This window comes from Rhyacophila brunnea, unplaced genomic scaffold (genome assembly GCF_057557595.1).
Source record: "Rhyacophila brunnea isolate RB1 unplaced genomic scaffold, BYU_Rbru_1.0 scaffold_8, whole genome shotgun sequence".
NCBI lineage: Eukaryota > Metazoa > Arthropoda > Insecta > Trichoptera > Rhyacophilidae > Rhyacophila > Rhyacophila brunnea.
The window spans coordinates 13,042,532-13,114,620 of NW_028233350.1; positions in this window are offsets into that span (position 1 = coordinate 13,042,532).

Here is a 72,089-nt window from a genome sequence, read left to right on the forward strand (position 1 = left end):
ATTTGATTTATTATAGCGTATTGAAAATCTGTGCTATTAAAAATCTATCAACATAAAAAAGATAGGAGAATTTCAATATTAAATTTATATTTTTCGTGAAAGGTGATCGTTATATTTATCGTTGTTCAGTTTTGTCACTGTTCTGTTTTGTCATTTTTTTATTTTTTCATTTTTTATTTTTTCATTTTCTGTTTTGTCGTGTTCTGTTTTGTCATGTTCTGTTTTGTCATGTTTGCTTTGTCACTGTTATGTTTTGTCATGGAACCATATTTACATTTCATTTCGCTGAAAAAAATGATGCTAAAGTGTTCTGTAGATTCATTAATACTTTGATCGAGTACTGTGTAGTTAAACCTTTTATTAATATAATATAATATATTAATAAATTCACACAAATTAATTTTATTCAGGATCAGTTTTGTCTTCTTAGAAAGACTGTCAAGAGAATAGATATTCACTCAATAAGTTTTTTTTTAATTCGTTATCGTGCCTAACATTAATATTATTGGTATTGTGGAATTGATAATATATTGGTGTGAAGAGAAGATGATTTAACTTAAATTTTTAATATATATTATGTTCTTTTTTAACACTACAATAAGGCACAAGCATAGCGTCATAGTAGAAGTGAAACAATCAAACACCTACGCTTTGAAAAATCACATAAATATATATATATATATATATATATATATGCAATAATACATAAATGTAATCGACCCCGAAGCCTTGCGCTTTAGACTAGGAAAGTCGCATGATTTAAAGACATTATTGTGGTACCTTTATCTAGAGACTAGGACAAGTATATGGTTGTTAACTTATCGTTGATAAAAGTTACTGGAATACGTGTAGAAACTATGATTTCATTTAAATTAAGGTTGCGATCGACGAAAACTTACTTTGCTATCAACGTATCCAACAATATAATATAAATAGTCTTATTGGTATTGTATAGTCTTATCAAATAGTCTTATTGGTATTGATTGAATAATTTTGATTATTTGGTATAACAGCCATACGTTGGCCATCTTAAGCAGATACCTCTACTCTTTCTCTTTCTTAAGTGAATAATTCGTTGCACTCGCTTGCACTAATTTTTTTTTAAATTGAGGTTATCCGGTTTACAAAACAGCTTGTAGAGATGATAATTATAGCTCCATCATCAGATGACATCCTCGCAGAAAGAGTCAAAGATTGTTTACATAATTATGTACTCAAACACCTATTTGCTTCTGAAAAGTTCTGACAGTTATATTCATCTCTATGAATCGTATAACAGTGCATTTATCAACAATATTTTATATATTATGGAGACACACTTTCGTGTTTTGTGTTTTTCTTGTAAAGCTCTAATTATTAAAGCTTGTGTTTACTCGAGAATTATTGAGAATGATTTTCGGAGAAGAATTCTCATATTTTAAAGATGACAAGCTCCACGTTCAATGGACTCAATTATATCGGATAGATTACTACCATACTGAATATTTAAATAAACTGAATACAAGCTGATTCTTCTTTATAACAAACGAATATATGGATATAAGATACAACAAAGTAACAACAAGTCTAGCGCTATTTAGTATTTATAGCGATGACTGTGTTACACAATGTAAGCACCCAATCAAAGAAAAAGACGTGTTAATCTAGCTTCTAATCTATTGGAATCTCTAAATGGAGTATGCGTATAAATGATCCACTAAGAGCACTTTCCATTCTTCGATTCTGTTACAAATCAATGGAGAGGCTTTATTAACACATCAAGATAAAATCTCCAAACATGATATAAAGCCATTTGAGATATTTCCATACAACCATTAAAAACAATGCCCCCATAGAAATGCTTTTATGAAACGCCTACAAAAGGTACCGAGGTCTTGAGTTAGAGTGTTTTGGGAAGACCGATTAATCAGATCGTATAAATCATTCTTATACCCTTCCGTATAAACTAGAAGCTTATCCAATAGATGAATCTGTTTTATAATACAAAATAAAACTAAATATGTTATTTTCCTTGTAGTCATTCTTGCAGAGAACTTCCTTTGAAAAATGGGTAGTATTCACAGAACGTTTTAATAAGTAATATCATAAACCCTTAAAATTAAGAGGGAGAGAGTTTTAAATAATTAAGTAAATTACATTTTCAATGTTTGACCCTAAGACGATCATATGGGTTTCTACAAAGTGGAAGTTATATCAACATATTATTTTTTTTTCGAGAAATGTATTTTAGTCACTTGTTCAACCAATTAGGTCCATATTCTCTAAACATACATTTAAAAACTACGTGTGAATTTTCCAAGCCCACGACTAAGCTCAGAACCCTTAATAGTATAAGCCGACACGTTACTGCTCGGCCATCGTGCGGCCGCAGTTGATAAGTTTCTTAAAATATTAAAACCAAATATATATATATGTATATATTAGATATATTAATACGATTGAACGAAGGCACTTGATGGAATTTGAATTTAAATTCTAATGTATTCAAGTTTATTCAATTTGAGTGATTTATTTTAAAATTTTATTTATCATATTTATCAATAATCTACCAACTGAAGTATCACAACTGTACTTGTTAGGCGGCTCTCGTGGTGTAGTGAGTAAGGCACTTGCTTTTCACCCGAGAGTTCTGGGTTGGATTCCCGGTCAGGACACAATATTTATGTGTTTTTCTTAAAGCCTGGGTGTTTGTGATTGTTTAAAATTACTAACAACTACCTTGTACAAAAAAAGGACATGGTTATTAATAATTAAAAAAAACTGTATGTTGTCAGTATGTATTTACATTGTTGAGTGCGCATAGTACATGAAGATGCCGAAAAGCGAAATCCAGGTCGCAAAAAATTACTCAAAAAGAATAATACAAAACTAACTAAAAAAATTTATTTAAAAAATAAACATAACATTAAACAAAAAAATATACCGTTCTATAATATGCATTTATTACACATCTGATTTTATACGAAATTAAAAAAGTTTTTCGAAGATCATAGTAAAAATATTTTAGAATGGTTAATAGTTTTAATATATTTTAAATCTAAAAAGGAGAGTTTATAATAAACAAGAGTTATACAGAATCGATTCTGATGCTTAAAATTTCATTGAAAATGATTAATATAAAACAAAACTCTCACCAATTAATAAGTAGGATAATAATAATATACTAGTTTATATCCAAATTATTAATTATGTGAGTAAATACAATGTTATGAGAAAATAACAGAAAATAATCAAATAAATATACAAAGTTCATAATAAAATCAATAAGATTGGTTACCTAAGTTGAAAAAAAGGTATTTTTAAAGATACCCAAGCAAAATTTAAAAAACGAATGTGAATAGAATATGAAAATATTGTAAATAAAACAAATATTATTTGATAGTAACAAGATCGAATTGACTTTTTATGTATGCATAAATATTAAGAAATATACTTATACATTGTAAACGTAATGAAAATATTGAGAGATTACCCCAGGAAGTTGCGAGAAAATTTAATTCATTTTTTTTGCGATATGAGAGTAATTTTTACGTGTGAATGAGCCACAAAACACCTCATACCCGTCATTTATCAAAAATTAATTTCACATTAAAACACTCATTATAACGAGAAGTATACAGCTTCCAGCTATTAAAAGGATGTGTTCAAAATTGTTAAACGTCTCAATTTACAGCATCGCGTCCTGGGAATCTCCAAAGCGATTTTTGATGAACAGTGTTGCCATTATACTTATTAAGTGTTTACGTCGCAAATATTTAAATTATAGCTTATAGTTCTATTTCTGGTAAGCAACATTGTAGCCGTATAGCGTTTTGATTCCGATAGTAATTTTCAATATACCGACGCGCACATTAATGTGGACGATTAAGCAAAATTGCGTTTTATAAAAATAACAATTAAGTTCTTAAGTTTCTGTCTTAGCCAAAGGCATATGTTTTAATCTTTGAATATTTTTTCCTTGTTTTCAAAATTTTTGAAATTAATCACTGAACGGTTTTCGATTTTTAGTGATTATGCATTTGGCGATAGCAATTTAATAACTGCCGATAAAATTCATCCGGTAGGTTTGTTGATTGAATATTTTTGATTTATTTCCTTATCAATAAATGTCAAAAAAATTAGTTTCCAGCTTTAAAATATATTGGTGTACGAAAAGATGAAATATAAATGAAGATTCCGGAAATACTATGCATAAAAATTGAATTTGTAAACTGTTCACGTGCCAGCAAAATTTTCGTAGTGCCACTTCTGGCACGCGTGCCATAGGTTCGCCAACCCTGTACTGGAAAATCCGGGATATCATTGTTTAATTACCTAACCTAACTTAACTACTTGCTTACAATTATAAAATAACAATAGATTTTCAACTCGAAAAAATCGATACAAACCATTTATTACTAGCAAATATACTGTAAATTTTTAACAAATTCTCATAAGTATAAATATTTGTAATATATTTTTTCCAAGCCTTCGTGAATGTGTATATACTAAAATTGTTTATTATATACATAATGTACGTATTGACGGAATTAAAAAAAATATAGATGAAAATAATTTAGGTAACATCAGAGAAATTTTAAAATACAATATATAACTTTGAAAACACTTCTGAGAAAATAAACCTATAAGCCAGAAGCAAAAATCTTTTTCCAAAAAATACGACACCCAGCAGGAATCGATGGAATCGATCTTGCGTCCTAAAGTGATTTTAAAATTATATATATTCAATAAAAAGTTTTGTGAATTATTCGTTGAATAAAAAATTATATGTTTGAAAGTAGAAGTAATAATTACAAGATAAAAAGAACTTTTTATATGAAACGCTTTAAATTTTCTGTTGAATCACATAAACTTGACTTGAGTAGCTTAAACGATCAAAAAAATTGTATTTGATAGAAATACTGAATAATGAAATCTCATTCCATATTGATTTCCATAGTAACGCACGTATATATTATTTAATAATTTAGTTGCTAGGACCCCCTAGCAACGGCAAGTAATGGTATCGAAATAACTTTTCATGCAAAACAGAATTAATTAAAAATTAATTCAATTCTACTTAAAGATGGATAAAGATTCTGATACATTCTAAAAGTTTCAAATGTCTAGCTAGTCGGAAAGTTAGTTAAAAATCGATTGCAAGATTTTTACCGGAAAAACAACCACCGGACAAATAAGAATACGACCTAAGAAAAACGTTGTAAAATACTTAAGTAGCAAAGGTTTCATAAATATATCTACCGTCATAATACTACTCACTCATAAATATACGTTAAAAGTCACAGTAGCCTCACAGGCGATGTTAGAAGCTTTAATAATATTGTCGAATTGCGCTTACGTAAGATGTAATCTGTTCTAATAATACAGGTAGTATTATTAGATATAATAGCTTTGAAATTTTATAGCATATCAGAAGCTCGATATTTTATCTTAATTTAAACATATTATAATACGAGTATGTTATAAATAAAATAAGACCTTAAAGATAACATTTTGTATTCGTGATAAGATTCTTTTTCAAAAATTTATTATTATTATAATATTTTTTTACTGAATGTGATATTAACTCTATAAAATAATATTTAATTGAAAAAAAAAATATATTGTAACTAAACATATAGAATAACATATACCTATTTTTATTTTTTAGGATCTTTAGTTTATCATATGAAACTAACAATCACAATTATCATCACCGATCGATAGTACCAATATTTTCCATCCTTATGCGTCAATTACATTGAGTTACGTTGATTTACGAGCTGCTTGTTGACGAATTTACAGTCTACCTATAAAGTCGCCCAGTGTCAACATTGAACAAGCTAACAAGCAGATTGTAAACAATCTACTGAGAAAAGTTGAAAGCCGTTCAACTTTACAAGCTACACGCCGGCGTTTGGGCCTACTGCGTCTGCGCAGTAGAGCGCAGTAGCAACCTCCCGGTAAAAGAACGAACTACGTTCTCTCAAAATAGTCGCTGGCTTGTGGCTTCTCAGCGAATGGAAAGTTTTGTGTGTCATCATCACAATCGCAGTAGCTGAATCGCCCGCTATTAAATTCGCCAACAAACAGATCGTAAAGTGACACAATGTAATTGACGCATTTGACACCGATAGTGTGTACATTTAACCATCGCGATAATAACTGTTTACAAAGCGCTGGCTGTCTCGCCAATCTCATTCTTCGAGCAAAAGCAAGACTCATTGTTGTCATTGTATGATGTTATTTGTCTGGTTGTAAAAATCACTAAATGTCAAAATGCTCTGCGCGGTATAGTTCATATTTTTTCCGCTATCACCGCTATTTTTCTACTGCATTGCATTCATCGCGTGAAAACTCAGATATAACTTGCACGATAATACGTGTTTGCATTTAAATTTTATCGTTATGATCGCGACAATACGAATTGCCGCTGGTAAATCCATGCATGTGTAAACGGGTAATTAGAGTGTCGCGTATTTTCACTTATTAGCTTATTATAATATCTAATAAACTATTTTTTATTCAACAAATAATTCACATTCAAATAGATATGTTTCTAGAATATTTCAAAATTTTACATCTTAAATAATATTAAATTATTAAATTTTGTTAACTCTTAATTGTACAAGAAGTAGTTTAAAAAGTAAAACTAAGATCCTGACGTCGACTAGGAATCATTAGCACTTTTATTTAAATCAATTTTTTTTAACCAATATTAAAGAAAATTAAAAAGCGCTTTAGTTTCTTGATTTATATTGATAGACAGGGTATAATGTTTTGATTATCTCAACAATACATGCAACATTTACATTTTATATATCTACACAAATATCTACTTTATATAGAATAAAAGTTTTCTTATGCTGTATATTATAATATTATAATTATTATAAATGAAATGCGTGTACACATAATATTTATATTTTTATAAATCTAGCTTGAAAATTAATTACAAAAAATTCTATAATATAATAATCATTTATAAGTAATATTTTTAAATAGATAGATAGATACGTATAATTTGAAGTCTACAACAGTGAATTCTTATAGGCTTGGCCTCTTGATGTAAGTTTCTTATCCTTTCGGACGTGTTTGGTAGAGTCTATCATTATCTTGAAATAACTAGAGGTTCTATATCATGATGCAACTATATACTTACGTAACAAGGATTCTTCGTTTGTAAAGTAAAGTTAATCACGTTCTGGTATATGAGTACTTATGGGATTAATTGGGATTCTTAAGAATTCCAATATCCATACCTCAACCAAGTACAATATAATACGAGTATATTACCCCATAAATTGGACATATTTATTGCATTCATTCATGAATGATTTTTACATTTAAGAACGTAGCTTTTTTATTGAATAAACAATTAGTTTTCGTAATACTTCTGAAACATACCTATTATAAATTATTGTCTGATGTCTGATGATACACCTGGATTGTTAATGATGTTTAATTGAAAGTAAATCACCTGCAAATTCAAATCAAATCACATCTTAATTATTATACTATGTCAAAATATATGATTTTTTTAAAAATATAATTTACTATTGTGCAAAATTATTGATAACGGTATTAATACAAATATTATACTTTACGTATAATATATAAATAATTAATACAATAACTATTTTTTTTCAATTGACTAATATTTATAGGTTGTGAGAAATGAATAATATTGTATAAATATCTGTGAATAACTATTTTTGATCCAAGATAACAATGTCCTTCAAAGCAATCAAATGCATTATTGATGGACTTGTTGGTGATAGTAGGTATATTTTTTATAATAATATATTTTTTTTGGTATTTTATTTAATTTTAATCTTGTGACCAAAATTATTGATAGTTAACAAAATGAAAGTGATAGTGATTACATTGGTTTCTTATTATATACCAATAGATAGGTAGATAACTAATCTATTTTTTATATACTAGTATATTATGAAAAAACTTAGAGTGATTTCAATAAAATAATATAGCAAAATGTAAAGACAATTAATAGAATTTAGGAAATAAATTATTTTAATTGGAAAATTATGCCTAATTGGTGGTTTTATTGCTTTTATTCCGATATCGATATTGGTCACCTCTCGAAAACTACATGCTCTGGATTCAAATGATACATGAGTTTTCAGACGCGGGATTTAAATCCACGACCCACGGGTCACTACTTTTGAAGCGTATCTTTACCACTCGTATATAGAAAATATATAGAAAAAACGTAAAAGAAAATAAGCTTTTCTACTATTCTCATACCATCATATTATATATTATCATTTTGCAAGTATTCATTATTTGTGTTAGGTGATTCAATAATTAACTGAAAGATCAAAATAGTTTTTCAAAAAGTCTTATTTTGTTTTTTGTTTATAAGTATACAAAAAAATAAGCCACATCCTTACCACTCAAAGGTGCTCAAGGTAAGGACATCGAATTTATAGTAAGTACCGCTTTTACTGTGTTATTATGTTTTATTGATGGCGGTATCAGGGCTTAACATCAGGGCAATGTGAGATAGCCAAAGGACGATGATACCTGTAATTATAACGCATGTGTGAATACTATTTTGCAAAGAAATATTCACTTGGATACATTTTTCAACTTCATTAAATGCCCGGAGAGAAACTCTAAATATTAAAATGAAGCAAATATTGATACAGGTAGTTGTAAATTATTCAAGGTAACTTATATTTTCCCTAAAATATTCTTTAAGAATTTTAAATATATTGTTTATGACCAGGGTTGGATTAACACTTCAAAGAGCCCCAAAAAATCAGCTTATTAATACTTACGTAATTTTCACTTTTCTTGAAATTTAGGTTCATTAAAATCTATTATTTCTAATACAACAGGTTCTGTTCACAATAAAACAAGTTAGCTTAGTCAATTTTGGTAAATAATCTTGCATAAATAGTTTTTAATTTTTTAAAATGTAGATAATGGCTTATTCACTCACCGATTAGTTTCAGGTATAATAAAAAACATTCTGATGTACTTAAAATTATGTTTCTCCCATATTTCAAAAGTTTGCATATTTGAGAATTTTTCATGGATTTTTTAAATTTATTTTTAGGATTCAGGATTTCTACAGATTTGAGGTCCTGAAATTTACCCCTATTATACGCAGCTCTGTTTATGATGTTCATTTATTTAAGTACAATAAATACCTGGTAAGCAGTATCGCGTATAAGCAGAATGTCATATTTTATTGAAATTAATTTCTAATCTTTTATTTATTTATTTTTGGGATAATTTTGCATTGCAATGCATCGAAAATCTGAGATCACTCGTACATTTTTATGAGCATTGTTATTTTTTTTAATTGACACTGTAAAAAGCAGCACAATTAAAAGTTTATATTATTTTTCCTTCTCCTCAAATGTGTTACCTATGACTTTACTGTACTCTAAACTAATACTGTCCTGTGTATCGAATGACATAACCACCCTTAGGGCATGATGTCATATAATATATTATAAAGAAGATGTCTAAGTATTTTTATGCTTGATGTTATTTTTATAATTAAAAAACATGTGACTTATAATATTTTATTTATATTTTGTAATAATATTAATAGTACTTATACCAAACGTGGGTTAATGATAAAATTCAAATCATTTATGCTATGATATAAATCATACCAATTTAATGTAAAAATATATCCACAACCCTTTTCAATCATAATTGAATATTCAGGCTAAGATAAAAATAAATATTGAGATTAACAAGCGAAAACATCATTTAATTTTTATCCGACTTACAGGATCAAAATTGATAATTATATTCACTTTAATATTTAAAATCTATATGGGCAAAGAATGAGAGAAAGTCTAATAATATTAGTGTTTTCTTGAGTATTACAATATCTATTTTACTGTGTGAATTTTACTACGTTAGTTGCATTGATTCAACCTGTCCTTTATTTCCTTTAAGTACTTAATTGTAATATTATGTATTTATGATTCCTTTGATATTATATTTTAATAAATTTTAAATATTTTATTTCGGTAATACATTGAGAGTATTACAGAATATGAATTTTCCATATTCTGTTTTAATCAACAATGAAAATGAGTCTAATTTTAATGACACATATGTTTTATTATTATTGGTAGTAATAATACGTCTAATCATATAAAACTTCTTTTACTCCAAGTATGGAGAGCTTATCCAATTATTGTTCATTGATATTGAAAAATTCAGGTACCTACGTTCAATAAGCAACGTAAAGCAAAATCGCCCCCTTCCATGTATATTATTCCATATAAGTAGCAGATACTCATACACGTAATATATCATTATATCCCATACGAGCTTTTAATATCAGTTTTTAGGTAGTTTCTAATGGTATGAATCCTTGAGACGTATCGAACAACCTTAATTAGATAAAGAATCTACCTTGCCCGGAAGTGTGATCTTTTCATTCAGTGGTATATAAAATGTAATGTGAGAAAAAGAGATCGATCTATATTGATCAGTTGCAGTATCACTTTATAAATTATTGGTGCGACTAGTAAGAAGTTGGACTAATTTTATTAAATAAACATGACGAAAGTTGAAGATGTAACTAATATTGGTCACATGAAAGTATAAACTGAAGAAGTATGTCTAACATTATTAAAAAAAATATGGTGATTAATAATAAGTAAGATAATTTATTTGTATACATAATTCAAAAACACCTCTGAGAAACTATATTATAATCACTAGAAAAAATAAGACGCCCAGCGGGATTTGAACTTGTGCCCATGTATCCTACTACATGTTCAATAATTGAATAGGAGAATCTAATATTCTTTATTGAACAAATATTGGTCAATAAAGAATGTTAGATTCTTACTACGCATTTAGACCAGGCGATCGAATGTTTGTTCCTCCCCCACTCCACCCCATGCCGCGAGCATAAGAATTTTGCTGGAGTGGGGGAAGAACAAATATTCGCTCGCTTGGTCTAAATGCGGCTTTAATAATGAATAGTGAATTATTCGTTGAATAATCAAATAGTTTATTAATTTATATAAAGTCAAATAGGTAGACTAAAGTAAATACTTAAAAGTAAATCACGACATTAATTCCAAAGTGAGCATAATACGGGCCTCCGCTTTTTACAAAGATTGTTTGCTAACCATTCGTATCTTTTTTGGTTTTCGTATTAGATCAAATACACCTTGAGAACATCATTTATTATCCTGCGCTCCGACGCTCTATAAATTTGGCTACTGTGTGTACAACTAGTCTTAATAAATTTCATTAACTAACTCAAAATAAACAGATTTAAACAATATTTTCAAAAAACCTGTATACATATCGAAATGAAGATAAAAATTTTCGTTTAATGCTGTGAAAAACCATAGCTAACTGGTGACTTTTGTAATTTTGAATAGTTTTTTTTTTTTTTTTAAATAAATTTCTTGTTATAAATAGGTGTTTTAAATAAAAAGTTTGATGAATATAAATCACTTAAAATGTTATACTTATAAAATATTATTAGTCTCAATAAATAATGGTCATATTATTCCAGTACATTATTTTATTTTTCAACCAAGATACTATATGAATAAAATTGAAGTGTATCAAACTAGTTGCCTTATCTTATCAAACAGTGTGTAAGAATAAAGTCGGCAAGATAATTTTATTTCCATATCTATTTTAGGCCGGTACAGTCAGACTATCGAGACTTACCTTATTCTAATCATTATATTATAGAGATTTATAGATATCTTTTTTTCACTGGCGAAGGGTGGAGGTAGGATGTTAAGTTCTAACATAATTAGTGCATACTAAATTTTGTCAGTCAAACGAATTTGTTTTCATTGAACTAAGTCTAAAATATGTAGATATTGTTTGTTAGTTTTTAAAATTTAATTAAACCCTGTCTTAAAGTCATAATAGATAATAATAAAAAAAATATTCGTTTTTCTATAAATAAAATTTCTCTTTTATTGTGGTAAATGTCAATTCATGGTGGAAATACATTGCATTATTAATTAAGTAGTTTTTTCGTTAAGTTAGTTATTCCACTTTTAATAAATAATTCTGGACAGGTTTTGTCCGCCTCAGAAAGACATTTTCAACACTGAATAATCTTAGTAGATTTTTGGGTTTCCACCGTGTGTCCTTCTTTCCTAGACGTTTCGGGCTCGTTGCAGAGGCCATTATCAAGAGATGATCTGTAGGTGAGATGATATATGATATATTGATAATGGCCCCTGCAACGAGCCCGAAACGTCGAAGACCCAAAAGTCCCAAAAATCTACTACGATGAAAAACAACCGTGAAAGCCTCAAACATTATATACTGAATAATCTTTATAAAATAGGCATTTATCAAAACGCCTGACTTAATGGTAAATCATAATATTAAGTATTACTAATTAATATTTTATTTCTTATAACCACCGGTCAAATTTATTAGTTTGAAAAAATATAAGTTTTATTACATTATATCAATTCACTAATCATCATTTATTTATGTATTAATAATTTATTAATTAACTTAAGTATTCATTCTGTGTGCTGACTATACACGTTGTAAGATATGGACCTTTTTAGAGTTACAAATATGTTAGGGTCAACGCAAACACTATTCATTAGGCTGAAAAAACCTTGGGCTATCCTATCACTACTATAATACCTATAATCAGGACATACTTTTCCCAATATATGACCAAAACAACACACAGCCAGTAATATTGACTAATAAATTTGTATATTGATGTCATTGTATCATGAACCATCAATTTAGAAAGTTAATCCTATGTAATGTTAGATAATTTAGATATTTTTTTTGTAGTGATATAATAATTTTAATAAATTTGTGGCACACTTGAATTACCTACCTAATGAATTGTTTTTTTATTTGTGTTATCCCTTTCAACACCTTTTTTTAATATACATTAATAATACGGTAAACATAGCTTAGTCTAGACAATAAACGAAGGAAGGTTTTTTTATTTTTTAGATTTAAAGTTGTAAAACGAATACATAGTTCAATTATTCAGCACATACTTTCTAAACCTTGTGAATTATTCTTTGAATAAGAAAATAGTTTCTAGTGTTTGTCGTTGAATGCTGTATGCAATTAAACTCATTATTTTGTGACACATTATATTATTATTTGGAATAAATAATACTAATTTTTGAAGTTGCAGCATAATACATAAAAATATGATATACAGTAGTTTTAAAAATATATTTGATACGTGTGCGAATCAAAATCTTGACGCATTGAAATTCCTACATGCCAAAATCTGGTCAAAAAAATTCAGAAAATTAAAAATCCCGGTTAAGTTAAGCAAAGCTAATTTAAATCAGCCTACGTTAAATGTTTATTCTTCTTAATTTCTGCCCCGTAACTTGAGTATATGGACACCACACGGCGCCTCCAAGAATCCTCATCGTTTGCCAGTCTTATCGCGTCATTCCAGGTCATACCAGCATCCTTACACTATATATAGATAGTATTTAGCGGCCTTCCAGGAGGTCGTATTCCAGTTGGCTTGAATAACAGGGAAGCCAAGTTGAAGTTTTCTTCTGGCATCTGCAGCACATAGCCGAGCTAATTTCAGGATCGCCTCTTCACTCTCAGCATGTGACTGCTTAGGTTGGTCTCTTATCCTCCCGTTTCTCCTAAAACTGCGTACCCAGTATCTATCGAAAATATCTGTTCTCCAAGCTCAGTATGCTGTTGAAAAATCTTATATGTTATATAAGCATAGTTAGTATAGTACGTTATATATTTGGTTAGGTTAAATATAAGTTCTAATTACCTATTTTTTTAAGAAATGCTATAATATAACTAGGTATATAATATGACTATAACATAATATAATAATATATAGGTATATCATATATGTTATAGCCAATAAATGAACAAACCGGATGCTTGCGCATATGATTCAGGATTTTTACTATCTATAATTTGTATTCGAGAGAGTGACCTAGACCTATTTGGCATCTTTTATTAAAATCAAGTAACTATAAAATAATTATTTCATATATGAAAAGACTGTAAGTATATATTATACAAGTTTAAAAGAACATAAAATCCGCATATTGACTCAACTTGCTTTTTACCATTCAGTCATTAATGAAGTAATAATAATTACAAGATAAAAAGAACTTTTTATATACCACGTTTTTAAATTTTCTGTTGAATCATATAAACTTGACAATTCTATGTATGTATTAATAGAAACTTTTTACTGTACTGATAGAAATACTAAATAGTCATTTTAACATTTCATACTGATTTCCATAGTAACGCACGTATATATTAATAATTTAGTTGATAGGACCCACTTAGCAACCAACAATAACAATATTCCATACAAAACAGAAATAACTAAAAATGAATTCAACTCTGCTTAAAAACGGCTAAAAGAATTAAAAGAAGGCATTGTCGTCGTGTTCTGATATATTATAAAAGTTTCAAATGTCTAGCTAGTCGGAAAGTTAGTTAAAAATCTTCAATCGTCCAATAAAAATCTTAGACAAACAAGAAAAAATATGTACTGGACACACAAGAAAAAAATAGTGCTGGTCAAACAAGAATACGAGCTAATAAAAACGTGGTAAAAATAAATATTCTGTAAGCTGACAACTAATGATTATATATAATTCAAATATAGAATTAAAATAAATATCTTAAATAGAGTTTTTCAGTGTTTCTATATGTGTCCTTTTCCATGAGGTTAGAGATATAAATGAGTTTTTTTTTTGTTAATTTGTATTGCAATTATAGAAAATGCTAAGCTCATAAGATGGTCGTATTAATATAATTTTCAATCGTTAAAATAATTGAGAGTAATTGGTTGACAGTAGAATAAATCTCCAGTTTATATTCGCACTAATTAAGGATATGATTCTATCCAAACGAACGTCGATCAAAACACAATATCAGAATGCGTAACTGTCAATTATTGTCAATAAAACAATGAGTATTAAAAGTTATAATTGTTGCTCGGATATAAAAAATGAAGCAAAAAGTTTTGCGACAGTTTGCTTCGTTGAATTGATGCGCGAATGAAATAAATGAATTATTTTAAAAAAAGTTTTCACTTATACATTTTACCTCGTTATAATATTGTAGTATTGTATTTAAATTAATAATATTTAGCTGAACGTATTAAATATGTAGCCACATAATATGTTAAGTAAATACATTACTAGTTATTTGTTATTCATCTTATATTCACACACTTTATTTTAATTTTATATTATAGGTATTACAATTTTAGATATAAGACTTAGTATTATTTTTATAATGTATTATAATGACTTCTAGCCAGGGAACACAAATTTAATTGGTGACACATCGATTTATAACTATAATGCCATGATATTTATCGTTATAAGTAGTTAAAAAAATATTGCACTATGTCCATTATAATATTATTTTCTACACACTCTTACACACTGTATAAATAAGTATGTAGGTACTTACATAGAACATACTTACATCTTATATTAAGTTATTTTTTTCATAGCTTCAGCAAATATGACTATACAGAAATTATATTCAATGTAAATAAAAGGCCTCTATGTTATAAAATTAAAACAAATATTTTCAAAAATAATTTTAATATGAAATACATTAAAAATAAAAAAATTTTCAATATATAATTTTTTTAAATATTAGAGAAAACTTAGTAAATTAAATTTATGTGATAAACATAACCATATTGTAATATATATTTATAAAATGAGATGAATAATTCATATTATCAAGTATATCTATAACTTAAAAAAAATATTTTTAATGTTTTAAAAATATGTATTAATTATTTAAAACACAATTGCAAGCTTTGTATGTTTCTGCTAGGTGCATCTGGGTCTTACGTGAAAAATTAAACTTTCATAGTTTTAAAATCAATGACACTGAAGAAAACCTTCTATTGATAGACATAGCTAAAATATAATAGAAAAAATAAGATTGAAAACGGAAACTAAGATTAGGTAGTGATTATGTTAGCTAAAAATCATTATTCATTGCAGATATATTAGTAGAAAATTTTACACTGTTATTGCCTGCATAATTTCAATTCCATTACATATAAAATGTGCAGGTTTTGCACAAAATATACCTTTAATCTATGAATGGATAGTATTGTTATATTAATTTTATATTAATTAATACATACATTTAAACGTATTTGAGTAAAAAATATAGCAAAAAACCTTTGGATTAATTTGAGACCTAATAAAAAAATTTAATACAATATGACAAACAATCATGAGGTGCATTCTAATAAAACTACAAACTATTGGTGATTTTTGTAAATTGAAAAGTTTGCGATAGGTGGGTCACATTAAGAGACTGTTTGTTGATAGGACACCAAAGATCCTGAATTTTTGAGTATATCAGTAGAAACTACCTAGATAGAGACCAAAAATAAGTTGAAGTGATTGTGTGGAAGATGAATGAGTCAAGTGGAAAGTCTTGTATATTAGAGAGGACTGGCAAGGGATACAATTTAATGAGGAGAAATTGCAGAGAAAGTTAAATTTCACTCTGGTAATTAGCGCAGACGAAGAAGATAGTTCTATTTGATGTGGTCATATACGGAACACAAATAAACAAATGAAGTTTCACGTGGAATGGCTTGGTGAATATATGATCCTACATAGCTATCGCTCTTTTGACAGACGTCACAAAAAATGAAATAACAGCTTTAACTTATTTTTGTAAAAATTTAAAAATAAAACAGACCCAACGGAAAAAGAAAAGTAATACAAATATTAATTACAAATGAAATCTTAAAAAGTGTATTGAATATTTAATGACGCTCTATTTAATACACAGGTGGCAACTCGTGTTGGGTCATTTCGATACAAAACAAGAAATTCTGTATTACATGATACCGATCGACAATGTTGTAGCCTGCTTCCCTTTATATTACATCATAAACATTCGGCCTATATCAATGAATAATTAATTGCCGCTTCTTATAAACCATTAATGAGACTTTTTATAATATTAAATACGGCAAAAAGATCTTATGCCCTTCCTGCGTTCACTTTTTACTATCAAGCAGTCTTTCTTAAATTTTAATATATATTATAAACTATGTTAGAACAGATTTAATGTTATAGCAAAAAAACAATACCCACCAATATTTGACACTGTTTTATAAATACATAATATGATTACTTATTCGTTGTACCTATTTCTATCAACTTTTTTATGATTTTTGATTTTTTTATGTTTTCATTTGTTTTTTTAAATATGCACAATACTGTTGTTTGTTTTTTTTATCCTTCACCCATTGTGATGTTGTGAATGTTTTGAATATAATATAATATGTAATGTATTATGTTATTAATTATTATATTATTTCAAAATCATTATAAAAAAATCGTATTTATCACGAATTGAGATGATTATGAGTTGATTAAAAATATTTTTAGTTAGGTATATACTAGATTTATGCTACGTTTGTACTTAAACTAATTTTTATTTTATTTTTTATTGAAGAAGGCCTCAAAATCCTCTTCATCTTCGGACTTTTTTGGTCTCTACGCCCATCATTACAAATTATATTAGATACAATACACCAAAAAGCATTATATTTCATGACAAATGTAGGTACTTAATAGATTTTTTATTATTATTTAAATATATTTTTAAAGACAAAAAATACTTGTTTTATGTAAAATATTACAATTTTAATTAAATGTACTAGTATATAGGATTATGTAGTTGAGATAATATAATATGAGGGTTTATATTTTCCGCGCAGTAGTGAATTTAAATAGAAAATAAAGTATTACATGCAGCCATATTTGAAAAAAAAAACAGCGAATCTATAACCAAATACAAATTTATAAAACGTGCTTCAAACCAATTTAACAATGACATAATAGATGAAAGCCATAGCCGATACAGTTAAAGGTGAATATGGCTGCGAAACTTATAGATGAAAACACTACATCTCAGAGATACAAGAAATAGATACCTATATCTATCCAAGAAATTTGCCAAATTAATAATAGTATGGTCGGAAATACAAAGAAGACAATCTTGGAATAGATACAATGGAAGAATATGTGATGTTAAGATCATATTTATCGTGATGCATGGAGAACCCACTGGCAGTCGACAAACCTAAAAAATACCAGCTAGGAATCAAATTTATCTAAAGTTTTAGTAAAAATATGCAAAATCAAACTGTCTATAATTATAATAATCAGAAGAAGAAATATATTTAATTACGAATAGGTTATGACAACTACTGCATGAACAAATATCATTGTATCATAATTATCAAATATCATTGTATCATAATACGAGGGTGGGTCAATAATTCCTTAGAAAAAAGCATTAAAACAGTTTTTATTTTTGTATTTTTTTTTTATTTCTCAACATAATCTCCTTGGAGCTCAATACACTTGGTTAGACGTTTCTCAATTTTTTTTAAACCGTCAGAAAAATAAGTTTTCGGAAGGTCCTCAAAATAAGCATTTGTCCGATCGATGACTTCTTCATTTAAAAAAAACGTTGTCCACTTAGCCATTTTTTTAAGTTTGGGAAAAGGAAAAAGTCACTGGGGGCTAAATCTGACGAATACGGTGGGTGGTCGACCAATTCGAACTTCAATTCTTCAATTTTAGCCATTGATCGTAAACATGTGTGAACACGGGCATTGTCCTGATGAAAGAGGATTTTTTTCTTGTTTAAATGAGGCCGTTTTTCTTCAATTTCGTTTTTTAGCTGGTCCAATAAAGATGCATAATAATCCCCTGTTTTTTTTTTCCTTTTTCCAAATAGTCAACGAAAATAATTCCACGTGCATCCCAAAATACAGTAGCCATAACCTTACCAGCTGATTTTACGGTTTTCGCCTTCTTTGGACATGGTTCGCCTTTCTCAATCCACTGCTTTGACTGTTCTTTCGTCCCGGGAGTATAGTGGTGTATCCATGTTTCATCTACAGTCACAAAGCGACGAAAAAATTCATCCGGATTGCGTTGCATGAGCGACAACAGGGCTTTAGAGGCCACCACCCTATTGCGTTTATTGTCGACTGTGAGCAAACGCGGCACCCATCTTGCAGAAACTTTTTTCATGCCCAATTTGTCATGTAAAATAGAAATGACGCTACCTTTTGAGATCCCTGTAACCTCAATTATCTCACTCAACTTTAATCTTCGGTCACTTAACACCATATCGTGGATTTTATTGATCATTTCTGGTGTAGTCACCTCTACAGGACGTCCTGAGCGTGGTTCATCCTTTGTTGATGTACGACCACGTTTAAATTCATTTAACCAGTTATTAATAGTTGCAAGTGAAGGAGCAGATATGCCGTGAACTAAATCCAACTCATTTTTTATTTCCTTTGCTGTTAACCCTTTTATATTAAAATGTTTAATAACAGCTCTAAACTCAATTTTCTCCATTTTTGTAAACAAGCGATTTTTTTTTAAATGTACGAAAATAAAAAACAACAACCCGACCAATCTGATTGAAACTTTGCAGCATACTGAATCGGTAGTGCCGCTGCATGAAAACAAACCGCTTACAGTACTAGTCGCGCCACCTGTCGGCTTTTCTAAGGACTTATTGACCCACCCTCGTATCATATCAAATATATTGATTTAACTTACATAGATAGTAGGTAGCCAAGTAGTATTAATTATTGATGTCATGTGAAACTATTGGGTTATTTACAATTATTTGTTAAAACCGATCGCATGGAAAGTATATTCGAATCCTACTCGATGCAATATTTCAAAATAATGTAAGAATTATTTTGAAAATTTTAAGGTTTTTTGATCTTTTTTTGATGATAAAATAAAACTTTGTATTACTTCATCAGTGTTGTTTCGTTTAGGTTTTATATGCGCATGTTATATAAGAATATCGGGTCCATTACGATCATAAAATGCAAATCTGGTGCAAAATGATAGTGTTTTTTTAATATTACATCAAAAAAGTTTTTTATGATAGACATAAATTCTGCACAACGATGATGGAGATACATGGTTTTAATTTTTTGTACGAAGCAAATATTGAATAATAATTGATGATAATATTATATATTAAGAGTTTTTTGTTTATTTTTCTGACTAATAAATCATGCACTATTTTTTATTTCGCTTTTCATCATATTATTTTCAATTTTAAGATTTTACAATGATACTCATTGACGGGTATTCGATTAATATCTGTTTTTAAATAAAAGAACATGACAATGAGTTTAAATTCCAAAAAAATTATTCTCACAGAAAATACGTTTCTCTAAATCAGTCAGAAGTAACTTCTTTATTCATATTCCAAGCATATTTTGTACTATTGGTATTATCATATTATTCAATACGCTTTAACTAAAAATGAATTATCTTTAAATAAAATATATATATAAATATATATATATATATATAAGCCTACCTGTACAATACCTATTAAATGAAATAATGTCACGAACTTATCAACATTATAATGTGCAATGAAATCGAATGTTCATTCATGATACAACTTCCATGCAACAATCCAAAAGTTCACGGTAATTCAAGCTTTTCGTATCGTACGTATAAATATATTATTGTTTTAAAATGCCTAGTCAATGAAACGAGTTTATATTTTATTAAACAAGACTGCTAGTTTTTTGATATCATGACTACAGTTTTATAACTAGCCCTAGCGTTGTGTACATAAATTTAATATACTAGTCATTATTACGTTTCACACCGTTTTGTAGTAGGGATATTTTTGTTTTATTTTAATACAATAAAACACAACATATCTTTGTAGTCAACCATTGAATATTAACTTCAAATCCATCAATGTGTTGAAAAAAATATCCTATCAATGAATTACAAAATATTTTGTTAATTAAATTTTTTTTGTTAAAAATTCGATTTCTTATTTATAAAAGGTCAGAGTTTGAAAAGATACTCATATTAAAATTACAATAAACATTGATCACATTAAAAAAATGAAACTAAAGAATACAGTTTTTCTTAAGATAATGATTAAATAAAGTGGAAAAATATTACTGATTCAAACCATCTTTTTATTCCTTATTTATGAATAATAATTAGTAGTATTTGGTATTAATAATTCAATCACACACTCTTTCGAATTATATTTTCTTTCCTTGTTACTCCAAAATAATAAAACGCAGACATTCATTGACAATATTAAAAAAACTGCTGTAAACAATAATTTAAAAATAATAACTATAAAATTTGGTTAATTAAACAATATTTCCAAGACAAATGACAATTTATTTCGTGTACCATTTCGTAACAAAAAGTCAAATTGACGAATTGACTGATTAAACACAATACAAAGCTTTCGTTTCGAACTTACTCGAGTTCATTGGTTTATAATTTAAAACAAAATTATTAATGAAACGATGTGACATAAAATGAGGAAGGACAAAATGATTGCTTTAAATTGATATGGCCTTCCGTGATCGAAATAACTAACCGAACGAAAACAAGAGTAAGTTGTCCTTCGAATCACATTTTTGGTCCCTTTTAATGCGCTTCCCAGTGTAACTCATGTCGGTAATTGGCATATATTAATATAGATAAGACGAATGCCACAAGAAAAACATAAAGAAATAAGTACAATCATCATTTTGATTTTAGTTACGATAGTAGTTGTGTTGAAATATTATTTAAATATATACATAAAATTTCGTATAATAATAACCGGTAAAATAAAGTACGCCAACAGGTTTACGATAGGCGGCTCTCGTGGTGCAGTGGGTAAGGCGCTGGCCTTCCACCCGAGAGTTCTGGGTTCGATTCCCGGTCATGACAAAAACATATATGTGTTTTTCTCAACGCCTGGGTGTTTGTGATTGTTCAAAAATTAGTAACAACCACCTTGTACGAAAAAGCAAGGATATGGTTATTAATAATTCTAAAACAAAAAACAGGTTTACGGTGCACTGAGAATAATTTTGGAGGATTTTAAGAACTTATGACTGTAAAGATTAATCGTCAATATTCTTTGACAGGATAAATTGGTGATTTATGTTGATAGCAAAACAAGCAAAACAATAAAACTTCTGTACAGTGACGTATCGTAGGGGTAGGCAGTTCATGCGTTGCTTAATGGCGGCAAATTAAGAAACTAATACAATCATTGCAACTTTTGAAAACTGTAGCGGGTTTTACGATGCAGTCGCTTCTGTAGAAAGTACCGACATCACAGTTTAAAGTTCCAAAATTTTCATTACGTATCTCATAACTCCACGTACCTAAAACCACCGCTGTTTTTAATGAGTTTTCGTAAAAATGCTCTAATCCTCAGTGATAATATTATATTAGATACGTGTTATGTATGATTATTGTTGCATTTGTCGCTTTAGAATAGTAAAACAGGTAAGTATGCACCAGAATTCTGAATAAAACGACAGAGGGTAAAATTTCAAGTCTGAAAAATGCTGCAATTTTTTTAAGGGACGTCATTGCTTCAGTATCTTGGTAACATAATGAGAGGACAATATGAGAGTGTTCCCTAGGTCAAGTCAAAGAGAAAGACGCCGAATTTGATAGGTTAAGATGGCACATTTTGACTCGCGCGCATTCCGGGTACATGTGACCTCATTAAGCCGTCCACACGCACTCGCGCCGTGACGACTGTTGCGCGCGGTCGAGATACAGGTGACCACATATACTAGCGGTGAATCACGGCGAGACACGCGCCATGTGGAGAAGGCCTAAGAGAACTCCTCAATTGATACAAGTGTAGTTTCACCAAACTATTCCGGGAAGCGAATATTTTTTTTTCCACCATGTCCGATCCTAATAGAATCATATGGGCCTCCACAGAGTAGAGGGTTGTATTAACAGATTTTGTTTTTTTACGAGAAATGGATGTCAGCCACTTGCTTAATCTATTAGGTTCATACCCTGACTCACACACAACTTGAAAAACAATATATGTACTTGCCAGACCCAGGATTCGAACCTGGGACCCACGGCGTGATAGTTCATTTTTTAAGCCGCGCTGCCACCGTGGACGTTGCAAATAATACAATACGTGAATATTGCTTTAATGGTGGCTTACTTTGAGGATTTTATGAAATAATATTGTGAAAAATAATTGATTAATTAATTATAGCAAATATCTTAAATAAACACATAAAAAATAGCTTTCTTAATCTTCATAAGATGCAATGAATCTCAACTGTAATGCCCCATAAACTATAAGGGTTGAAAATTTTTATAAATTTATGTTACATAATCTTAATAAATCTTGATACAATAATTATGAACACAAATAGTACAATCTAGAGATTCTCCGAGCAGAGAACAACAATTACGTGGTATGCACTACACAAGCAAATAAAATATGAATGACTAATTAGAATAAATATACGTTGTCAAAACTATAATAATTTTAAAATGATCGTCCGAGTACTTTGTAACACGCGTGTAGACAGTAGCAAGACAGCTCGTTAAAATAACTGAGTCCCATTGAGATCCTGTGAATTGTTTTATTGGGAACAAGCTGCAAGAAATAAGGGGTAAGGTACTTTCATCCGGAAGCAATGGTTTTAATTGCCACAAAATCTTACAACCCTTTGTGATGAGTTGTCAACCCAGCACAGGGCAGGTGGTTATCATGGTCATATTACATTGCAAGATTCGAATAATTTGAACACAATTATAAGTTTAGAAAAAATCGCAAAAATTCAAGCATGATTATCATTGACTTAAAACTAAATACATGGCATTTTGTGTGACATTCAATTAGATAAGCATTTTTATTTATTAATTTATTCAGTGACGTCCCAAGACAAAATGCCGCCCCATTTTTTTATACCGTATTTTTTATCATCCTTTCATGACACCAATATCTAATAAATGTGTTGTATGGATACATTACGAAAAGAGATATACCTACCACTAAATCTAATTTAAATGCCATCTCTGCTTCAATAGACAATATTGCGAGTCCACGGTTTCAGATACATTTAAAAATACACCTGACAGCTTCCAAAACTCGCGGGTGACTCTCAAAAATATTTGGATAAATTTTCAATTAAGTATGTACCTGCCTATAATTCAATTTTAATTCGCAAATCTTTACATGTCATTGCTGATCATCAAGGACGCAACATTCAAGGACAATGGAAGTAAACTAGACATCGCGAACTCGACAAAAAATTACAGTCCTATTAAACCTTTAATAGTAATTAATACATTTTGGTTCCAACCAGTGAGCAGATACTTTTAATGGAAAGATATTTCTGTTATTACCAAGCTGTTTAGGTATCTATTTCTATATAAGTATATGTACCTAATGATTCTCCTCAGTTTGCCGCCCTTCGGGTAACTGCCACCCCCAAGCGACGCTCAATCTGCCTACCCCCACGGGACGTCACCGAATTTATTTTTGCATAATATATTTCATTAGGTACTCACTTTACCCGGTCACATTCAACCATCGGATCATCGATTGGCAAGCATAAGGTCACGTCCTTTCTCTACAGTGCAGCGACATGTCCTGATCTTTTGACTCAAAGTGCCGTAGATAATTACTGTACCAATATCCCAGAGTTAACTTCAACGTAAAATCTGTACTATAATATAAATCTCACGAGAAATTATTCGCTCGGACGATTGCCCATAGGTGACACATTTTAATTCCAGAATATTATTTATTATTTCTATATGCTTTTTTTATTTCTCTTCTTGGCCAATCTCCCATAGCTAAGGATTGTGATCATTTTAAAATTATATCATCTTTTAAGCCACCAAGGCTTTTCACCCCGCTAGATCTTCTATTGCTCTTAGGGTAGAATGAAGGTAGTCCCCCGCCAGCTTCTTTACAGAACCGTTAATGCTCTTCTTCTGCTTGACCTTTTCTAGAGGCTACCTAAAACTTTTAGACCCTCCAGTTTATCCGTCTAAGAATGAATAAATAAATAATCTTGTTTAACTAAATTGGCAGTAAAGAAACCAAATTCACCAACAATCTTAACACGTATTTCTCGTGAAAAGCCCTGTTAAATTAATGTTAAATCCTGAAAATCTACAATGGTTTTATGGTCCAATAAAAAAACAATAAAATTATAACTTATATTGTTAACTTAGTTAATTTACCCTAAGTTTCTTTTATTTTGTTAACTGTCAATTCATGGTGGAACTGCATTGTATTATTGTTTTAATTTAATAAAACGCAATTTTTTGTGGTACTTATTCCACTTTTAATCAATAGATGTTGACAATGTCCCTCTGAGGCGGATGAAACCGGTCCTTATCTATTGATTAAAAGTGGAATAAGTAATACAAAAAATTGCGTTTTATTAAATTAAAACAATAATAACCTAAGTTTAATATTTTTATTGAACATGACTTTTTAAAAATTCGGTAGAAGATTATCATTTGAGAGATATTGGGTTGATGCTTCTACTTTTACATTGACTGGTAAAGTGTGGTAAATTCAACCATTGTTGAATGTATGGCATAAAGAAAATAGATAATATTTATATAATTTATAATAAAGATATGGATCATAGAAAAAGCTCACAAGCATTGTACATCGCATCGTAAGGCTTAAGTAGCAGTGAACCGATACACCAGTCAAGGTGATGAACGGTGAGGAAGTAATATTCTAGAATAAGGTCCTCGGACAAAACGTCAAAGTTTCGGATAATCCTAATAATATATGGACATGTGACATCAGATGGACTACCAGATTAAAATGGAGGTGAAACATCGTGCATGAAGTGATACAATATAAACCCGAATTATTTTATAAAATTCATTATATTACTACAATAAAGCTAAGAAAGAAGATTTAAGTATTCTGGTGTAATATTGCAGTTGTCGAAAAACCAGGCCAATCACCCCCGAGAAAGAATTATCATTATGCGAGATACCTACGTCAAATTGAATAACAGAGTTTATCGTCACTTAAAGAATTTATAGTGAGTATATTTGGCATTGGTTTTTTTGGCAAAAGTACTGAAAATAATTGGACGTTTTAGCGTAGGTAGTACTTGAGTTTCAATGAATTTTCTTTCACTGTTTGTGGTGCCGTTAAAATTTATCATTCATAAGATTCAACAGTGGATCGTTACATTGAATTTTTTAACCACACCCGGGTGAAGTAACTTTTTGATTTTATACTTCCCGTTTTTATTGATAACGGCTTTAATAAAAAAGATCTTAAAAATCGTTAGGTAGTTGATATTAATATTGTGTACGTATACAACATGGTACCTACTATTATGTATATTTAGTAATTTGTTATGAACACTATAGTGTTTTACATATTGAGGTATCCAATGTAAAAAGAATATGGCATAATTTTTAACATTAAAGAGTAAAATAAAATAATACTAACTTCATCAAAGTATAATTTTATTCTTGCTAATGTAAAATTAACCCAAAAAAAGATTAATACCATATATTTTTATCATCTGATTAAGTTGCAATTTTTGTGAATTCTACACTTACTAATTAAATTAAAGTAACATCAAATAAATATTGAATTGGCACGGATAATTAATATAAAGATACTCACTTACATAATAATTACAACAAAAACTGTACACCAAAATAATATGAATGAAGATGTAAATGATATAAGTAAGCTGAAATTAAAAAAACTTTTGGTTTCCCAAAGTATATAAAATCTTCTCCAGTCTCCTGAATACCTCAAGAGTACCATACACAGCAGCTGCATTACCTATGAATGTATATGCTTGTTCACTGTCTCAAATACTCAGTTGAACGATACTCACGTTATGGCTATCTCAGTCAAGAGAAGGTTTCCAGTGTTCAAATGTCTCAAAACCCATGAGACACAGTCGTATTTTTTGACTTTGTTAGCCTTAGCTAAAAAGCTGCTGAGCCTGATGATTTAACTGGTTTATTCAGATGAGATGCAGTGAGTGTATCCACCACAGTGGAATCCTAGCCCATATATATCCCCTCTCTCTATGGTATCATCGTGGTACCATCAGGCCGCTAGTCATCTTGTCGAGAGACGCCAAAAGTCTTCTGCCTTGACGCAACGCGCAATAAATAAAATCATTCATAAGAATGGTACTTATAGTATTAATTATGTAGGTATATGAAAAGTTTTGAAGGTAAATTAAATGTAAATAATTAAAAGATATTATAAAAGATATTATAAAAGATTAGATTTATTAGATTTTAATAAAAGAAACTTTTTATATACCACGTTTTTAAATTTTCTGTTGAATCATATAAACTTGACAATTCTATGTATTAATAAAAAAAATCCTTTTCAATACAGTGAAATGTTTTAGAGATTCATCATACCTGATGTTCATTATTTATAATAATTAAGGATAGATAAGATTATTGTCAACAAATCATTTTTTTGCTATTTTGAAACAAACAAACAAATATAGAATACTGAAATATCTGTTTGATTTCCATAGTAATGCACGTATATATTACTGATTTAGTTGCTAGGACCACCCCTTTAGCAACCAATAATAGTATTTTACTTTTTACGGATTTCTTCCAAAATAACTTTTCATACAAAACAGAATTAACTGAAAATGAATTCAATTCTACTTAAAGATGACTAAAGAGTATTAAAATAATGCATTGGCATTGTGTTCTGATTTATTCTAAAACTTTCAAATATCTAGCTAGTTGGGAAGTAAGTTAAAAATCGATTGCAAGATTTGTACTGGATAAACAACCACCGGACAAACAAGAATACGAGCTAAGAAAAACGTGGTAAAAAAAACGTGGTGAGGTACGTCTAATTATTAGAAGCATCATACTGATTAAAAGTAGGTGGATACCCAACAATAATTATGTAAAAATATTGTAGGTCTACAAAGCCTGATTATTTGTTGTTTTCTTGTCAATTTTATTATACAATGAGAAAATCGAGGAGATTATAAAAACTTATCACGATAAATAATACCATGTTAAAATGAAAATAATATTTCTCCTATTTTAGTCTAATAGCTGTGCTATATTATATATTATTTATTTTATTAGTTTGTTTTAGAATTTAAAATGAAGATTAAAAAAATATTTAATTTAGTACTTAATGCCAGTGCTTCACATAATTAGGATATATATTTTTTTACCGATTGGGGTATTTCTTGATTATCGCAGAAAAAACAGTGGATGAAAAAAGTTAAGACGTTGTAAACACTAAACATATATGACGGCAATAACTCACCAAATAAACCGCAGTAACGGAAAACACAAACCTGTTTGAGAGCCATACATTGAAAAGAAGGGTTTACATTTTAAAAGAAGGGTTGTTTGATTCTACCCTTAATTAGATGCGTGTTTTTATAAGGTTTTAGTATAAGAAAGCTTCGGAATTCAAAATATTACACGTGCGTCTTTGAGGCTTATTTATTTTAATTATCAAAAGGATGGTAATTAGTTTTTTTTTTGTTTGAAAGAAATTTTATAACAAAACATACCTAACTCGTTCACACTATTTTAAGGGTATGTTGATTGACAGTCTTGATATCGCTACCATAAAGTATTGGTTGATGGTTTGTAAAGTCTTCTTTGAAGAGAAATGAGCTTAAGCTGATACTGAGGCTAAGAACAGGACACAAAAGTGTAACAGATTTGATGTCCTCATGGGAAGAAGCGATTCGCATCTCTGCGATGAATGTGATGTTTTAGAGAACATTGTAGGTACCTACATATAGCAGTACAATGCTCTTAATATGAGCGACATATAGTACAGCTGCAAATTGCGGATATCTTTGAGAATGTCGACGAATTGAAAAGTGCCCTGGTGGTGAGTAAGACGAATAGAGCTTGGCAAAATTGTAAAGTTATTTAACAGAATTGGAGTGAGAACCTGATCGGTGGTTCCTCCTTTGCACGAGAAGAGCCGATATGACAAGCTAGTCGCAGTCAAAGCCTCGGTAAAATCATAAATAAAGTATTTTTATAATTAAAAATCATAATATGTACGAGTTCGTTAAATAGTTAAAGTAAACATCCTTGTAATTTTATGAAATTGTTTTGATTTAATCGTAATTCTGCAGAAAAAAACAAATTCGTGTATGTATTGAATCGTATAATATATTATATTATATCCAGTATAATATTATATAATATTATGAATACAAAGTAGATTACTATATTAGTATACTATTGTTGTAATCGTTGTAGCTGCAGTAAAGTCCTTCTAATCAATTGGGTTACGGCTGAATGCAACTTGGACACATACAATGCCTTTCTATATTTCGCTCCCAGCTTAGTCATTTATCTATATTATTCTTTCTTCCCTATATTAATATATGGATATTTTTTATAGTATCCAATCCACTCATAGTATATTTTATGCATCCCTAACTGGCTGCATTCTCATTGGGTTCCCAAATAAAAATACCTTTGTTAGTAATATCAGAAAACATTATTGCATATACGTTAATAATTCATCGTAATTACGCAAAATAGTGTTAGATAAATAATATTGAAAGAGAAGTACAATTAAAAGCTTATTTTAGCATGTATAAAAATGGTTGTGTGCATGTATCGTGTTTAAAAATTAAAAAATATCTGATCTATAATACACCAGTAAGCTAAAAATAGTGAATGTCGTAGCGTTATAATGCAATCGCATATCATCCATTGAATTCCATTCAACGCACTTATTTATCAGGTAAAAAGTCAGTGGCAGAGAAAATTATATGGTATACGACTCATTTTTCTGCAGTGTAATTAAATAATAAATCTTATATAATTAGTGGATATATATTTTACTATAATAAATTTTTTACAAGATCGTGCAAAGTATAGTTTGGAGTCAAATTTTGAGGTTTACATAAGGTTTTAAGTATTTTTTTTTATCAAATAATAATGATTGATTGATAAAATAAGTAGATACTATGTTTATAGTTTACATTCAATTATTGTATTGAGATTATCAAATAAAATTTTAAAAATGATGTTTTCTGGCAATGCAAGTGTAGGAAGTAGATTATTCTTCATTATTTTTGAGAATATGATTGACATGACCACAAAAAAATAAAAGAATGTAGAATAAATTATGTAATAATAAATTTATTTTAAATATTGCTAATACTTTACATAAACAGTATTTTGCGTTTTTTTTAAATGTCATTATATATGGCACTACAACCCTTGACGGGTTTTGGCATCTTAAAAACTTCCTCCATCCTGCGCAATCCAGCGCCGACACTCTCCAGTTGCTTTGACCGAGCATTCTTAAATCTCCTGTGACGCAGTCCAGCCATCTTAATTTCAGCCGTCCAGATCTTTTTTTGCCATCCAAGGTTGCGTACATAGCCCGCCTAATCGATATATCCTCCGGAATTCTATGCACGTGGCCGATTCAGCGCAATCTATGCATTTTAATATGCCACGTAATTTTTTCGCCCCCATAAAGTGTGTACAGCTCGTCATTATGCCTTGATCTCCAAATAGCACTTTCTTGAATAGCCCCAAAGAGTCTTCTCAAAGCTGCCCTCTCAGAAATATCCATATTTCTCTCACCTTTTTTGCTGAGTGTCCATCATATTATTATTATATAATATGTAATGGAAATAATTATAATTATTACTAATTTCATATTTAGAAATATATCACATAATTAATTCCAGTTATTAGTCATATAATATACAAATTAACGTTTTTAAATTCATGATAATTATTTACTATTTGTATTCTATTAAAATTATTCAACCAAGGCGGAAGCTTATTATATTTTATCATACATATTATTATGATAGTGATCCAAAAACATAGAGTAGCAAAACGTGGTATGGAGAGGTGCATGCTGGGCATAACGCAAAAGGATAAAAAAGGAATGAGTGGATAAGGAAGCAGACAAGGGTTTGTTATATAATAGAGTTTATTAAAAGCCTTAAATAGAGATGGGCTGGATACATAGCTCGAGGACGAGACAATCGTTGGACAAATCTAGTCATCCAGTGGTATCCAAGAAGTACAAAACGTCCGCAAGGTAGACCTAGAGGCTGCTGGATCGATGAAATGTTAAAGTTCCGCGGAAGTACGTGGCAACGCAATGCACTGGACCGAGAGAAGTGGAAGCAGCTTGAAGAGGCCTTCATCCAGCAGTGAATAGATTCATATTGATGATGATGATGATGGTACACCGTTAATTATTTATTTTTAACGTCTAAGGTACGATTAGTTTTAATGATCAATATATTAGTGGTAAAATTTTAGTACAATCGTAGCGATGTGCCTATTTTCAAAACTCGACAAAAATATATGTAGGTACTGCCAATATTATAACAGTAACATAAATATAGTACTTATATACTATATTTGTCGGTGTTTTGTAAAAAGGGCGAATCAAACATTTTGGCGAAATCGAAATTTTAATGAAAATACAATATGTACCCTACTAGCTTTGTTGTGTAAAAACGGCGATTTTTGATCTCTACAGAAAAGTACTTAAAAACGATAATCGACTAAAATTAAATTAATTAAAATTACAAAATAAAAAGCAAATGTGACATATTAGGCCTTTTAAAATATTATATAAAAATACCTATTATAATGACAGTATTCTTTCTAAGCTTTATTATAAACTTGTTAAATATTTATAATCATCTACAGGGAAAAAACAAATAAATGTCAAAAGTTAAAAACCCTCCTCCTGTAAAGTAGAATTTTGGTTAATTCGCCCTTTTTACAAAACACCGACGATATATTATAAACATAGTTTACCAACAACGATTATTCTGTATGCGAAGGCAATTTGTTCAAAATCTAAATATAAATGTTAGTTTGTTGGTATCACTGCTGGTTTATGTTTAATTATCTTTGTCATGCCACTGATTAAAATCACGGTGAGCGTATTTTTTGTGGTCGCAGCTATACCTGCACTTTGTATTTTAAGTACGCAACTTCCATTGTAAGGACGGAGAAAACGGTTGGACATATTTTATTTAACATTTGAAACAAGTAAAACCTGATATAAAGGAGTTTTAGAATCGGCGGAGATGTCATTCAAGCGGTTGCATTTTACCAATGCTTCTAAAAAATAGAGCTTTCAATATGACATGTGACTTAAAATAAGTCAACATCAGAATGAATCTACACATTGCTGAATGAAGCAGATTCCATCCCTCTCGGTCATGTGCATTGCGTTGTTACGTACTTTCGCACAACTTATCTACTTCGTCGATTTGGCTACCTTTAAATTTACCGTTAGAAAGTTTTCTACCTCTAAAGGTACCACTAGATAACTAGATTTGTCGTCAGCGATAGTTACCTTTTCAAGCGATGGTCTATCCCATTTTCATTTAAGTCTTTTAACAAACTCTACTATATCAAATCACAGCTAATCATTCCGTTTTATATAATTTTGCGTTATACCCAGCATACGCATTTACCTACTTAAATTGACTATTAATTTGATGTAAAAAATTTAATATGTAAGTGATTATTATACTTAATCCACATAACCATTGAATTGAAAATTTTACGGTTGAAAGTATAAAAGTAAGTTACTAAGAAGGACTATGTATTTAAGTAGGTAGTCATATGACAAACCTTAGTATGAAAACGAGAATGATATGAATGATAAGATTATATTATGTCTTTTCGGTTATCATCATGAAATCAATGCGTGAATAACTATTAACAAATAACTAAAAATTTGAAGCTTTCAAAATGCTTCGAAACGGTTTCACTTGGGTTTTGGGATACATAATGATTGCAAGTTCAGAATGGATGATAAACCTGACGTTAGTTCAAACCGTATCAGATTTAGCGTAACGAAGGTCAAAAATATGCATTTTGGATGAATCACTCTGTGGTAAACGGCGGCTTTGCTTTAACAAGCCTAGGCGCGTCTGCTGCCTCGCCCGTGACTGCTGGTCGCCTGATCTTGTGGCAATATTTGGAGATTTGAGGTAGGCGGAAAAAGCGAGCATAATAGGCCTAATCATACATCTGTATGATTAGGCCTGTATCAGTTGGAAGAGCATATTGACGTTTAGTTGAAGGATAAAAAACGTCACAGTTATAATCGAATCAGTCAAACTTAGAAAGGTACCACACTTTAACCACATTGTGCAAACAATCGAGAAGTATCAACTTCTGGATTGTATCATTGAAGGAAGACTTATGGTATGCGAGGTCTTGGCAGAAGAAGAACGTCCTGTTTCAAAAAGATTAGATAATCGTTTGTACCTAGTAATAACAGATATATCATAAAAAAAAGATGTGGAATATTGAATATAAACTGTTATTATTAATTCATTATAATATCAACTGCATCATAATATTATCATTGTCAGAAATATATTTTGTTATGTATTATAAGTTATGTTTTAAGATAAAATTGTTTTAAAATGAATTTTTGAATGTTCAAAAAGTTTAAGAACCGTTTTCTCAGTGAAAAATTTTAAGCGAAGTATGAAAGACGCACCTACAGTGCTGTGCAGCAAGTCATTGATGACAATGATGACTTCTGGTGAACGTAATATAACGCGAAGTGACGAATTGGGGATAAAATTTAAGTATAATTAAATATTTAAAAAAAAATATGGGCAATTAAACTATTTTACGATACATATATTAATATAAATTGTTGCTTCAATTTTTATTACATTATTTTACGAAAAATGAGTAAAAGCCATTCTTTCAACTTATTAGATCAATGATCTGGATACAAACATGAATTGAAAATTATATAAAAGCATAGTATGCCAGATGATCGATTTGAAACTACTAATTGTCTATCAAAAGCGCCAATATTTTAAAAAATTATACATCTACAAATGTATGCTTTTAAAAAAATTATAAGTACTCATATATTGTAATTAAAAATATTTTTTTTTGCTTATTTGCTTGATACTATCACGGTCCAGCCACGGAGCACTTGGTAAGCAGCAAAGTTGGCGTCTTTTATTATCGTTCTTACATGACGTAGATCTTCTAGCATTGTTACAGGTTGACAGAAAATTCAAGTAATGGTGGCTTCAGGAAGATACATGTTACACACCTTGTTGCGAGTACATTTTAATAATGACGGATGCCTCTGTTCATCAGCTCGAGCATTTATGATGTTTTCCTACCAGTATAGTAAAAGCTGAGACCTATCAATGGAATTGCCACCATCTAGTCATACAGGTAAATAGTTAGTTGGAAATTACTTTTTCGGAAAAATAAATAAGCTTTAAACATTTCTAACATTACTGAATAATTAAACGTTTAAATTTATTTCATCGGTTTATAAATTCTTTAAGACATTTATATTGATGAAATGATTTTAATTATCACCGATCAGTCGATAAACTAAACATATATTAATCAGTACGTATCGAGGCGTTATTACATTCTTATATTGTATAACACGTTTAAATAGTATCAAAATAAAAATAGCTATTAACTAAAATTCACCAATTCAGCCCAGTACATTTCTACAGCTATTTATTGCATGACGAGCGATTCATTGCCTATATTACGAAGCGAATGTATCGACAATTTGCATAATGTATAGCGTTGCAATCTGATGTTTATAGCACTAGATTGAAGTACAAATAGAGTATTAAGCTTTTATTCACCAACCAGCATAAACTTCATAAATGATTACTTCATATAAATCTTATATATATAAGTATATATTATATTTATCACGTATATGGCCTTTGTTTACTCTATATTTTCATATTATTAATATCATCATTATTAATATCATAAATGAAGTATCAGGCCGATTTACCAACGACAAAAACACGAGTGAATTTAGCATTATTTGTTTTGGCACTTCAACCCTTGGCGGATCTTGGATAACTCTCAAAACTTTCTTATCGCAAACTATTCAGTCACCGTGGCGTAACCTAGCTATTTCAGTTTCGGAATCTATCTTCTATTTCATTCAGGGGGTACGTATATAGCCCACTCTGAGTTTCTATACACTTGCTTAATCCAGTACAGTGTCTAAATGTTCAAATGTTTTTTTTTGTCACCATAAAGTGACTATAGTTTTGCATTGTATCTTGACGTTAGAATTTATATTTTATATAATGTCACCAAACATTCTTTTCGTGACTCTTCTCTCGAAAATATTCACATTTTTCTCATTCTGTTTGCTGACTAACTAGCATTAAATTACATACTTCTATCAACATAAATTATAGCTTACTAGCTCAGAAGATAATTAAGTAACTATCACTTGAAAATCAGTCGATATCAAACATTTCAAGCAAGCGTTTAAAATTACCTTTCAAAAAAAAAAGTTGTTCCTTGCATATTGTGTTTGTCCTAATATAACATAAGACTATATTACATTGATACATAGATACAATACTCAAAAATGAGAGAACGATCAAGAAGTAAGAGATGACGTAATAATATTGAAAACCGCCGATAACTTTGTGATTCCAAATATGAAAAAAGTGGCTGGGTTTAAAAATAATTTACTTTGGATCTCTTAATACATAATATAGCATATCATTTGCTAGGTTTATTATGTCTTTTTATTACTTATGTGACGAAGGAATCGTATGTGTTATTGTTCAAGCTGTAAAAAGCAATAACAAAAATAAACCAACAAGATATCTTGTTTTTATTATAATATAATCAATATACACTCATCTAATGCATATAGATTACTATTCATACTAAGTATGAGAAAATTATGCTAAGTAAATTTGCATTAACGTCTCGGTAAATAAGTTTAAGCAATATATTTCCATATTTGTGTGCTTAGTAATGCATCGACAAAATTAAGCTATAAACATAAAACTTAAATGTTTGTACGTGAAAATTCGTATGAATAAAAAACAAAATCAAATTTTGTAGGTAGATACTCGTATGTTAAAGAATCACAAATAATTGTGTTAATAAAATTATACCCTATTATTTCAAGCTGGTTAACTGAGTTTTTTTTTTTTAAATAATATAGCACGTTCATTAAAGTATTGTTTATTGAAAGGTCTTGCGATAAAACTATTTTATAAAATGGAATATCGTCGTTCAGCTGTTAGAACCTCCGATGCAACTAAATTGAAATTTTCACAGAAGAGATAAAAAACTACTTTATAAGCACAAAAATAAAAGTACTGAGCATTACCGTAAGTTTTGCATAACTTGGTTTATTAAAATATCAAAGTTAGTGGCTCGTTATCATCGATTGTTTGCAAAGATCCGAAGTTATTATTACTACTATTATTAAAATGAGACATATTACATCGAAGGTGTTTATAATTAATTATATTTGAATTGTACCATGTATAGAATATTGAGGGATTTACTAAATTATGCAGTTAAATACAAACACATTGTCGATAATATCACATCTAGGGATTGCAATACCAGTATTCAATTAACCAAAATATCGGTGTTTTCGGTATTAAGATCTATCAAAAAGGAATTGAATGATGTTTTTTCATTAATAACAACCATAGTTTATATTATTAAATTTATTTTATAAGTTTTATTCTGCCAAAACGCAAATATATTAACTGAAACCACGAAAAGTTAAAAAATAATAAAATAAAATCTCTCAAATATTCTTATAGAGTTGTTGCGATGAATCAACATAATATTTCAAAAAAGAAAACATTCGTTGCAAATATTTCCAATTATTCTAATGTACTATCAAAGTTGAATAAATTTATCCGACTTTGATTGTACACCCAACAAACGTTGATTTTCAGAGAGATTTTTTTGTACCCGGATAGTATTTGTAAAAATTAGAAGTTTTAAAATATTATGATTTGTACATATTTACAAAAGTTAACATGATAAATGTAGGTAAGTACTTTTGGTTGCCATAAAATAATGTTTTAAATAGATTTTAATAGTTATGTTTATTGATAGGTTTTTCTTTTTTCTATAATATGTTTCTAAGAAATAATAGTATTGAAATATCGGTATTGATAATATATTCATTTGGTATTGCGATCCTTAATCACATCGCGATTGGAGGTTTTAACAGATATCTTATATTCACTTAATTTTACTTGATATTTAGGATCACGTTCACGATGGTCGAACGGTTACGCATCATAATTATAATGTATCCGATGTTTGAATCCCGGGTCTAAAGAAATCACATGTTATTTTTCAATGTGTGTTTGGACTCACTTAAGATGAACCTAATAAATTCGTCAATTAACATTTAATTAATATTCCAACTATTGAAAAAGTATCAAATGTATTGCATCGGTCAAAACGTATTGACACTATTTGACGGTCCCTAGCCCTACCAGAGTTCAGAGTATATTATCAATAGGTTAATCATCCATTTACACAAAAAAAATGGTAAAGAATTCAAAAAATATTTTTTTTCATTACCATGTGAGTTAAATAAATATACAAACATAACGCAATCGTTAGAAACTGATTTTTTGCAAATCCTCAAATCCAAAAAATAATTAACCACTAATAAGCATCACTTTTGCAATCGGAGCGCTATCATTATGCCACGTGACTTGTGATTTTTACCTGCATGCGTGTCGTGAACAGGTATTTTCAAATCAGAGCAAAATCCTCACTTGAGGTCTGAGAGTGGTCGCCTAAGCTCGTCAAACATTATCATTACGAGTGATAAAATTACAATACTAAATGAAGGCTTCGACGGAAGCATTTTGGCGGGTAGTCGCGTGATGCGTGAACATTCTGCAACATAATTTAGACTTGCAGAGTAGTTTCGTCACATGCATAATATGATGGGATTATTTGTATATTTTTTAGGGCTATGAATAACTCTTATGAAATAACTAGCCCAAAAATAATAATTTGATTATTTATTAAACGTTTTTTTGGCACTTTTATTGCCTTATATATGCCTTCATTCGACATCATAAAGACAACAGGCCCAAATTGGCTACAAATAGCCAAAAACAGAGTCCAGTGGGACTCTTTGGAGGAGGCCTTCACCCGAAGCGGGGTTCTTACAAACCAAACAAACTAATTACATATCACTGTTTAATTTATAAACATTATCTAATAGTATTATATGCAAAATAAAAAATCTTAATATATTATATGTATTACACAAAAATATAAAAAAAATAATAATAATTGATAATATACAAACTAAAAAATAAGTAGATAATACAATCATAGATATATATATATATATATATATACATAATAGATATATTCATTGGTTATATATATAGTAATTTAACTGTCATTTACTTTTGTTTGTAAGAAATAAAAAGGCTTTTTTATTTTATTTATTTTTCATTACCTATATGCCTTCAGTGGATCAAATTAAATATTACACTGTAACTACAAATCTTAGATTATTAAATATACATAATTTGAAAACATTTCTGTGAAAATATTTACGTAATCAATAGAAAAAAATCCGTTTTTGAAAAAAATACGACACCCAGCAGGAATCGAACCTGCGTTTTTCGGGATTCGTAGCCATGCACATCGAAAAAGAATATTAAATTCTTAAATCATGTAAATTATTCGTTGAATAAAAAAAAAGAAAACTTGATTAATAATATTTTGAGGGTGTTTTTCAATTTACCAAATAAAAAAATAATAATTATTTTAAATACCTAGTCAAATAAATGAAATCATGGATGGCATATTATAGTGCATCATACAGTCATGTATCTCCCAATTATTAGAATTATTCAGGGTCAAGATAATCGTGCTGACATTTTTTTTAGAAATGACTTGTTTATTTATATGAAGACGTATAATAAATTTTTCGAAAAACTTTGGGAAGATGTTCAATTCTTAATTAATTTTGTGAGACCGATGCACAGATAATTTTGTATAATGCACGGTAGTATTCAGTAAGCTTAAGTATTGGTATTTTTGAAAGCATACAATTAAACATAAGTAAATATTATTATTTTTTATTCAATACTGAATGAAATTAAGATTTACGAATGTTTTATTATGAGTATTATTAAGAATATATCGATAGTTTTGTAAATAACCTCTAAGATATATCTATCAAAAAAAAAAGTAAATGGGACTCAGACTAAGAGGCCATCCATGGACTGAAACCGTATGCGGTTTAGATCCGTATGCCATACAAAACTTATGATTTTTGTTCATGAAAATAATATATTTTCACTAAATTTGTAAGTGGAAGTGTATGGTATAAACGGATACGATCAGATGCTTATAATATACTTTGTGAAAATATATTTCCATAACAGAAAATATAAACTTAGTATGGCACACGGTTTAAAACCGAATATGGTTTCAGTCCATAGATGACCTCTAACATCTTATCCGGTTAATTACTCTTATCTGATGACTAAAAACTACGCTCTTTGACGTACTTATCGTCAAAATAGTTTTGTAATTAATAAAATTAAATGATATTATAAACTTAATTAAACCTGACATCGGGTATTAAACAAATTTTACGTTTTGACGTTCTTGTACTTTTACGATAATTTATCCATTATTTCAGAGGATATGAGTGAGTTCAAGTCCTATTCGACCCAATTAGAATTATTTTATCATATATTATATATTTTTGAAGTTCTTGAATAATATATATTTTCAATAAGTGATTATACGTATAATATATATCTTATATGTAATATAATAGTATATATAATAATATATCACACCCACGGTGGCCACACGGCTTAAGAGGGAGAGGCATGCCAGCAGAGAACCTAGCGGAAAAATACGAAGCTTGAAATTTGAGATTTTATTTTAGGCATGGTCCCAATCTTGAAGCTCGATTCGATATAAATATAAAGGATTTCAAGTTATACACATTTATATTTTTATAAAAATCGATGTTTTTTAATATAAATATAAAAAATATTAAAACGATGAATTAGTCAAAAATCTAAACGACAAAAAATTTAAAACTTGATAAACCAAATTTTAATAATAAATATGACCATAAAATATAATATAACAATAATGTGAGACCCTGCAACGAATTCACATTTTATTAGATTTTTTTACAATTGCAAGTTTATCTTTAAATTAAAAAATAATAAAAAATCTTTTTAGTGTTTTCAGATACATATTTATTAATTAATACAGTTGAAATTGTAAATTATCAACAAAAAAATCTCAAACTGCAAGCTTCGTATTTTTCCGCTAGGTTATCTGCGTGCGTGCCTCTCCCCCTTAAGCGTTGGACTATCACGCCGTCGGTCCCAGGTTTGAAACCTGGCTCTGGCAAGTACACATTGTTTTTCAATTAGTGTGGGAGTCAGGGTATGGACCCAATAGGTTGAACAAGTGGCTGACATCCATTTCTCGTAAAAAAAAACAAAAATCTGTTAATACAAACCTCTACTCAGTGGAGGCCCATATGATTCTATTAGGATCGGACATGGTTAAAAAAAATATATCTTTGTCATAGAAGTATTATATCGAATTTTATTTAATTTAAATAGCATAATGTTGTTAACGGAGTTACCATTCAAGACACGCGACTTGTGCCAATAGAGAGACAGCCACGGGCGAGATTTTCTCAACGGACACCTATAAGCTCGCTGAACTTTGTCAAAGTTTATAAATTATTATACCGAAGAGCTCTGCAATTAGTCGTCAAAGGCCGCAATAGCCTGGAGACATAGGCCTAATTTCTTCAGAAATGTGACAGAATTATCCAAAATTTTCAAACCTTAATGCTATGTAGTATTTAGGTTATATGACAATATTATGTTAATTGCACCTGCAAAAGTATAAAGATATAAATTTTTATGATACTGGTAAAATTAATTTCAGTACCTAACATAAAGTAATATACAAAATAACTAATGCTGAAGCCAAATTACTACATGCTACATAAGTATACTAATAGATGACATTTATTTTTGAAGTTATACTTCTTTTGGCGCGTTTGGGAAAACAGATCAGAGTGTATTTTTTGTGTGTGACCGGCCTCGATGTAACACATATTTTTTATAATTTATATTGCATTCGGGTTGTGTAATACTTCGAAATATTTATTGTTGTGTTAGGCGGATTCAAATTGGTTTCTGTTAACTTTCCTAATTAATAATTACTGAATGAAGCAATAAAATAATTTAAAACCAGCGGCGCTCCAATAAGTGGTGCTATTTCAGAATATTATGAAACAAGATAATTAAAATAGTTTTATTAAATAATATTTATTATTACGAAATGAAGTAATAAAATAATTTTAAATCAGCGGCGCTCCAATAAGCGGCCCTAATTTAACAAGATAATTAAAATAATAATAATAAATATATTATTAATTATGAAACGAAGCAATAAAATATGTTTAAACCAGCGGCGCTCTAATAAGCGGCCCTTTTTCCGAGTGTGTAGTTTAACAAGATAATTGAAATAGTAATATTAAATGATATTAATAATTACGGAATGAAGCAATAAAATAATTTTTAACCAGCGGAGCTCCAATAAGCGGCCCTTATTCTGAGGTGTAATGCAACAAGATAATTAATTCAACTTCCTACCAATTAGAAAAATAAATAATTTGGATAGTTCCATGAACCAAAGAAACACTTTTAATTATTTTGTGAACATGATTCTAAATAACAACACCAGAGCTATTCGAAGAATCTAGGTTATCACAAGTTTTGTTGTTGTTTTGTTTTATAACTACAGTATTTTTGAATCAATACGATTCTAGTGAGATTCTATGATAAATTATGTTTACATTAATTAATTGATATACACATTACAATTTATTCTATGATAGCATTATCATTTTTTTTAAACCTAATTTCTTATTAATATTGGTAGGTCACTGGTAGATGTGATATAGGTAAATGCTTGAATTCATATTAAATTGTGTTCCATTAAGACATAATCTAACCCCCCTAGCTATAATGTAAGATATTTGAATGTTGACTTGTATTGAACATCAATTGTCTGGCTTCTTTTTACTTTCCATTTTTTTCCCTATCTTCCTAAAATAATGATACTAGCCTAGTTCACAATCAAATCTATTATTATTATAAATAAAATTCATAAAATTCAGAAGGTAATTAAACAAAACTGATTTTGTTACCCCATATCCACCCATCAAGTCTATACAGATGCGCATTCAACAAATTGTTAGAATATATTATTATGTATATGATATGTTAAAATATTTATAATATTATACTATAATCTATATTATTATTACACATGAAAAACTCATTTTATATAATATAAGTAAAAATGTTCTGCACAATGAGTCAATCATTGAACCCCATAACGAATCTTTAAAGGTGTTCAAATAGTATCAGAACTTACTAGAATCCTTTAGATTTTAGAAAATAAAATAAATAGCTAACAAGATGTGAGCGTGTCTAACATACCTATTTTAAATATTTATTATTCTAATATCAATACTATCGACCGAAGTACTTGATGGAATTTTAATTTAAATTCTAATGGATTCAAACTCTGTACTATTCCATTTAAGTCGTTTTTTGCGACCCGGGTTTCGCCTTTCGCAAAAAACGACTTAAATGGTATAGTACAGAGCTTATATCCATTAGAATTTATTATTCTAATAAACTATTTATTTTAATCAATGAATAAGACACAATATTTCCAAATACCTATAACATTCTATATACAGAGTCGGTATAAATAATTTGAAAACATCTCATGCGTATACACACTAGAAAAAATCATTTTGTAGATAAAAATACGACACCCGACGGATTTCAACCTGTATGTGCTATATTCGCGCCAGTATGTTTTTCCAATTAAACTACGGGCATCTTAGTTAATAACAACAATAATTTTAACTAGTAGCTGTTACATGAAATGCTTATCGAATTGCATTATAATGTTGGCTATCGGTTTTAGTATATTAAATTAAGGTAGGTATTAATTACTTCCTTAATAAATAACCGACGTCGCGGATTACTCTATATATTATATTTGCTAGTGTATATATAAATGAGATGTTTTCAAATTATGTAAGAATATTATATTATTCAATCATTAAAAATAATTATAAACAGTTGAAACTAAAACGAAATAAAATATCACAGTAAGTTTTTAAATAAGAATTATATTATATGTGGTAAAGGTACCTATGTAACATTTTTTTTGTGAATAAATATAAAATTATTAATAGATAAAATATAGATATTACCTTCAAATTTGTACGGTAAACGATCATATCTCGGTAATCGTAGTTTCGTATAAGGTTCAATGACATATTAAGAATAACGTAAGTATTATATTGATTCTCAATATTTAGACAGTTACGGAAGGTTATAAGTACTTTTTGTAGATAATGAAATTATTTAACACATTATGACAATGTAACTGAAATCAGATAAAATGTATATTTTAATATTTCCATGTTTCTCACTCTAAGATATCATGGATCTCTTTAAATCTTTTAGTTGTATGTCTCTTAAGATTATTGTTTTTTATGTCTCTCGTAGTGCAGTGCGTATGGTGTTGGCTTTTCATCCGGAAGCTCCGGGCTAGATTTTCTCAAGGCCTTCGTGTTTGTGTTTTTTTCATCTCTATTACTAAAATTTATTGGGTATTATTAAAACACTTGTTCTTTTTTAGTGGCCAATATTTAACAGTGAAGTCAAATATTTAAAGTGTTCACAAAAAAACCACGGTACCATTACGCTCTCATGTCACATAATGCTTTATGATTTTATACTGTGAATTGTGAATTCCAAAATGGCTTATTTTGAATATTTAAGGCCATAAAAGTTTACGGGATTTTATAGAAAGTTATAGATTTACCCGAGTAGGTACCTAATAAATTTAACAATTTCCAAAGTTTTTTCAAGGTGGTTTCCGTGATTTCATAGGCCATGGCCGAATTTATATAAGCAATATCTGATGCGGGTGGGCAAATGGATTTCAATAATAAATCTTTGTCAGCCGGCATAAATTTCCGTTGACTTGGATCAATTAGAGTAGTTTGTGTGCCAAAGTCTTTAAAGAAACTTCGATAGTAAATGCAAGGTATCCATAAAGGTAACTAGAAAAAAAAATACTTTTTGTAATTAACAATTATTTTATAAGTAAACATGTTCTATAATAGCACGCTTTCAATTTAAAAGAATCACTACAATATTGACTGATAATACCCTTCATATTATAGATACCTAGTCGAAGATTTTTAATTGTGGCACTGTTCGATAGAATAAAACCATGGAATTCAATACAATTTACTGATAAATTAATGTTTTAATTTATTAGTAAATTTATATTATTGTATTTATACTTAGCATCAGTATGTTAACAATACTTTAGCTAAATTCGATTTAAATGTAAAATATCGAGATATACATGTTTGTTTTATAGAGAATTGATTTTTTTTTTTAATATTAAATACATATATATTAAATCTGTAAATTATTTAAAAGTATTTATCAAAAACATTCAAGCAACCTTATATTAATAAAAATTAACATGCAATAATAATAACGTAGTTTTTATAATAATTTTTTTTTTTTGGTTTTTGTCTATTTAGTAGATGCCAGCGGTAAACAAATTTAATTTGATTAAAAATAATAGCCGATATACTGGATTATTTGTTAGTTTAGGTTAGGTTAGGTTATCATTATTGAATTCATGAATTTTGCGGAAATCGGTTATGACAATCATTGCAGCTGTTACCTACGTTTTATTTAGGCAAATGATATAAAATATAAATTAAATCTTACACAATCTGTCTTTAGTAGTCCTATAGCTACTCGAATTTTAAAAATTAAGGCTGATGATAATTATGTAAATTAATTTATGTTTAAATTAAGAATATTATTATGGAGAACATTTTACATGCTGTATTATAAATTATTCAGTAAGTAATAATATTTTAAACAACTCTCGAAGACATGTTTCTCAGTCAATATTGTACAATGTATTCCTACATGAAGCGATAATAGCTGATAAGGCTTATTTTTAAGTACTATCGCGTGGCGGATGGGAAAAGTCATAAAAATAAAATTGTCGTGTGCCTGTTGAAGTGATATGTAAATAATAAGATCAATATATAGTTTATTTAAGAGATATAAAAATATAAATGCCTCCAACATTATCACCACATATTATATCAATATCCAGTACCGTATACGGTTACTAGCAAAATCTTTTTTATTTTATTTTAATAAATAATATGTTTCTTTTTATTTAGTTTAATAAAATAAACAATCTTCAATGCAATTGACGAAACTAATCCAGACATTCTAATACAGGATTTAAAATAAAACCTGTATCCATTTATGACACATTTCATGGAATACAAAAAGAGATCCTCATCAATGGCACTCAGCTCGAACAAGTGAAAAGCTACATCTATCTGGGACAACAATTGTCTATAGATGGATGTATATTTGATGAAATTGTTCGCAGAGTAAAGCTAGGTTGGAGTAATTTTGGTCGCCCGAATAATGTCTTCAAAAGTGACCTTCCATTGTGCCTAAAGCTCAAAGTGTTCAACCAGTGTGTGCTTCCCGTGATCACACATGCGTGTGAAATATGGAACCTAAGTAAAAGAGAGATCCAGAAACTTAGAGTAGCACAACGTGGTATGGAGAGGTGCATGCTGGACATAAGCGAAAGGAAAAAAAGAGGAATGAGTGGATAAGGAAGCAGACAAGGGTTTGCGATGTAATAGAGTTTATTAAAAGCCTTAAATGGAAATGAGCTGGACACATAGCTCAAAGAAGAGACAATCATTGGACAAATCTAGTCATCCAGTGATATCCAAGAAGTACAAAACGTCCGCAAGGTAGACCTAAAGGCCGCTGAATCGATGAAATGATAAAGTTCTGCGGAAGTACATGGCAACGCAATGTACAGGACCGAGAGAAGTGGAAGCAGCTTGAAGAGGCCTTCATCCAGCAGTAGATAGATTTAGGCTGATGATGATGATGATATTATACACTGAAATCTATGAAAAGCTTTCTTAGGTATTCCAAGATGATGTCGAAGCCGTTTGCAATAGTAATAATAAAATAGTAAAGAGTCACAAGGGATACGTCTGCTAGGGTCAAGTAAGACGATAAATTGGATAGAAACCAAAGTAAAGAAAACTATAAACAATATGAAGAAGTGAAGATATTCTGACAGTTCGACAAACTATGATTGTGGCAACGAAGAAACTGCAGAACTCGTGATGATATTTGAAGTTAATGACGCGACCATTATGGCAGGTCAAACGGTAGACGTGGAAAGTTTATGCGCATCTTTTGCATGAATATGATAGACAAAAAAGGTGACACAAACAAGAACTGTTCGATTTGTTTCGTTAACGAATTATAAAGATATTATATCAACTAATGGCATCGCTAACTCAAAACCGTTAATTTTTTACTTATTTCAATATAAAGTTGACCGAGGTTATCTTTAATTACTAACTGTATCTATGCATTACAAAGAAAGCAAACACAGACCTCGTAGAGGATGTTGGGATAATATCGTATTGGATTTAAAGATCATGAGCATCGTATACTGGAGGGAAGCAACTTTGGACAAATCTGGATGGAGAAAGTTACTGGAGTAGGCCAGGACATAATATAGGGTTATACCGCCAAGAAGAAGAAAACCAATATATTATTATGAAGGTAGTTTAAGACAAAAAAAAATAAACCAATAGTCACAATTAATGCAAATGTTTTATTTTCAGCTCAGTTGTTTATATATTCTATGTATTTATATCTAGGTGTCGAGAGATGTATGTTATTCAAATTAGTATCTACGTATGTGTGCTAGTTCGACTACCTAGTAGGTTTTACGTGATACAGTACTATTTAAATTGCTATTATATAATTATTATTCAATTTTTCAATAGCTTTCTTGTAAAAAAAGTTCTTCCTTTGAAACAATTATTAAAATTAAGTTAGAATACCTCGTATCCGGAAATTTTTACGTAACAGTTCACCGCAGGACACTTATTCCTGCGCCGCAGTAACATGAAACATGAGTTCGTGTAACATTTAATCAAATGACGAGTTCTTCGTTGAACATTTCACCGTGGAGTATATTTGTACGTATGCTACAACATGTGAAGATGTCTTTACTAGGTTAGGTTAGGTTAGGTTAGGGTTAATCTAATTGGAACAGTAATATTTGCAAACTATCGCCGCATTTTGTAAGATACTTACAAATGTATTCGAATAAATGTCCCACGATGAACTGCATACGTACAACTTACATGTAACCAGAATATCTAGGAATTAGAATCAGCTAAAAAATCTTTTATAATCTCTTTCTTATTGGGGGTGACTTTAATAACTAGTTTACGACTCCAATTATCAATATCTTCGTATCAATCAAGCATGATTATTTAATATTTAAAAGTTCGTTAACAAAATGTCTACCGTCTTTATACTATTATATTAATTTAAATAAGGCATCAGTACGAAATTTAATTCACAGATGGTATTTGAGTTTTTTCCAAAAATGTTTGATGTAACTTTATTATACTTGCAAATATTTTTTACACTATAAATACAATTTTAAATAAGTTAGTGTCTGTTTATAATATAGCAAGTTGTTATCTTATTGTGTTCTAAGGATGTCATTATATCGTACAATTTCCTTGTTATTAAATATTTTTCGTTACAATAATCATAAGTGTTTTTTTTTTTTAATAATCGGCTCTATTTGACTTCTTAAATAGCAAGAATTCGTATATGTAGGAATACTTTGTAATTAAAATTATAGGAGTTATAAATGTTTACCACACTCATATTATTATAAACTTTTCTTGATAGTTACATCACCATAAAATATCACATGCTTAATACACTATTAAGTAAGCAAATGATTTTATTACTATATAAACTGGTTACTGTCGGTGTCTTTAGACTGTTTAAAGGAACAATTTAATGTATTCATTAGAAGCTAATCGTATTTGTCGAATCGAAATAAGCGGCATCGATTGATATGGATGGCAAGGTACTAATATACAAAATAACGCAAGAAACATTTCAGGGTTGGTAATAATGTCCTTTTTTGTAAAAATATGAGCGAAAAAAAGCAGAACAAATTGTACAATCACAATGTAATATTCTAAGCAAGCGCGCCCACAGAAAAATCATTTAGGGAAGTGTATTTTATAGAAAAATACACAATATTTTTTTATTGATTTTTAAGGCGACGGGTGGAGGTGAGGTTAAGAAAATCTGGCTGGTGCCAGTGACTTCATTATTTTACTCCATCTACCACTTTGCTTCAACCGCAGAATACCGCTTTCTTCCTGATACATTCACCATACCCATATACTCCGTATTTTGAGTCTAACGATAAACACCTGACCTGCAGGTATAATGCACGTGGCTTAACAATCATGATTATTAAAACGTTAGTGACCGTTTGTATCGTCCACGCTGTCTTGTCTTTTAGATGTGTTGCATCGGAATATTAAAGCAAACATTATGCCCAAATAGTTGCACCAATTTATGAGTGCTGGTGTTTATCGCTCTTCCAGTGGTTAGCTATCTTGCGTGTCATAGAGTGCAGTGTGGAGTAGGGCTTTCGACAGCCAAATCATTTTAGTGAGTCAAGATCTTCAGTCATCTGACGAAGAAAAATAAGAAGAAGTGATATATGATTGAATTACATACATTGTATTTGTTTTTTGGGTAGCAGACGGAATTATAAGTGTTATGTCAGACTACTTACAGCTGTCTTGAAACACAGAGTACATATTTTTAAATATCGACTTAAAAAGGACCATTAAATGGATACAATATGTTTTTTTTCCCAAAAATAATATGACATAAAAACCATGATAGGTGTTCTGTATTACAATTAAATAAATCTTAGATTCTCTTAACATAACGTTATTAGTATTAAAGATTGTAAAATAAAACAGGTGTAGAAATAACAAAAGATATATAGTATTCGTCTGAAAATGAATGTATTGATTTCAAAATTAATTGTCATTGCGATTTTGCCTGTAATCATTCATAGCGGTCACGTGGTTGGTTCAAATTTTAATGATTGTGGTCAATATGACTATGATATATGTTTACAATTACATCCAATGCAATAGAACAAGGAAATAGATTTCAAAAAAATACCTTCTCGTAAAACACTATACAAAGATAACTTGGTACTAAAAATCCAGACGTGTATAATTAATTAAAGTGATAAAAAGATTCAAAGAAGACACTTTATTTAGACGATAACAATGTGTTGATATTATAGTTATATATTTTATACTTCTCTATGTAGATTTTTTTTGTTTTAATCGGCAGTTACCTACTTCAATAAAACTAATATTGTAATGCGCATCCCTAAGATTTTCATAATATATTTAGTTCTAATACGATTTATTCTTTTTTTGAATGTTACCAATAAAATTATAATTAGTAGGATAACAAGCTTGGTTTTTTAGAACTATTTTTAGGACACCAATCATTCTCGTTAATTCATTTCTCCACTATCACGATTCAAGGTACTGTCCGCATCATTTATAGCGCCCATACTTCAATAATAATTAATATGAATGAGAAATTAAATGTTTTTATTTTTCGTTGTTTTTAATGCATCCACACAACAATATGATTAGTACGTGATGATTAACAATTTTGTAATATCCATATTTTTTTATTAGACTGTGTAAAGATCCTGAACTAGTGGTATTCTAAATTTTGTAAATAATTGATTATCAATGGTAAAGTTTAATCATTCATAATCAACGATATTATAGTATTATATAAGTAGTATTAATTATTGGCGAACATTTTTTCCCCTTGTTTTATCAGTCTAACCCTTGTCAATCAGTGATACAGAATTATAGTCATAGATAAAAAAATATTATAACATAACAGTTAGATTAAAAGATGGATATGTTTCTGAGATAAAATATAAAATATTCGTGACATGCGAAAAACTTCTATCACTATGTGGAAACAATTAATGGACTATAGAATTATAATAACGCACTATAAAGCACTCTTTACAAGACACTTCTAAACCCAGTGCTCACCTACGCATCGGAAACCTGGACATTAACTCTGCGAAATGAACGAGCCCTGAACATCTTTGAAAGAAAAATTCTCCGCCGTATATATGGACCGATCAAGGGCGGCACCAATTGGGGGAGAAGATATAATGCTAAGCTCTACGGGCTATACGAAAGTTGCAGCGTAGTTCAATCAATTAAGATTAGGAGACTGTGATGGCTAGGTCATGTGCACCGTATGAATGACAATGAACCGGCAAAGAGAATAATGTCCAGGAATCCAATAGGGCGTAGAAGAAGAGGCAGGCCAAAGATTCGCTGGTTGGATGGAGCTGCCAGTGAATGCAGTATTCTGGGGGTACCGAATTCGAAAGCGGCCACACTGGATAGGGACAGGTGGAAGGAGCCGTTGGAGGAGGCCAGGACCCACACCGGGTTGTCGCGCCCCTGATGATGATGAGAATTTTTTATAATAACATACCGTAAAATAAAGCTGATTGTACAGGGATAAAATTGTACTTGAATTGTTTTGTTTTGTACTAGTACTGCTATAAATAATATGTCAAGTAAATTAAAATATTAATTGGTATAGTAAGTAGGCACCTACCTAAATGCTTACATTATGATTATGGTAAAAATGTTTTAATTAAAAAAAAAATACGGAAGTTTGTTTTCGTCTTGTTAAATTTTATAATATTTTGTTAAACATAATTACAAATGCAATGAATTAATTCATCTTTAAAATGTCTAAAGCATTGTTTTTATGATAATTAAGATATTTCTTAGTCTGTTTCGATTTTCAAAGCAACATTGCATTGGGTCACTCTTTACTCACGATATCAACAGTTATTAATATGGTAATAATTAACCTTGAACAGGAATTTCAACAACAAAATTAATAACCTAAAAATAATAATATTCGTAATTAATGTGAAACGGTAGGGTGCAACAAGAAAGATTATCAATTATCAATCATACTATCTGTTGCCAAGATGTAAACTGTTAAAGCGCACAACAAAATTATAAAAATTGTAGAGAGTAAAAATATTGGAATAAACATACATTCTTTTAGAGCCCAATTATTTAATATAGATATGTATTCTTATAAATTAACACATTTAGACAGGACTGGAGGGCCTTTAACATACTTTTATATTGTCTTGCTGATTCCCCCTCGATATTAGATAATATAAATAGTACGTAAATTATAAATAGAACTCGAAGAATTTTATCAAATCAGAGATAAAACCAAAATATTATATTCTTCTTTCATCTACATTTAATATTGTTGATTTTATTCCTTACGATTAGGTGTTATAAAACTTCTGGTGAAAATGGTAACGCTACCAATTTATTTGTGTTCAATGATAATAATTATTGAAGCGAACGAAGAAGAAAAAACCTTCGAAATGAAATATTTTACAAACGTACACTGTACAAAGTACTTGATTTGATAATGGTTCAGGAATGACCGACTTGCTCAATTGATAACTTACAATAATTATTTACCGATGTCCTGATATATTATAATATTTTAAAGTAAGCAAATGCTTGAATTTTAACTGACGTAACTCTTGTAATAAGTTATTTATATATTTTAAAACAAATTTTTCTCATTTTAAAATATAAACAGTAGGGTAACTTAGTTCAAGGGTATAGTAAAGTCATAACCCATCTTGCTTCAAACTAAAGTCGATACATATTTCAGATTCTACATAAATCCATTGACGTATCATGAATCAGTAGATAATACTTGTAAAAAGGACAGATAATGATAACACAATTATTTCATTCTCGATTAAAAGAGTAATTGTAAACGATTTATTATTTTTTATAAATTTTACAATATTATTATTTTCCAGTTTTTTTAAATATAGAGGAAGGGTGCCTATTATGAGATAGGTGCCTAATATGAGATATAGCAATAACTCAGCAACCGGACGATAATAAAATATGGTGCTGGTGTCACGCGGTAGCGAGGAGTAATAGCTCCAAACGACTGTCAGTGTGCAGCATGCAGCGCTTGTCTTTGGTGGTGGATGTGTGTTTTCGTCGATCACTCATCCAAGAAATTTTTCCGCGTGCTACTTTTGATGATCGTAGAACATCTCTAAGGTATCGTACAATGTTTATTTCTTAATTAAACACGTTGTTTGGTAGTTTACTTTATATTTGAGTATCTTCTGTATCATTATCGACTGTAGAAGAAGAAGAGTTAATTTTTTATGTCAAATTTTGAATGAGCCTAAAATGAGATACTTGGGTGTGCCCAATATGAGATATCTCATATTAGGTACACATTTTACTTTGAAACCATATCAACGTTTATAATGTGTGTGTATGTTTTATATTATATTTTCCATAGATGCCTCCGTCAAAAAGGAAAAGATGGGACCCCGAGTCTATGTTTCAAGCTCTGAACGCCGTTTGCAAGAAAGAAATGGGATATCCGAAAGCTACCAAACAGTTCGGAGTACCAAAAGGCACACTGGAGCGTTATGTCAAAGATGATCGAGACCCACAAATTATAAAAAGAAAAGACGGCTGAGGAAAAAAAGAAAACTAGAATGAAAAAAGCGATGGGAAAGAAAAATTAGAAAGAAATTAAAAGGAAGAAAGAGGAATCTGAGTCGTCGTCAAGCGAAGGTGGAGAAGAGATGATATTTAACGATGATAGTGTGCTGATGACGATGATGAAGAAAATTATGCCATGCGTAATTATTTACTGTATCTAGTTGGAATTTTACGGAAGATACAAGAGTATAAAAATGGGCGCAGGTGTTTCAAATGGAGTCATGAAGATTGTAGTAATTTAGCAGGAGAAGATGTTTTTATTTGTGTTTTTTGTTATGATAATATTTGAATAAAAAGTGGATTTGGATTAAATGTGATCACGTGAAATGTAAACAAATATATAATTATTCATATCAATTACAGCTGTTGTTTTTTTCATAATGTTCCCAATATGAGATAGTCTCATATTAGGAACAGCGACTATCTCAAATTAGGAACACTTTTTGGAGAACAGCTTATTTGACATTTTTCACTAAAATGCGAATCTAAAATAAACGGGCTGGAAGAAAAATCTCATGACTACAAATTTATTAGTAAACAGTATGTTTGATGTATTTATAATAATAGATACCCTGCAATGAGTTTATTTTAGATTTGAGAATGTCACAAAAAAAAGTATCTCATAATAGGCACCCTTCCTAAGTATTGTCTTTTATCAATAATTAGAAAGCACAATGTAAAAATTGAGATATAATAATATAATAAAAATTATGTATTAGTAGTGAAAGTTAGAAGAACCTCATATTTACTACAACATACTATTTTGAAACAGAAAATATTAATAGATATTATTCATTATACAATGTGTAACAACGAATTAAAGACTCTCAAAATATTACGCTCAATTTCCTCGATTATTGCCAAGTCATTACTCATGTGGTGTTTGTCTAACTAAAGCTAGCTACTTCTTCTATTTATAATTAATGAGATTTTATCGATTGGTAATTTGTAATCATGAATAGTAGAATATAAATATTTTTTTTAATTCGAGCGAGTCCCACGGATTTGAGAGATCACGTATCGTATATTATTCAAAATATTATAATAAATATATATATAACCATTTTAATATAATTATTCTTATCATACATATTATTTTGCCATATATTATTATAGCAGTAAGTATAGGTTGTGATTGAGAATAACATAATAACTCGATTCTCGCTTCTCAAGTATTTTTTTTAAATTTTGAAATTCTGTTTCTTCGATAAATTGGAAATGTGATTCTTGAGAATTCGAGATTTTTTAACACCACATAATGGTCATAATGCATATATTGAATATTTAAGTAGTGAGATTAGCAAGAAATAAATCTAATATATTAAACATGACTTAGTAAATATTTCCCTTTTGTAAAACTTTAAACAAAACTGTCTCATGAATTCTCGAGAATCTCAAAAAAATAGTAAACTAATATCAAATTGTTAAGAATCTTCAGTACATTTTTTAAGATTTAAGTATATTGCCTGATATATGACATTTCTTTTACTAACTTAGAAAAAGCATTTCATATTCATTTTCTAGATAGGCCATATTATGAAGACCATGCGGTGCCTTCAAAAATCTTTGTCATTAATAAATTTTCAATCTTTAATATTTTCCCAGAGATTGCTAATATCCATTAGTTTTACTGAATACATCTTATAATCGGTAGAATACATTAAACAACCTTTCATAATGCTAAAATGATTTGGTTGCTTAATGGGTAAGTTGGACAGATTGAGACTGAAATTCGTAGCATGATAATATGATTCTAAATATTTTTTTTTAAATTTTATATAAACATATTTAAAAAATAAGCACTTCGATATTATGAGGGTAAAACTTTTATCATTGTTTGTGCTCTAACTATATATATTATTATGTACGTGTGTGATAATTCTTTTGCTGTCGTTTAATACAATATAATGGTCAGAATATACAATTTGTTACTGATAAATTGTAATAAAATAAAAATAAGTTAAACCTAAAAATAATATTCATGTTTTTCATGAAAGTAAATACTTCGAATGCGGGCGCCTTGAAAAATGTCTTCTTACACAACTTCAAATTGAATGGTTTTGGTTTTCAAATGTATCTTTTTTGTTTTCTCATAGCATATAAAAAGTATTTGAAGCATATATTTCACGAGAAGATTCATCATTGAACGATTGTAATCTACATCAGAGTATTTTTAATATGATACGATGAAAAGTACTACGTCGATTTCATATATAATAATATATTGATACTAATACATTATGTTTATATTTTTATATTGCAATAGTTTTTACAATGATTTTTATGAAAGTAACACGGGCATGCAAACTTTCTAATGAATTTTTGACTTTTACCTATAATACTAGAAAAGTACTATTTATGAAAAATCTATATTATTGTGCGTTGTATTAAGATTAGAAAAAACTGCTTGAAAATATGAAAATACACAAATATATTTAAATTTTAACTAGCGTCGTATTGGAACACCCCCAATATAATCGCAATGTCTTGACTTTGCTCGCTTGCTTAACCGTAAGTTTTTGTTTTTGTAGTAAAATTTATTTTCCATTCACTCATCTTGCAGCGCAGGTCTTTTATTCAAACCATAAAACATCGAAATAGGTTAAGTAATTTTTGTATAATTTCAATTAGAAAACAGAAATATAAATATTATTGTGAGTTCCTAATTATTACATAAATAATGTGTAGAATACAAAATTGTTACCTTGTCCCACAGTTGAGGAACATATAATGAAAGTATGTAATAAGTGAATTATTAGGTATTATTAACATAATTATGATACTAAATTATTAGCAAGTTCAACTAAGTTACAATACAAAATTTTGTAGTGATCCGTGACATCGGTTAGTAATGAAAATAATACCCACTTTCATTTAAAATACAAAAGCCGATCACCAATTGTAACTAAACTTGGAAAGCGCTTCAGAGAGTATTAAGAGCTATTATTAAAATTTGTGCAACAAGAAAGATTATCAATTATCAATCATATTATTTGTTGCGAAGATGTAAACTGTTAAAGCGCAAAAGAAAATTATAAAATTTGTAGAGAGAACAATATTGAAATGTACATTCATTTAGAGCCCAAATCATTTTTTAATAAAGAACTTTATTCTTAGAAATTCATACGTGGAAGAAGGTATGGTTTTTTGGGTCTAAAGCCTAGAAATCTGGAACGCTTCCAATATACTTATATATTTTCTTGCTGTTTCAGAGAGTATTAAGAGCCACTATTAAAATTTGTCGCAATTAAGTATCGTGCCTATAGCATAGTGGTCTATGCGCATGGGCGCAAAACCCGAGAGTTTCAGGTTCGATCCTGCTGGGTGTCTTACTTTTTTCAAAAACGATTTTTTTTATTGGTTATAATAATTATTTTCTCAGAAGTGTTTTCAAAATTATGTATGTTTAATAAAGAGAATGTGCTAAATGTGTATATTTACAAACTTATTGGTACTGTATAGGTTTTGATTATAAATAATTATTTATAAAACATTACTAAAATAACTGTTTGCATCGCATAGTGTAAAATGGTATATCAAAGCGAAAAGAATTTTAGAAAATGGAAAAACTATTCACTGCCTGTATGATTCTGATCACATTCTGTATGACTGGCGCAAAGCGAAAAATGATGTTCTGTTCTTGTACAAATATTTCCAAATAATACAATACCTGGCATTACACGCCGGGAATCCAATGCACACACAATAACAGGCGTAACGCATTTCTAATTGTTTTTAGGTATGTATCGCAAAAGTGTGCCCGTTTCCTGGAGTTGTGCCAATGTACAAAAGCTTGCTGCACTACTTTTCAAAAGCTCTCAAACAAAAAGCTCTACTTGTCATTGGTATGGTGATAGCGCACTCTGTATGCCAGGTATGACAATGCGTTTCTATGTTAAACATAACTCCTACTTTCGGTCAAATCAAATCTCGTGCTGTGATGAGACAATTAGATATTGTCGAGAGCCTCAAAGTGGAGATTTTTGGTTAGAGTTCTTGTAGATAATGCAAAGGCGTGAGCCATGGGGTGGAGTTTAATACACTGGTTAAACTATTTAATTTAACTACAAATATTTCATAGTGAATAATTATTGACTAGATTTCAAAATGTGGTATTCTTTACGGAACACAGATATATACAATACCTCAGACAAGTACTACAACTTTTTTAGAAACATATTTGAACCGAACTGGACTTGAACATACAGCCCTCGAAATTTGGGTTATTAGTTAAACTATTTTTCTAAAAAATAAAATAAGTAATAGGTCTGTGTCTGAAGTTTTTAAATTATTTTTATGAAAAATATATACTCACATAACCATGCTTAATCCTAAGTAGATCATAATATGGCCTCATTCGGAGTGGAGATTGTATCAACAGATTTTTGTTTTTACGATAAATGGATATTTGCTACTTTCTCAAATACACATTGAAAAACAGCATGTGGATTTTGCTAGACAGAGGATTCAAATCCGGGACCTACGATATTATAAGCCAAAATTATTACCGTTCAGCCATCGTGAGAGATGGAAAATTCTTATATTAAAAAGAATAGTTGAATTAAAATACGGTCATTTAAATATGTGTAAGATATTCAATATATACTAACATAAAGCCTACAATTAATTTTTCTGTAAATTTTTATAAAAAAGTGGATAAATACATTTACCTTAATAAACACAACGTAATAAGTGCATATATAATAATCAAGGGTATATGGGTGAGAAAGTGATTAGTTTTAGGTCATTAAAAGTATCAAAGTAGCTTTGATCATAAAAAAAACTTCGTGAAATTTATATGTACCTACTTACAAATTTAGAAAAAACTGTGATTTTTTCAGTTTTTTTTAATATTTTGCGATGTGTTAAACTTAAAAAATGTGTTATCGGTAGGTAGTAGATACAATATTCATTTTGCATGATGGGTATAACGCACACGATGAGGACAAACTAACATCGAAGTATCCAATTTGATAATAGGGCAAACATGCGTAGGTATGTGATGTAATAAAGTTTGCTTAAAAATCCTAATAAGAAATAGACAGAATACAAATTCTCAGAAAATAATGAATTGCTGGACGGATAATACTAATGATAGTCATCCATTGGTATCAACAGGTGAACAACACCTGAAATGGTATAGGTACATAGAGATAATTTGGTTGACGAAGTTGTTAAGTTTTGCTCATGTACATCATAATAATATGTAGTATTGCAGTTCACAGGACCAAATGGAATGAAATAAGCTCGGAAAGGCGTTAATCGATTATTGGATCAATGAAAATTACGGTTAGTACTAAAAATGATAAAGCTAAACTTAACTACTAAAAATATATTATGTTTGACTTCAGTAGTCCACCCCAACTCAAAAAATATGTACCTATAGGCGTGAACAATGATTGTCGTAGTCACAATTGGTCATCTATGCAGGTTAGCCAATGGCCACTACTCAAGCGATTTGTAAGGTACAAAGTAAATTCAATTCACAAGTATCTGAAACAAATGACCATGAAGGCGATAAATGTCTTCCGATTGAGGCGGAGGTGCCAAGAACTGCGAAGAGGTTGTTTAACTCCGTGGGGAGCTTTTGCGGCAAAGTGCTTTTAAATGAAAATCATATAGCGCGTCCTACTGTGCTTTGAAAAACTAGCAGTGTAATAATATATGGAATTATACAAAGCTCATGATAAGTGTAGTGTAAGTGGAGATCCGATTTCTATAGTCTGGTGGATTCGATCAATCACCATTATTACCACTATCGTCAGCTGTGCGTTGTCAACTGACGAAAAAATACTTAAAGTGTATAAAATTACTTATCATATTTTATACCTTCATAAAATAAAATGAAATATGAAGTATTAATCATACATGATTTGAAAATATGTCAATCAGAAGTATACCTGTTGAAAAAACCTTGAAAATATATATGACTCCCCGCGGGACTCAAACCCGCATCTTTTAGTTTTAAGTCAATGTGCTTTACTAATTGAGCTACCTGAATTGCTAATATTGTCGATTCGATAAAGAATTTAACATTTTCAAATGTATTTACTTAATCTACAGTTTCTAGTTTCATTTATTTTGAGGGTCATTTTATAAGCGGATAAATCAAGCCTGATCGTAATAAATTATATATATAATACATATGCTTTAAATATGAACATATAGTTTTGGTAATAAATAATTTAATATACATCATTATTTGCGACATTTAAAAAAATCTATTTTGATGTAATTGTATATGAAATTCATTATGTTATCATAATCTCTATATATATAAAAATCTCGTGTCACGATGTTTGTGGTCGAACTCCTCCGAAATGGCGCGACCGATTTTTATGATTTTTTTTATGTATATTTATTAGATATGAGAATAGGTCAACAAGTATATTTCATACCGCTAGGTGATTAGGGTATCTCTATCCAGAAAAATTTTCTTTTATTTTTTTGACAATTTTTTTTTTGTATTTTTTTTATTATTTGGCATAAAAAATTACCTATAACTCCAAATTTTCAGCCTCCTACCCCCACTTTCCCATTTTTTAATCGCGATTATATTATTTTTGTATGAACAAATTTAACCGTCGTTCGTATTTCAAACAGAACGAAATTATTTATGTTGTTGAATGACAGATGGCGCAACGTCCGAGAAGAATTCAAGAGAAGCGTCGCGTCATTTTGACATTTCATTCGGCATATCACAACGCAGTGCGTGCAAAATTTTGTACGATTTATTTTAATTTATCTATTTTTATGTGCGTGTATCAAAGTCACAATGCCAGCAAGACGCGAGGGGGGCCATTTGGGCCGTCGAACGAATAAAGCAACAAACATGCGAAATAGTAGAGCAGAAATAATAGACGAACAAATCCAACAAGATAACAAAAATGTGCGTGTAAGCATGTCGCAATTGCGTGCATCTCAATCACAAGAGGCACAAGCTGAACAAAATCAACAACGACAATTGGAACGGAGCCAAGCGCGCCAGTTCGTAGTTAACACACGCAGAGCAAATAACCGACAACGCCAACAAGTACATCGAACATTTATATCTGCTTCGTTCCTTCGTCTCGCATTCGAGTACGAGCCAGATATTGAATATTCCGCTCATCCGAAAGTGCTGATTGGTGCTATGGACAAAGAATGTCCCCATTGTCATGCGCTCAAATTCAAACATGAGTCAGCCGGGATGTGTTGCGCATCAGGAAAAGTGCAACTACCTGAAATTGAGATACCACCAGAACCATTGAACGGCTTGCTCATCGGCACGGTTCCAGATTCAAACTTGTTCCTGAAGTCCATTCGCACATTCAATTCATGCTTCCAAATGACTTCGTTCGGAGCAACAGAAATAGTTCACAATACTGCGGCAAATGGTCAACAATTCCATTCTACGTTCAAAATCAAAGGCCAAGTATACCACAAAGTAGGCTCATTGCTGCCAATGCCAAACGAACCACATAAATGTTTACAAATCTACTTCATAGGCGGTGAGAACATCAATCATGTAGATGCACGTTGCGGCTACAATAGCCTCAATTCGCCTAATGCCAGGCGCATCGTCGGCGAATTGGACGCCCTGTTGAATGAGCACAATGAATTATTGAAATTCTTCAAAGCACACATGCATGAATTGCAAAGTGACAATCACGCTATTGTCATCAATACTGATAAAACACCAGCTGGAGAGCACGTGCGTCGATTCAATGTGCCTGTTGTTGACGACATTGCTGGAATCATGGTTGGCGACCGCACATCGACGCGAGAAATCGTGATTCGAAGAAAAAATAATAATCTGGAGTTCATCGCTGACACACACCGTTCATAGGACGCTCTCCAATATCCGCTAATTTTCTGGAAGGGACAAGACGGATATTGCATAAACATTAAATAATGAGATCCTGTCACAGGTAATTCATTCATTATGAACATCATTACTCATTTTGAATTGAGAAAATGAATGGTTGATGTTTTTTTGTTTTTATCGGCGGTCATCGTCTACAGCGCTCTATTCCTCTTTCTGTCATAGATCCCATCCCCACACACTTACGATACATTCGTTATTTTTTATTTAACAACCAAAATATTCACTAGAAATAATTTATATGGCAGAACAACGTTTGCCGGATCAGCTAGTATTTATATAATATATAAGTAATGAATTAACTCAAATTTTCAATTGTGGGATATAGGTTATATTATATTTATATTTTCATATGTTATGTTAATACCAATATATATTTACAGGTTGATTGTACATACACACAGATAATTATTATGGTATATAATTTTTAACACTACAACACGTCGTGAGGCTCAATGACAGTAGTGTAGTGTAGTGAATCAGTTGTTGTTGAAGTGAAACAATAAAAAATACCACGTAAATGTATTTTAATGTCACCGGGAATCAAGTTTCGACCTTCCGGATAGCAAACAAATACGTAATGCACTGGACTACGAGGTGTGTACACTTTCAATTGTAGGGTATAATTATTACGTATGCGTTATGACTTGCACTCGCAAATTGAATGTTAAATTATAATATGTTATATGTAATGTCTTTGTTAAAATAATTCAACTTTAAATTATTATGTGACGGTATTTTTCATAAAAAAATAGTTATGAGTTACATCATTATATTAGGAAACAAAAATCTTTAATGTACAATCATTATAATATTAAAATACAAAATAACGCTCCAAGGAACAGCACGATTTGATAGGATTTACTATCTTTTGAATAGGCCTAACTACTTTGGTTATACATAGACACCTTGGTACAGTAACCATTTGAAGTGTGTAAAATCTGAGGTGAGAAAAATTGCACAGAGGCGTCGAGGCGGATAGTATTCACGACACTATTTCGCGTATCTATGGAACGAACTAGGTACTATTCATAGCGTCGAGTGGTTGACAAAAGATTTTTTTGTATCACACACAAGTCTCAATGGAATAGAAGAATAGTGTAATAATTGCATTTATTCTTTCTTTTCGAGGCGTGATGGTATAATGGTTTTATTCAATGATAGGATTTTGGACATAGACGTGCAGTTATTTTATTAAACATTAAATTTATAAAATTTTGCACGCCAATGGAAAAAAAATATACTTATTAATAATATCAAATTAACCATTTTTTATTTTTAGCATATAAATATTTTGGCTGTCACGCCGTCATCAATGTTATATGTACTAGTCGGATATCCTAGATATAGCGGCAAACACATTTTGAAAATAACCGATATACTGTATTGTTAAATTTGTTAGGATAACCTAACCTAACCTAACTTTACCTAACCCAAACTAGCCCAAACTAACAAATAATAAAGTATATCGGCTATTTTCAAAATGTGTTTGCCGTTGTATCCAGGATAGACGTATAGAACCTATTTATATTTTCTACACCATCAGCACTAAATTATCCAGTCTAAATACATATTATCTACTTATATGTTTATTAAATTATTTAATTTTATAAGTTTAAGCACCTATGTAGTACTTATCTACTTTATATTGTTTATTAAAACATTAAAATTTACCTACTTACTCATTTTATACATAACTTAATAATAATTAAATAAAATAAAGTATCTCTAACTTAAATGGTTTTCAGTTATTTAAAATGTAATACATAATGGTTTTATGTAATTATTATCATTAGAAGATGAATCGAGAAAAAAAAACACTTACAATTTTATTATAATATCATTTTGTTGATGCTGTCTATCGTAGGTTTCAGATCCCGAATGCCTTGTACATTAAGCCACTTACATAGGTTGTGTTGCCAAAAGAGTTTTCTTTTATTTAACTAAGCTTTTGCCACCCTCGACCCTTTGCTGTAAGTATAATAAACTTTAGTAAATGAAACATTTCTGGACTTTCACTTTATACGATTGATGGTATTTATATTTTATAGGTATGTACTCTTCTAATATATTGACTAGTTTCAAGACCTCCTTGTTGGTAATCCAGCATTGGTAATCAGCCGAGATGATATATAATGTACACCGATCCAGCATCCAGGCACTCCTCGAAAAGTATCCATAGTATCGTAGAATCGCCGTTCAGTTGATCAAACTTGTGCCACGTTACTTGACTTGGCCATGTTCATAGGTTGGTTGAGTCGAAGATAAAACATAATTATTATGTAATTGTGAAACTTGAATATAAACAAAGAGTTGGAGCACCTCATCTTATATAATATGCAACGATAATGTTTAAAAGGATTTAAAAACTATTGGAGTCAACAGTGGACAGGCTTGGATAGATACCGATGCTGAAATAGGCCAAGTACGTTATAGATTTGTAGCACTTGGAAGAAAAATAAATCATAAAAGTAGCAACGTATAATATAGTAACATTTATTGACATACAATATAACGAAAGATCTCCGTCGATAATGATTAATAAAGTACTCGTCACTTTTCATATTATATTGTATTAGGTACCTTTAATGAGTAGTCGATATCAAACCTTTCAATCAAGCAGTTCACAAATAATCTCTCAATTGAATAATCATTTTTCGTGTATTGTGTTTGTCCGCAATATATATAAAACTACCAAAATAATAAAGCCATACTATCATGTAGTACCCATTAAAATAGACATAAAACATAAACAACCATAAAACATTTCTGTGTTTATTTATGAAATATGTATTCAAATATAAAAAAACTAAACTTGTAGTTGGACATAGTAATACCAAACTAAAATATAATGTACATATTATATTGTTGGCTTCTCTCTAAAAAATATATATAGCTATTCCTTAGCATCACTCTAGCAATATTATGTAGTAATTTGGTTAAAATAAACAATTTGATCAAATCCCTTTTCAATTATTATCTAACTATTCAATTGCATTGTTCACTGGTGTACGTATATATTATTTACAGGAAAGACAAATGGAAAAGGTATACAATTTTTAAATTGAGTTACAAAGATTTAAGAATACAATGCCAACAAAGTGACGATATACTGTTAAAGGGTTGTGAATTTTGATAGCTATTTTTTGAATACTACACTTTTATACCATACTGAGAATTTAAATTTAAAAAATATATCTGTATTGATATCTATCTATACATGTTACTTTATGTGAGTGTTGATTCCTAGCGGTTTGACAAAGAAGATTTTTTTCTAATCCAGGTAAAATCTGTAAATTATTTTTACGCACCCGTATCGGGGAGGTTGGTTTTTGGAAAAAATACCCTTAGAATAAAATACCAAAACCAAAATGTGACAGAAATTTATGAGCTTTTTGAATAGAATTTGGAATGAATGGGAGTAAGTCGTAAAATATTACACTTTATAAAATAAATAGTGACCATGGAGAACATTAATATTTTGCCAACTGATGGAAGAGAATTTAGACTATGAAATTTATTCCTACATTATATTATTATTATATTGTTTATTATTCTAAAATTATAATCATATCTTATATATTATAATTATATCTACAGTTTTTATATCATTGATATAGAAATATTGGTACTGTTCGGTTATCAGGAATACAGCGGAAAACACATTTTGAAAATACCCGATATACTGGATTATTTGTAAGTTTGGGTTAGTTTAGGTTAGGTTAGGTTAGGTTAAGTAAGGTAAGGTTTGGTTAAGTTAACCTAACAAATAATCCAGTGTATCGGCTATTTTCAAAATGTGTTTTCCGCTGTATTCCTGATAACCGAACAGTACCGAAATATTTTTTCTTCCATTGAATATTTTAGTTAATTAAGTAATCTACATAGATATTCTTACATATAGTGTGTAGCAGTGGCGAGAGGTGGAGAAAAGCTGTTACGATTTGACATAAATAGCGCACAATACACTTTGTTTTTACAATACACTTTATTTATTTTCATTTAACTAAGAATACAATATTGATACTATCAACTGAAGGTACTTGATGGAATTTGAATTTAAATTCTAATGGATTTAAGTTGTGTACTATTCCATATATAAGGCAGAATTACGTGTATCCGTTGTATTTCCTTTTTAGTGAGTGCACATATATATATATATATATATATATATATATATAGCCGGAGAATTCCGGCTCATAAAAAAATGACTCAAATGGAATAGTATAAAACTTAAATCTATTAGAATTTAAGAATATAATATCCAGATGGTGCTGGTTAGTTTCTAAAATTCTTTTAAACCCTGCCTATACCCAACCATAATACATAGTTAAGGTATCCTATGGGCGATACGAAATAATATTGCATACTTTTTCAGCCATACTTATTTGTTTTCGTTGAATTAAGAATGCATATTATTACAGTTGATATTGGTTAGTTTTTTAAAATTCATTAAGCCCTGTCCTACCAAACCATTATTGATATAAATATTCTTCTATCTATAAAATATCTAAAACAATGCATATTTTATTGGCGTAAATTTAGATATTTTTATGGATAAACGAATATTTTTTTAATAACATCTACTATGGCTTGGATTAGGGAGGGTTTAATTAAATTTAAAAAATTAACAAACACTATTTGCATATTGTAGTATTAATTCAATGCAAACAGATACGTGTGACTGACGAACTTTAGTGTGCACCATTTATGTCGGATCTTAATAGCCTACGTCCACCATTCGCCACTGGTGTGTAGAATAATATCGTTATCATAACTAAAACTTCGAGTAAATATTATGTGTTTGTGCATATTATTTTATTTAATCCATTAGCAAGAGCCGTAAATCATTAATTGAACATTTTCGATTATTTTCATTAAAAATCGAATTTTTAAACTTGGTGTACTGTTGTGAATCATGACACATTGCAATCACATATCCAAAACATTTTGCATTCATGCAAATATTTTCTTACCTTCATGACAATTTAACAAATGGCTTATTTAATCGAAGAAAACTGCAGTGGCGTCCACATAAAATCATAATATTATGTTTTATGATTATAATATTATTTATTATAAGTATTTGTTTGTTCTTAAAATATATTACATACATAAATAGCTGTCTAATTAGTATTATGGTATCAGTTTGTCTGATTGATTCTCTTGATAGGGTGTTTATATACTTAATATCGAGTGACGATTTCTTAAAAGTAAGATACAAAAAATGTCTTTTCAATACTTCGCTCCTAACTATGCATAGATTTAGGGCAAATGGGTTAAGTAGGTACTATTCCAAAAAAATCACAATATAATCTGGATCTGCTTGTTTACCTGTTTCATTTCATTTACTTAGAGCTTGTCTAGATGACGCATGTCTCGCCGCGATACGCTACAAGTGCGTGTGGATGGCTTAATGAGGTAATCTGTACCTTGACCGCGCGCGAGAAGTGACATGCGGCGATTGTATGTGGACGGCTCAATGAGCTCACATGTACCTGAAGAGAGCACGAGTTTTTATGCGCGAGTTAAATCGCACCATCTGGACAAGGCCTTAATCAGAAAATTTAAATGATTTTTGCTTGTGTGATTTAATATAACGCGATACAATTAATCCGTTTAAAATAATCTCAAATATATATATTTAAATTGTAGTACCTACCACTGGTTTTATGTACGACGATTAATCGGTGGAATTATACGTAGCGGTTCGCCCTACTAGTGACAGTAGTGACCCGGCTGGCCTTGAACGGATTTCGTCTCTAGCTAACTTTGAAGAGTTTTCGACATTCAACATAATTGAATTAAATGCAAGAAAAAAATCTATATTTTGTAGTTATTATTATAAAAAAATATTGTTTTTTTATTTTATATTATATTCTAATGCATGATTTTTTTCTTTGTGTTTATTATGGTATTTTTTTTTGCATATATTATATTTATTGCATTGAAGAAACAATATCAAGAATTTTCTGGAACATGACCATGAGTAAACAACCGCTGGACAAATGCCGTTATACAGTCGTACCCAAGGGACATTAAACGCCTGCAGGAACGCCATAAAATCCGCTGGATAGAGGAGCTTGTAAAATTTGGTAGATATATGTGGCAGTAAAGAACTGTGGCTCGGAAGAGTAGAGAGAGCTAGGAGAGGCCTTCATTGAGCATTGTAACGACCCCGGCTGATGATGTTGAAGATATCATATTTTAATATACTTACACCTCCGTTGATTGTGGAAATTTATTATTATTAATATTTCTTTATTGTGTTAATTGTCAAATAATCATGGTGGAAAAAATTCCATGTATTGTTGATTAAATTGAATAAACCACTATTTTTTTATGAGTACTTATTCACTTTTAATAAACAAATCTGGACCAGTTTTGTCTGCCTTTTTTGTAAATTTATTAAATATTTGTTTAGTGATATATTGAAATGTTATTGTAAGTGCTTATTGATTCATATTCTGTTTTATGTTAATAATTTAGAATATTTTTCTGTTTAGTGTCCTTAATGATATGTATGTATATATGTAGTATGAAATACTAATATCCAATCTCATTAATTTTAATTTAATTGTTCTTGATAAAGTATTATTGGATGGATAATTCTATGTATTTGTAAATTATTTGTGTCACTTTTTGAAATTGTTTTGATAAATTGCCTGTTTTAATAATAAATAAATTGCCTTCTTTATAAAACAGGCGTTTTATAAAGATTATTCAGTTGAAAATGTCCCTCTGAGGTGGACAAAACCGGAACAGATTTATTTATTAAAAGTGGAATAAGTGCTAAATAAAAAAATGTTTTTATTCAATTGAATCAATAATATTATTAATATTATGTCTAGTCATTTTTCCCATCTCGTTTGCAGACTTATTAATTAATATTCAATAATTATAATTGAGATAGAGTTGAACTTGGTTATTACGATGAAGATGGGACCAACTGAATTTAGTCGTTATAAGCATTATTCGTTATATTAAATTTTCCGCGCCACGTTCTATTTAAGCATAAAAGATAAAAAAATCTGAAAACCATCGTAAAATCCCCGAAACAAGCATGGCATTCATAAACTACAAAATAAGTTGTTTATTGTAATGAAGTGCTGAGCCGCCGGCGCTGGTAGGTACCTACTGATTCACAAAGCTTGGATTTTTTACATGCAATTTCAACCATATTCGTGGATACTTTTTCAATGTTTTCGGTGAAAACACCAATTAGGTACTTAGACACTTAACCAGTGTCATAAACGTAATCCGATCCCGGCGGCATCGGTCTAGTTAACTTTCCGGTCGGATTTTATTGCTTAGTTTTTAAACGATCGACACATTAACAGTTTTGCTCGGTATAGCCGAGAAGTAGCTCGTTATAATATTGAATATATGTATGGAGAAAATCATAAACTAAAATGTCAACGAATGTTTCCTCATTACATCCGACATCTCGCTATTTCTGTGATCGTAATAACCGAGTTCGACTGTATTTTCTAATTGACAATATTGAAAAAAAAAAGTCTACGACACTGAAAATACCCTTGTTTCTGCTGATATTTGCTAAGTGAAACAGACCACGGATGGTGAGAATCGAGTTTGTTATCATCTGAAGGAAGTCATCATATGGAATTAAGTCATCACCTCCCGACCAAAGTTATGGACCCCAAACATGCAAGTGCCGGACTGCCCCACCCAACTCATTTAAATTTGCGATTGAATAAATATAAATTTAATAACGCCTAGTTAATCGGACACGCTTAGCGGCGCCGGGATCTTTGTCAATGACGCTCGGGGAGTGAGGCTTAATTGAAAAATGAACCCGCTCCGACTTGATTCGGCTCTGATATTTGTTTAATAAATTTGTTTTTTAATTGCACTTCTTTATTAATGCCTAGAGCTGAGGCTTTAACGAACATGTAATAAATGCAAGATCTAGGTTTTAATTACGAAATAAGAGTTCAATCTATGACACAGGTACCGAAAAATAGATAAATTAAAATCGAATCTGGACAAATTACTAAAAAGCATGTATGATAAACCAATATTTTTAAGATGGAGCACATATGCCTCCACTATAAAAACATTTCTACTGATTTAGAATTGGTTGATAAATAATACAAATGCAAATAATACATACTGACTAGCAGGTCAGAAATAATGGGAACTGAAATACCTAACAGGTAAGGAGTAGCAGGTAACCGATATCGAGTAAGGAATAAACCGGGATAAACTTAAACACGTGTCTGTCAAGAATACGTCATACGTCGAATACTGATAACTGCTCACGGCTTATGCATTGACTCTCATTTAATATTTCTGTATTACACACCATTGCACGTGCATAATGCGTGTTTTATTTTTGTAGGACACTCACATATTCAATACCTACACTACATTTTGATGCAGGGTTTTAGCAGGATGCAGAGTCTCGAGTAAGGAATAAACCGGGATAAACTTAAATTCGTGTCTGTCAAGAATACGTCATACGTCAAATACTGACAACTGCTCTCGGCTTATGCATTGACGCTCATTTAATATTGCTGTATTACACACACCATTGCACGTGCATAATGCGTGTTTCATTTTCGTAGGACACTCACATATTCAAAACCCTGCATCAAAATGTAGTGTAAGTATTGAATATTGCCTATCGGAATTCTATTTATACTGTTCTGTGCTGACTAGTTTCAGATAATACTACCCAGCCTTTTATAGGCTGTATTAAAAAATATATTGAATATTTAATAGCTACGGCTATGTACCTATTGTCAGAAGCTTTGATATTGAAATTGGTGATAATCCTAAGCTGGATTTTTATAATGACTAAGTTTTCAGACCGCCCATGTACCTACGGCACATTATTTAAAATATAAAATTGAAATACATAATAACAGCGGGTTTGGGTCGAAATTCTGAAAGCAAAAATCCCAAAATCTCGAATGCAGAAATCTCAAAGGTCGAAATCCTGAAAAATAAAAATTCTGACAATTTATTCACAAACTTTTTTGAAAAATAAAAATGTGTGTAACTTAAAATCTTTTTTTATTTATATTGAATCTAATTTTGTGATCACAGTATTGAAGCTTGATTTGGCAAACATAAAAAAGATTTAAAGTTATACAAATTTTCGTGGAGAGCAGCCAAAAGTTGGTAAGTCGATAATTTAGGTATTAAGAGTTAACAACGGATTATGTGGCTATAAGTATATAAATATGTATGATAGAAAAAAAGCAAGGTCATCCGATATATAACATGAATATAGAGCACAAAAAATAACAATTGTGCTGATTTTAGAGGCCATGTAAAATTTCAATCTGCAATTACTTACTACATAACAAATTTTAAGACTTACTAAATTGGTAAAAACGATATATTTTTATATAAATATAAACAGCGTGAACTATGATTTATTCACAAGTATGTTCGCTGCATTAGATAAAACTTAATAAACAAGATTATAATGATATAACTTGGTCGCTCAAAGGATGGCGAAATTCAAATGTGGTCACGATCCTCAGCCGTGAGTGCACGACCAAGAAGAAGAAGAATGATATATAATATTATGTAGTTTGTAATTATAATATCGGATTGGAAAAATAATATTGGAAATAGGGTGGTCTGGCTCTCTCAGGTGCAGAATTTATTACTGTACGCACTGTAAATTTATTTGTAAAAATATATAAACTGAGGTAAAGAAGAATCTTGGCATAATACTTTTGTTTTAAAATTCCAAGTTATCAGCGTATCACTCAATTTTTTTACAGTCATAATTTATTGTATATAAATATAAAAATTTGAAAAAGTGATAACTTAATAATATTATTAACAAAAAAATATCCTTGATAGTTCATTCACAGTGAACCACACAAAATAATTCACATACAAATGTGGATAATAAATGCCTCGGGTCCGAGAGTTCGTGAGAATAAACTACCGAGATATTAAATAATTCGTATTCAAGAAACGACCGGACAAGTTATTTATAACTTCATCTATAACCATTTAATTTATAACAGTCGGGCCGCAACCCAATCGCTAGATTTTGGAGCATTTAATTGACCAAAAAGTGTGCCGCAGCCTCTCATATGAAAATCAGGGGTTATACATTTATATTGGTATCACAGGAATGCAGTAATCTTATACCTACTTAAACAGAAGATGTTTCGATAAATATCAATAAGTAATATTTTTTTCCCGACTATGTCCGATACGAATAAGATCATTATGGGCCTCCACAAAGTAGAGGTTTTTATTACCAAATTTTAGGTTTTTTTTATGAGAAATGGATGTCAGCCACTTTATCAACGTATTAGGTCGATACTTAGACTCGTACACAAATTAAAAAAGTATATAATGTATCCTGGATCTTCCAAGTATACAATATTATTGTGTACTTGAATGGTCCAGGATTTGAACCTGGGACCCACAATGCTTTAGGCCGACGCTAGCCGCAGGGCTATCGTTGGTGTGTTAATAATAAACGTATGTATATAATATTCTCTTTTATTTAAAATGCTTTATTTATTTAAGGCTGAGCAATACCTTCACAATTTAACGGCCCACGTGCTCGTCGTAGGTCAAAATTGAGTTTTTATTGTATTTTCAAACCATGATCCTGGACACTCCTTAAACGTTGTAGATAATCTATTTATATATAATTTTACTTCCTACTTTAATTATAGTTTGTAAATTTATGGCTACGGCCGTATGTTGTAGCTTAACTACTAGGGAATGACAAAAGAAATGGCGTAATTCAAAAAAACACTACCTTATTCTTAGGTCAATAATTATTATAAAGCAATCATTATTCATAAGATGTTTATCACACTTGAATGGTCAAAGACATAGCTTATAATTTGTATCTTTAGAATCATCTTCAAATGTGTTAATCTTGCCGATTTTTTGAATAATAAAATGCCTAATTCTTGTCAAATTTGGGATCACAGAGATTATCAATATATTTTTTTATCGTGAATATTTTACAAAAATTATCTCGTAATGAATTATACTAATGGTTTTATAAATGCGTTTAAAAATTAATAAATGTAAAAAATCTTAACACCACTGCACAGTTATGTACCGAAATATGACTATATTCTAAAACATTAGAGCGAGAGGTTTAAAAGAATACTATTATATGTAACAAAAATACTTTATGCAGTCATCAAATGTTTAAAATAAATATAAAGGATAATAAGGCTTCAAAATTATATAAATAGATTATCTAAAACGTTTAAGGAGTGTCCAGGATCATGGTTTGAAAATACAATAAAAACTCAATTTTGACCTTCGACGAGCATGTCCCCCCTTAATGTAAGAATGTAAAATTTCTCATTATACATAATTTGGGAACACAGAAATAATAGGAATTGAAATGCCCAACGAGTATGGAGTAACAGGCAACCGATCTCGAGTGTATAAGATTACTATGGGATAAACTTAAACACATGTCAAGAATACGCTTTTCCTTTATTCTAATTTTTCTCTTTTTCTTTGTTTTGATTAAGTTACTTCCATCACAATCCATGGTGGACACATTAGGCCATTGAACTTGGAATCTATTATTTTTGGAATATGAGTCGTCTCATGGTAGGTAGAGTCTCATTGTAGAGTCAAATACGATTATGATAGTTATCCAATAAATACGATAGGGCATGGTAGGTAAAATGTATTAACATAAACTTATACTTCCTTATCATTCATTGAAAGTGATATTTATTGAAGCACCATTTTCGACAGTCCCGATTACTAATAATAGTTTTATACTTATGTTAAAAGTAACAACACAAATCATCTATTTTGACTGTGATCATAATATAATATGATTAGACCAAAGCTCAATGCAATGTAAATAAATAAAATAAATTCAATAATAAAATTATGA